The sequence below is a fragment of the Gossypium hirsutum genome, chromosome D13 (genome assembly GCF_007990345.1).
Source record: "Gossypium hirsutum isolate 1008001.06 chromosome D13, Gossypium_hirsutum_v2.1, whole genome shotgun sequence".
NCBI classification, from domain to species: Eukaryota; Viridiplantae; Streptophyta; class Magnoliopsida; order Malvales; family Malvaceae; genus Gossypium; species Gossypium hirsutum.
Window position 1 is genome coordinate 22,762,374 of NC_053449.1, and position 72,089 is coordinate 22,834,462.

Here is a 72,089-nt window from a genome sequence, read left to right on the forward strand (position 1 = left end):
CTCAACAAGCTTTAATTTAATATTTTATTCACCCTCTAATTCAATTTCCACAATTTTTGGTGATTTTTAAAAGTTATACTACTGCTGCTGTCCAAAACTACTTTAGTGCAAAATGCTGATTTCCATTTTGCCCCAAATTTCACAGTTTATACAATTTGGTCCTTTCTCAATTAACCCTTCAATTAATCTAATTTTATCAATTAATACTTTCCCTAGACATTATAAGTTGTATCACAACTATTGAAATTCAGAATTTCCACATATAAATCTATCTTCAAACTCTTTTACTATTAGGTCCCAAACATTCACTTTCTATTCAATTCTTTCAATAAAATCAGCATATGAACAATTTAAAGCTCTAATTCCATGCTAAATAATCATATACTTCCAGCATGTATTCATATCAACTTTCAAATTCTTTCATAGAATCAAAACTAATGAATTCAACAAGTGGACCTAGTTGTAAAAGTCCCAAAAACACAAAAATTTCAAGAAATAATCAAGAATTGAACTTACCTGCAGTAAAAATATGAAGAACCAGCTTGAAGAAACCCTTCTATGGTGTTTTAGCTGATGAGAATGCAGAAAAATGAAGAGAAATCTAGATAATTCTACTTTGGTCCTAACTTTATTAAGCAAATTTTGCAATATTCCAATTTTACCCTTAATTCTCCTGACTTTCTTGCTAATTTCATGCCTTTGCCGTCCAGACCAAATAGACCTTGGGTCTATTTTCCTTTTAAGTCCTCTTCCTTTTATCATTTAAGCTATTTAATCATTTCCTATAATTTTGCATTTGTTACAATTTAGTCCTTTTTGTTCAATTAATTATCAGAACTTTAAAATTTCTTGACGAAACTTTAATACTAACTTTTTAACACTCCATAAATATTTATAAAAATATTTATGGCTCGGTTTAAAATCTCCGATGTCTCAATACCTCGTTTTCGATTCTAATTATTTTAATATTTATTTCTAGTGCACTATTCACTATTTAAAATTTTTTCCTAACTTCACATTTAACTTACACTCACTAAATTAATAATATTTTCTACTCATTTGTCAAATTTAGTGATCTCGAATCACCGTTCTGACACCTTTGAAAATTCAGGCCATTACATTTTTCCTCGTCGGATTTGTGGTCCCGAAACCACTGTTCCGACTAGAACTAAAATTGGGCTGTTACAATGATAGACTTTGCTGACGATCCCCGAGCTCGTAATGACTTTAAAATCTATAAAACAGAGGTAAATAAGAACACACACAATAATCTATTTAAGCTTAGTAAGTCATAAGAAAATATATATATTAACACTGAGTTGACAAAGCTGAATATACATGTTCTTTAAGTACAATGTTATCATTTAAATCTCTCATACACATACCATATAGCTAATTGTACAAATACACATGAACTTATTCAAATCTCACTATTAAAAATCACATATACCATACCACATTTGGCCGAATATACACATATCACATATGCATACACATAGTTCACATTTATAACTTTAGCATTTATACAATCAATTCAACAACCGACTTACCTTATTTTCACAACTTGGTATAAGTTCATACCTGAGCCTTTTAATTCAATTTCACATTTGGTCTTCACTTAACATTACCCATTGAACCGCTCAAAATTAAAAAGGATGCATGGATAGTCGGAAGCTCGTACAATGCCAACGTCCCTGACGTGGTCTTACATGTAATCACATATCGATGCCACTGTCCCAGATAGGGTCTTACATGTAACACAAGTCGATGTCAACGTCCCAGACGTGGTCTTACACGATAACATATATCGAAAATCCTATGTCATGACATATGTATCCTATCTATTCCTAAGGTTTGCACGGGACTTTCAAAAATTGAATATCGATCGGATCAAACTCGAAATATAGCTCCTTTGCTCAATTCACATTTGGCCATACACAAATATATTCACAAAAATTCCATTCATCATGTAAAATTTATATATTATCAAATTTAACGGCATTTATATGCTTATAGACTTACCTCGGATATCGACGGGCTATATATTCGACTATTTGATTATTTTTGTTTTTCCCCGATCCAAATCCGTTTTCTTTGGTTCTTGATCTAAACATATTCAAATTAAACTTATTTAAGTATAATTTTACTCAATTTAGTCAAAAAACACATAAATGGGCAAATTATCATTTTACCCCTGATATTTTACATTTTTTACAATTTAGTCCCTATTGCATAAAACACAAAATACACAAAATTTGCACATACCATAGCTAGGTTGAATCTTCCTATAGTCCATCTAAGTCCACACATTTTATTTAATTCACATTTTAGTCCCTAAAAATATTATTTTTGCAATTTAGCCCTAAATACTCAATTTCATCAAAAATTTCAATACAAAACATATTAATCTAAAACATATATTTCATTATTCATCATCAAACATCAAAAAACACAATTATTCATCAATGGCATAACTCAAAATATTCATCAAAATAAAAAATTCAAGCATGGGTCGGATAGTATTCGAAGCAACGATCTCAAAAACATAAAAATTATAAAAAAAATAACGAACAAAATCCATACCTTAATTAAGACTTGTAAGTGCCGAATGTTCAAAGCTTTTATTTCTTTTGTAGTTTCGGTGAAAAAAGATGAACAATTGCATGGTTATCTTAGTTTATGTTTTATTTTATTAACATATATTAACATTATTATTATTTTACTAAATTAACCTTTACTAAATAATATATAAAACATTTAATATAAGGTCATTCTTGACCATTGCCATCCACTAACTTATATAGTGGGCTAATTGCATCATAGAACCTCTAAATTAAAAAGACAACAATAATTAGACACTTCCATATTTAACCATTAAATTTTTATTTTACGCAATTAAGCCCTTTTTCTCAAATTAAGCACTCAAACAATAAAATTAATTCACGAAACTTTCACACATGTAAATTCACACATAATAAACACAGAAATAAAATTTTAAAATATTTTTTAGACTCAGATTTGTGGTCCTGAAACCACTGTTCCGATTAGGGTCAAAATTGGGCTGTTACAATATTTCTATCAAATTCTAATCTTTTGTTCGATTAATCAATTTTTTACGATTTTTGCCAAATCTTTTGTTAATCTTGTCAAATCTTGAAACCAACCTTTAATTCAGGTGTAAATGTCATTTGAAGGATCAAATTTAGGTAAAACGAATCAAAATCGGGCGTGAAGGACATCGATCAGACTCCCGATGAAAGGTGTGTGTTCTTTCCCAAGTGAATTGGGGCAAACCATGTCTAGGATTAAGGCTACTAGGTCTCCCACACGACCACCACACGACTATATGCCTATGTAAACCTTAGGCTAGTTCATGAATAACACGACCATAGCTCTACCACATGGTCTGCCACACGACCGTTTCTCTTCTGTAGGGTAATTTTTAACGTTTACCACACTGTTACAAACTGTTAGACGGCCTAACCACAAGGCCGTGTGACCTCTGTTTTACAATTTTGCCTAGAATTTTGTGAATTGTTCTGATTAGTCCCTGTATAATCCCCAAATTATTTTTAGAGATTTTATACACTCGATTGTGTCCCTGATATTATGAACATACTAGAATTTGAAAGCTGATAATTGAATTGCGAATACCATAGTGATGATATATGAATGTTGCATGTCTACTATCATTGTATTTATGATAAATTGTTACTATTATTCTCACCATTGTATTACTGATTGCATGTCCAGCATGCCTACCGTTACTATTGAACCGAAAACATGTTAGACAAGTCTACTGTAACACGCCAAACTCGATCCTTTAAGAGGATCTGAATGTGATGTGTCACTTCTTAGAAATCATTATCTTAAATTGTTTCTGGCATAAACATTATAAAACCATAATATTTAAAATAAACCTTTAATAAATTATGGAAAATAAAGTATAAGCTAAGTGGCGTATAGAATTTTAGTAATATGTTTTTATCAACCTCAAATAAAAATACTTTTAAATAATTCCATAAATTTTATTGAAACTTTATTGAGTCATAATTCTTCAACACAAGTCTTAATTACAATTTCTTTCCAACATACAATCAAATATCACCCCCATCATCATGCATAATACAAAACAACAGAAGTCTCATAGTAGCAGATGTCCTCTGGCGTAGTCTAACAAAGTGTCTTCCTTCAACAGCATGCCTGAGAAGAGAAAGGGAAACGTGGTAAGTTCAAAGAACTTAGTGAGTTCCATAAGAAGTCTTATCAATAATCGTTAATACTTCAAACATATCATATTAAAAAGTCAAACACAATCACACAGTTCGCCAGATGGCGAGCACTATACATAGACAGTCTATACGTCGGTTTACTATTCCTTTGGCACATAAACTATGCCCATATGACCATACATATAAATCTTCTTCATGCCAGCCACGTACCTTAATCCTTAGTCAGACTCATATCATATATTCCATTCATATTCCTTTCTCTTTGGAACTCACCTAGTTCATACAAACTTATTTGTTACATTTTTCCTTCTCAGAATTTGCTGATTGAAGGAATATTTTGATCAAGGACTACGCTAGAGAGTTTTTAAGATTGTGAGCTGGTTGTTTTGCACCTGTATCGTGCATGATATATAGGGGTGGCGCTTAAGTGCATTTTGAAAATGATGTGTATAAAGAACTTCTGTATACTAAGACTTTATTTTGATAAGAATTTAATGAAGTATTAATATTTGTGTTTAAGTCAATATATTCTATTTATGAAATATCATATTTGAATTCATATGCCATATGAATTATATAATATTTTCAAAGTGATGATATTTCTTTCACCTTATTAAAATAGCAACTAAAATATGTTTTAATTCTATAACTTGTAAGAATTCTTCAAAGCTTTCGCCAAAATGTGTTTAAGTCAGTCTGTTTTCAAGTAGTAATACACCAATCTTGGATCCTATTATAAGATCAGGTTTGGCATGTTACAAATTTCATTATCGAGTAGTAACACCAAAAAGTCTTAGCAATCCATATTTTATAATGACATTTTCACTTAGTTTAGACTTGGCATGTACTTAGGACGGTTTGATTAGCTGGTCTATTTTATATTGGTTAATTGATTAGTTATTTTATTAAGCTATGTTAATTGGTTCTAATATTTTTTTTTGAAAGCATGATATTATTACATGAGTTATTTGTATGTTTTAAAAATTCTATTTTTAGTGTTTATAGAAGAACAATTTATTAAGCGGGTTGCTCCGGTGACCACTGTAATGCTCTGAATCCAATCAGACTTTCGAGTCAATTTTGAGGTGTTACATTAATTTATATGAATCTTATCTAATGTACAAATTGGTTATCTTAGTAACATGTTTTTCTCATTTATAACCATACATTGACTTTATTAACAACATGTCAAAAATTAGGATATTAGTCACATAATTACCATATTGCCATGTTAATATATTTTCCACTTGAAATATCATATTTCACCAAACTTTCCTATATTTCAAATTACTTATAATTGCTAATTCTTGTGAAAACCAATTCCATAACATATTATTAATCAATATGGCATTTGATAACAAAATATTACACCACAACTTATCAATTATTTAATTTAATATTTGAGAACATAGAACTTACAAATTTTCACTTAGAAAATTTATTTCAACATAAACTCATTTTAATCACACAATTTACCATTTCTTAACCTGTTAGAATATGAAAGGTGATAGAGGATCGTGCGCGGACCAAGATCGAGTTGTCAAGTCACAGGAAACTCCTACGAAAACTCTAAACGCTTGGATCTGAAACGAAAATAGAAAATTCAACTTAGAATCAATTATATCTGAAACGAAAATACCCAAATCAATAAAAGATCAGCCAAGAATTAAAAATACTTAGGAATAGCTAATCTTGGAAGCCAAGAACACGGAATTGAATTCAAGATAGGTTCCAAACATTCGAATCTGAAAAGAAGAACACAAAATAGCAAGTTAATTTCAAAAAAAACTCAGCAGATCACGAAATCAATTAGATCTAGGGTTTGGACGGTAATAAAGAGGGGTTTTGTAAAATCAAAACGTTTCTTGTTGTCCAAGGTTGATGCCAAACAGATTCTTGAAGGTTGAACGGGGCCGGAGACGCAACAAGAGAGTTTAAACAAGTTAGATAATGAAATCGACACAAGCAGAAAATTAAAAAGATTGAACAGCAAGAAAAATAAAGATAAAGTCCTAAAAAGCCTTGAAATCGAGAAAGACTTCACAACTCCCTTCAAACGGCTCTAATCTCCCCTCCAATGAAGAACAATGGCAAGAAGAAGGCTGAAGATGGCTCCCACAATCAAAAAGATTGTTAAAACTCCTTCTAAAGAAAACTCAAGAGAAAATTCTTGGAGAACTTAAAGAGAATTTTCACTCAACAAATTAAATTTGATTTCAATGTATTCTTCAAGTATAATGTGTATAAGGGTGGCTGGCCAAGCCATACATATAGGCCTTCTAACTATTTTCCCAGTCCTAATAGGAAAACTAAAAAAAAAACCTATTTTTTTTACTTTCAAGGGGAAATTCAGCCAAGGACTTTAAATGAGTCTCTTAGACTGAATTTTTACATAGAAATTTATTCATAAAGTCTAAAAATTAAAACTAAGTATTTAAAGAATTAAAACTTAACAAATTAGGCCACTTTGACAATTTGGCCTAATTTTCAACTAAGTCTAATTTAAATTTCTTGATTGGGCTTGGAACATCTTATTGGGCCGTTTCTTCAAGCATTTGGGCTTGTAATCCGTTCTCTCCCGAAATTGGTTCGTTGATGCTCGTAACTAAGATCCAATGCACCTTAGCTGCAAGATTCGATTTCTTGGACCAAGATTTCCAAGATTTGAAATCTTGATTTTCTTGATTCTTGAAATCGCTCAAAACAGCAAAATTGGACCAAGATTCGGTTTCTTGATTTTCTTGAAAACAAGAAAGTGAATCTTGATTTTCTTTTTCCTTCGTGTACACATCTAAGGCCTTGCTAATAAATTCTTGAATGGTTCCATTTAGTTTTGAACGCATTTTTCTGGCCTTTGACCTCGTTATTGGGCCTTGTGGTAATTTGAGCCCATCACGTCCTTGAGCTTGAATTGGACCTTTGTGACTCGTATCAAAAGGTAAGAATATCCAAGGGTATCTACCTCGTGGATGCATCAATACTCAAAATCAAACTTCCAAATGTTTGAATCCACTTTCATTCTTGCTTGAAAACCCAACATCCAACATTTTCTCATGTTCTCATATACAAAAAATAACCAAACATTAGAATCTAAGCTTTCCAAGCTTGTACTTAACAACTAATATTAAATGACTAGCTAGATAAAAATCACCACTTCTTACCTTGATGAAGCTTTCTCTCTCTAGCTTCCATTTTCTCTCTCAACCCCATGAAAATCCTTACTGAAAAATAGAGATTTAAAGGTGGATTCAAGCTTATGAAAGAGTTTTTTAGGTGGTTTTAATAAAATCTCAAGGTGGTTGTTGAATCTTTGAAGAGATTTTAAGAAGAAAAAAAACCTTGAAAAATGAAAGAGGAGAAAAAGAAGACCTCTATGGAAGAGGCTGGTCAGCAGCAACAAAGAGAATGCCTGATGAGGGGTTTTCTAACTTCCTTTTCCCATTTAAAGTATCATCCATGTGGCCAAAAGCCCAAATCCAACACTTAAGTTTAAAATTCCATAACTTGTGGCCACTTTTCTAATACATGACTCAATAGTCCAAAATTATCTCATGTCAAATATATAATCTAATTAATATTCCATTATAAAAATTCTTGAGAAATTAACAAAATGCCCTTAAATGATAACTTAAATTATAGGATTATCATTTTCGCCTTTTCCCTCAAAGCACAATTTCTTTAGAATAATAAGCACTTATTCGATCTAAAAATAATATTTCACAATTAAATCTTATTAATAATCCTTGGATGAAGAAAATTACACTTTTACTCATTTTTCGATAAAAATGGGAAATTTATTAGTCCATGTACTTTCAAATATTTTTCAATTTAGTCCCAAAAGTGGTTTTCATCACAACATTTATATTATAACTTATTATTATGCCAATTAAGCAATATTAACTCACATTTCACATTTTGGTCAAATTTACACTTTAATCCTCAAGCTTCTTTTTTTAGAATTTGCAATTTAGTCATTTTGCCATAATCTCACCTTTAAAATTCTTTTCATTAATTCTCATATACAATATCAACTTTATTTTCATAAGAATCCTTTATCAGCTGATTTCTCAATTTTTTCTCAAAATGTTGCTATTTTCGATCTTAGAATAGTATCAGATTCCTTATCTAAAATTTAGGGAATGTTACAGTATGTCATGATTGAACTTTGAATTATTACTTCTAAGGGCTCAATGCTATTAAGAAATAGGATAAGTAGGTTTATCCTTGTGTAGTTATTATACTCATCGATCTCATGTACTAGTTATTTAAATGTGTAAGTTGTAGACTTGTCAAGAAGCTTACTATTCTGACTTGGAAGCATAGTATCACCATTCAAGATTTTGAGGTTTTAATGTTTCTTTGTTGATTGTAATTATTACTTGTATCGTGGCATATACATAGACACTTAGACTATTAAAGGAGTTGAAGTATTTGAGTTTTATGAAATCTAGTGACTTTTAAAACTATTTGAATGTTTATGTTAACCTTTGAATTATAAACTGATATGATACATGTATGTATGCTTAATTGAATTTTTGAAATGGTTTTAGAATGATTCAAAATTATTTTAAAAATTTATTCAAGCTTTTTAAATTATGAGAATGGTTTTAAAGAATTTTCACCAAGTCGTGAAAACGGTGTTTACGAAAAGAAAAATTGTTTACAAGTTAAGAAAATGTTCCAGTAACATCTCCTATCCGTATTGGTTGTTGGGATTGATATGGGGTGATATATAAGTAGTTGAGGAGATTTTAGTGTTTCCTACAATTGTGGGTTCGAGAGGTGGATTGGTAGTTAAAGTAACAATGGACGACTAAAAAAGTAGCTTGAAATGATAGCCTTAGTTCAAGAGTTTGAGTGTTGATAACGTTTTGGCTAGATTGCTTGGCCGAAGTTCCCACATACAACACCAATGTTGGGTTGATAAAGTGTTGATAAGAGAAAAGGGTTAAAAGGCACCTTAGTTTTATCTTTGGTGTGTCCTCTAATGTTTAAGTTAGTATTGGTGCAAACAATGGAAAACAAGAGAGATACTTCTAGGTTTAAAAGTTAACATACCTAACTCTGAGGCATACATACATATTTATAAACTTCATATTCTATCAAGATTGATTAGGTGAATCTAACAACTTTATTCATAGGTCCCTCATGAATTTAGGATCACTAGATCCCTCATATATTTTGTGCTATAAGAAAGCTTCATATTAAAAATGTAGAAGAAGATGAGGATATTTTAAAGAGGAGCACTAATCCTTTTATGAGGGAAGATCCCTTGATAGGCCTTAATTGTCTACCCTATTATGTATGTGGGTTATTTGCCTTTAACAGGTTTTTATTATTTGACCTAAGCATGCTCAGTGTGTCATTTATGTTTGCTTAAGCCTAAACTACATGTATTGATTACTCTGGGTCAAAAGTCAAGAAACTTAAAATTTAAATGAAATAATTACCATAAGCCAAATATTTTCATTTATAATTATTAAAATAAAGAATAATATTTGGTACACTATCAGTAAAGTTTTTAAACTCTACAAGCAAGTAAAAAACTTAACAAGTGTCCTATGAAGATATAATAAAATATTAAAAACAAATATTTTAAAAAGATACACATGATAATTTTTTTTAAAACTGCTTGTAAAAAAAAATACACTACCAATGTATCAAATATTAAACCTTAAAACAATATATAAATGTCAAATTATCAAATTTAATACAGAGAAATAATCTCTCTCATTATTATACCAAAAATTCCACATAACCGAGAACTATTGAATTGTCAATCAAAGTAATTTTGAACTTAACATGATTATGCAACATAAACATGATATTAAAAATAGTGTTTTCATATAAATATTAATAGTTGAACGATAATAAAACATGGACATTTCACGTAAATGACAATACACATAAAAAGAATTATAACATTTCAAAATATATAGAAATATCTAATAAACATAACTGAAATGCAAATGCAATACAAAAAGTAAAACATTACATGACATGAAAAACATAAATATGACAAATATATCAGCATCTCAAAATCTATGTAAAACAAATTATTAATATGTCAAATTCTATATAGAATACCTTGAATATTACTACAATGCAATAAAAATAGCACAATACAAATATAACATGAATATATAATTTTGGTTTAAGAGTGTATTTTTTTACTCAATTAGGTACTTGTTGTCAAAAGGTATCAAAAAAACCTTTTGACTATTAACTTTAAGAGTTGACCATTAAAATTAACTATCTTTACTTTTTTTCAATTAAACTCATCCTGTGTCACAACCACTACGTGACATGTGGCAAAAAAATATAAAAAATAAAAATTTATAAAATTTATAAAAATTATTAAATTTTATTGAAAATTAGAATTTTTTTATAAAAAATAGTAAAAAAATAAAAAAATTGTAAAATTTATAAAAATCATAAAAAACTATAAAATACATCAAAAAAGTCTTTTAACCATTAACTTTAACTGTTGACCGTTAAAGTTAACCAACCCTTTTTTTTTCAATTAAAGTCATCACATGTTGCAACACAGTGTAATATGTGACGAAAAATGATAAAAATAAAAATCAATAAAAGTTGTAGAAAAATTATAAAATGTTTCTTTTGATACGATAATTTTTATAATTTTTCTTACAAATTTTGTATTTCTTTACACTTTTTATAATTTTCTTACAACTTTATAAAATTGTATAATTATTTTTCTATATTTTTATATTTTTATAATTTTTTATGATTTTTAATAATTTTTTTATTAAAATTTAATAATTTTATAACTTTTATTGATTTTTATTTTTTAATCATTTTTTATCACATATCATGTCGTGATTGTGAAACATCGTGACTTTAATTGAAAAAACTAGGGACAATTTACTTTAATAGTCAACTGTTAAAGTTAACAAGTGCATTTTGACAATTAAAACACCCAAAGTGCAAAAAATATATATAATTTTTTTTTTTGAAAAAATTTGAGGATATTTTTGATGATTTTTTTTTAATGTTTGAAGACTTTTTCAACCCATAAACTTATAGCTTTTTTATTCCTATCCATTTTTATTTCTAACCCTTTTTTTAATCCATCAAAATACTTTAAAGATTCTATACCCTAAATAACGTTTCAAAATCATTTAATACCAAATATTGGTTGTTGAACACTAAAATTGAAATTGAGCAATGCCATTGTTAGGGATAACTTTTACAGATAAGTATAGATTAGCTTGGTAAGGTGACATAGTAAAGATCTCAATCTGGTCTGCAACAGAAATTAAGATATTCTTTACATCCTGTGATCCCAGTAGCCTAACAAGTAAAAAAGAAAAAGGATTTAAGATGGTTGAGATCAAGCTGCCTTCTTTTTCCCAAAAAGTAATCCCAACGAGTAGGTGTTGCCTTTCTGCGCAGCAGCTTCCACTCGACGCCCTCCAACCTAGACGAACTCACATTAGATTAACATATAAATCAAATACAACTGAAGTAGTGACAAAAGGAGCAAACTATAAAGCAAAACCCTCGAAACGGTTTCGAGAAATTAATCACAAGAAGCATGATCTGAAACAACAGTTTAATTGCAGTTAAAAGTATTACAGGGTCTTATGGAAACTTTGGGAGACTATCAACATACAAATAAGATCATGTCGTGGAATGGACTGAAATAAGAATGACAGACCATACCTTGTCCATGAGCCAATAGCCAATTGTAGGCATGTACTGCACCAGATACATTACCGCGAGTACAGGCTGAAGAAAAGAGTACAAACATAAAAATTTGTTCTCACCTACTACTTGCACAAGAAGAACGTTGACAACCCGTCTCATGCATGAAAACTAAATAAAATTCTCCATTATACAACTTAAAAAGCCAAGAGTTACTCTCAGACTGTGACTCCATTATTTGCAAGTACATATTACCTGTTTCTTGCTATTGCCTGCTATTGGAATGAATTGCAAAAATATTCAACCATATGAAATTCAAAGTTTGATACAAGATTTGATATAACAAATATCAATGGTAATAACATATATAACTCAAATCTTGATACCAATTGTTAAGAACAATAATAGTTTCAAGAACATTTCCATTTAAAGTAAATTTTCTTCAAGAACTGCTTGATTATCGCGACGAGCTTTGCTTGTTACGAATACAACAACCCGATTTCAATTAACAAATGTCTTTTCCACATAAGTTCACACGTGGACTGTGTCATAACCCTATATTCCAATTCTGCACTAAGCCGAGATACAACATTCTACTTCTTGCTCCTCCAGATACTAAGTTTCACCAACAAGAACACAGTATACAGTAGTAGACCTCCTATCTATCTTAGATCTGACCCAATTAGCATCTACAAAACACTCGATATGAGTATGCCCATTGGGTTGCCCAATGTTTGACCATGGGTGCGGACATAAACTAGCTAACAATACTCACAACAAATCCGATATTCGAACAAGTTACAATGATATAATTAAATTTCCCGACTATCCGACTATACCTCTTGGGGTCATCAAAGAAATCACCATAATCTTTTGTAAGATGCACGTTGGGAATCATTAAAGTAGTACAAGGTTTAGCTACCAACTTTTCAATTTTTGCCAGTAGATCAAGAACATACTTTCTTTGAGATAGAAAAATTCTTTTCTTGCTTCTCAACACTTTTATCCCCAAAAATTACAATTGACCCAAGTCTTTCTTGTAATAACAATATCATCAACATATACTACAAGAATGACTCCAACCTCAGATCGTTTTTAAAACACCGAATGATCACAACTTTTTTTCTTCAACCCAAACTGTAGAACTATCTCACTGAACTTTCCAAACCTAGCACAAGGGCTTTGTTTCATTCCATAAAACGATTTTTTTCAGATGACAAACCTTTCCATGCTCCCCCTGAGCAACAAAACCCAGGCGATTGTTCCATATATACTTCTTAGAGATCCCCATAAAGAAAGACATTCTTCATATCTAATTTGTTGTAAAGGCCAATTATGAAAAGCGACTAGTGAGATGAATAGACAAACAAAGGTGAGTTTTGCCACAGAAGAGAAAGTATCTGAATAATATACTCCATAAGCCTGAGCATATCTTTTTGCAACTAATCTAGCTTTAAGTCTAGCCACTAAGCCATCTGGATTTACCTTAATAGTGAATACCCATTTGCACCCAACAGCCTGTTTACCAACAAGTAAACCCACTAGGTTCCAATACCATTTTCATCTAATGCATGTATTTCCTCCAACATCGCATCATAGAAACCAGGATGATTCAAAGCCTCTCGAACTGTCTTAGGAATAGAATAAAATCTAGGGATTCAATTAAAGAGTAAGGAGGTTATATGAAACAAAATTAAAAATAGAATAGGTACATTGGCATTTACTTTTACATAGAATAATGGGAAGGTCAAGGTCACTTGGATCTGATGATGGAAACATCGGCATCAGACATGTATCGTAAGTCTCTTTTCGTCTGGAACAAACTTAAATAATCGATGGACTTGTCAGAGCAAGAGTCCAAATAGTGACAGTGTACATTAACCAATCATCTTCCTCCCCCAGTTTTGGAAGATTTGAAGGCATCTCTTCTGAAAAGAATGATATTTGTTCTGAGAATGCAACATCAATAGGCACCAAATATTTCTTGAGGTCTAAACTGTAACATCAATACCCCTTTTGAATACGAGAATACCCCAAAAAGTACACACTTTAAGGATTTTGTGACATGAGGCTGAACATCTCGAGTAAAACAAGTACACCAGAAAATTCTTGGTTCTATAGGAAATAATGGCTTGGAAGGAAATAGAACATTGTATGTTATCACCATCAAGTACAAGGAACATGCGATAGATCAAAGAGCAGGCCGTCAAAACAGTACCAACCCAACATTGTTACTTTAGTTCGAAAAAAAAGAGCTCTAGCTGTCTCAAGGAGATGTTTGTTCTTTCGTTCAACTACACCATTCTGAGATGGCATGCCAACACAAGAGGATTGATGAAGAATCTCATTTTTGGTCATAAAGGCCTTGCAAGAGTCGAAATTTAGCATTATCGTTGCACAAAATCCAGCCAAGAAACTGAGTTCTTATCTCAGCACAAAAAGCATGAAAATGATAAAACACCTCTAACCGATTTTTCATAAAAGATATCCATGTCATTTGAGAATATTCATCAACAAACATAACAAAATATCAAAATCCAAGTCTAGATACTACCGAACATGGTCCCCAAACATTTGAGTGTACTAATTTAAAAGTGAAACTAGCTCGTTTTTTAGATCTCGATCTCAAGGGGCTCTATCAGTGCTTCGCAAAGTGAAGTACTCCACATTCAAACAAAGGTAGGTCTTGAAATTAAGGACATAACTTCTTCAACAAAAAAAGAGAAGGATGTCTCAATCAATAATGTGCTTCGATCGAAGAGAGAATGGGAGAAGCCATGCATGAGTCGAAAATATAAAGATCATTAAATACACATCATTTACCAATAGTGTTGTTCGTTACAAGATCCTATAAAGGACAATGATCGGGAAGAAAACGAGATGGAGCAATTTAGGTCACGGGTACGTTTACTGACAGAGATTAAATTAAAGGCAATGTTAGGTAAATTTAATATAAATGATAAGGTGATAGGCATTAGGTTAATACTTCCAAAACCAACAACTTTATAGGTGGATCCATCAGCAATAGTAACAAGGGAAGGTGAATTTTGTGACTAAAAGATAGAGAAAAAATTGAGATTACCTATCATATGATCTGAAAAAACTCTGAGGAAAAATATTCTGTTATATTTCTACAGCTTTAGTTTATAGATTATAAAGAGAGGAATAATCATTTTAAAGGAAACAATTCCTAATTTCCTAAGAATCAGTAACTGAGATTAGTTTCTATTTACAAGGGAACTACTAGTAATAAGGTAAGGTTTCTATCCTTAATTATAGGGATTCTAACACTCCCCCTCAAGCTGGAGTGTAGATGTTAATCAAATCCAGCTTGCCAATAAGTTCTTCAAACATATTTCTGTTCAAACTTTTAGTTAACATGTCTGCAACTTGTTGTCTGGTAGGTAGGTAAGTGATGCATACTTCTCCTGAGTGTATTTTTTCTTTTATAAAGTGACGATCTATTTCCACATGTTTGGTCCGATCATGATGCACAGGATTATGTGTTATGCTGACAGCAGCCTGGTTGTCACAGTACATCTTCATAGGTTTGATATAAGGCACTTTTAGTTCTCCCATAAGTCTTTGTATCCAAACTCCTTCGCATATACCATGAGATAGTGCTGGATACTCTACCTCTGCACTACTACGTGCTACCACAGACTGTTTTTTGCTCTTCCACATCACGAGATTACCCCAAACATAACTACAATAGCCGCTTGTAGAGTGTCTATCATTAATAGAACCTGCCCAGTCTGCATCAGTGTAGACTTCCACGCTTCGGTTGACAGTCTTCTTGAAGTACAGGCCTTTACCAGGAGTTCCTTTTAGATATCTTAGTATTCTATATGCAGCTTCCAGGTCTTTCTCCCTCAGGGCATGCATATACTGACTAATAACACTCACACTAAAGGCTATGTCTGGACGGGTGTGAGATAGGTAGATGAGCCTTCCTACTAGACGTTAATATCTCCTCCTGTCGATTTCTTCTCCATCCTCATTAGTTCCCAATTTAAGGTTAAACTCCATAGGAGTTTCGGCTAGTTTGCTACCCATCAAACCAACTTCCGACAGTAGATCAAAAACATATTTCCTTTGGGAAATAAAGATACCTTTTTCGACCTTGCTACCTCCATACCAAGAAAATATTTAAGACTCCCCAAGTTTTTAAGTTCAAACTCTGTACCAAGAAATTCTTTCAATTTCAAAATTTCGCTCGAGTCATTTCCTGTTAATATTATATCGTTGACATAAATGATAAGGATGCAACATTTACCTTCTTCCGAGTGCTTGTAGAACATGGTGTGGTCTGCCTGTCCTTGAATGTAATTTCTGCTAGCCATAGCTTTTGCAAATCGACTGAACCACGCTCGTGGAGATTGTTTCAGCCCATACAAGGACTTCTTCAACTTACACACTTGGTCCTTGTTTTCTTCAAACCCGGGTGGGAAATCCATGTACACCTCATTTAATTCCCCGTTGAGAAAATCATTTTTTACATCCAATTGAGTCAAGTGCCAATCAAGGTTGGCAGCAAGAGATAGGAAGACCCAAACGGTGTTTAGCTTGGCAACCGGTGCAAACGTCTCGTTGTAGTCGAGACCATAAGTTTGGGTGAATCCCTTAGCCACAAGTCGAGCTTTGTATCGGTCAATACGACCATCGGGTTTAAATTTCGTAGTGAAAATCCATTTGCACCCTACGGTTTTTTTCCCTTTAGGTAGATCCGAGACTTCCCATGTTTCATTGTTTTTGAAGGCCTTCATTTCTTCCATCACGGCTTGTCTCCACTCAGCTGATTCAAGAGCCTCTTCTATATTTTTTGGAGTTTTTACAAAATCAACATTAGTCACAAAAGCTTTGTAAGACTTAGATAAATTTCCATAGGATACAAACCGAGAAATAAGATGTTGAGTGCAGCTCCTTGTACCCTTTTGAACTGCAATTGGAAGATAGATGGATGGTGACAGAGGTGGAACTTCTGTTTCAGAACAGCCCTCGGTTGGAGATGTAATTGGCACTGCTGTATCAGTTTCAAGAGAACGATTCCATCGGGAGTAAACCTGTATTTGCTGTTTTCCTTGATCAGGTGGCTGTTGTACTTCGGTGGAGGTATTGTTATTGGGAAGGACGATGTTAAATTCTTGCTGCACAGGGGAAATAACAACTAAATCTGGGATAGGTTTGTTTGTGATAGTAGTAGTAGGATCAAGAGGTATAATGAGGAGAATATTAAGGGTCTCATCTTCATTAAAAATCTCCCCCTGAAGATGAGATGCTGCAAAGTATGGTTCATTTTCAAAGAAGGTAACATCCCGAGAGACAAACATTCGGCGCAATGTTGGTGAGTAACACTTATAGCCTTTTTGTGTAAGGGAATATCCAATGAAGATACAGGTGTGGGCTCAAGGATCAAGTTTGGATTGATTTGGTTGATGGTTATGGACAAAAGCTTTACAGCCGAATATTTTGGCTGAAAGATTAGGAACATGAAATAGAGGGAAAGCCTTTGAAAGAGTATTTAGAGGTGTTTGGAAATTGAGGATCTTTGATGGCATTCGGTTTATGAGATAACAGGCAGTGAGGACAGCTTCTCCCCACAAGTATTTTGGAACATTCATGGTGAATATTATGGCTTCAGCCACATCAAGGAGATGACGATTTTTTCTCTCAGAGATCCCGTTTTGTTGAGGAGTGTCAGGACAAGAGCTTTGGTGTATAATGCCTTAGTCAGAAAGGTATGGACTTAAGACAGAGTTAAAGTATTCTCTCCCATTGTCAGTACGGAGGGTATGTATGGTAGAGTTGAATTGGATTTGAACCATTGAGTGAAAATTTTGGAATACTTTGGGTGTTTCAAATTTTCTTTGAGTAGATAGAGCCAATAGACCTTAGTATGATCATTGATAAATGTTATAAACCATCTAGCCCCTGTAATACTTTTCACTCGGCTGGCTCCCCATAGGTCACTGTGGATTAACGAAAAAGGTTGGGACTGAATATGTGGTTTAAATGGGTATGACACGGGTATGTTTAGATAATTGACAAATTTCACACTTCAAGGAATTAATACTTTTATTTCGAAATAACAGCAGAAGATGTTTTTTCAAATACTCAGTTTGGATGTCCTAACCTACGTTGCCATAACATAATAGTGTCCTCTTTTGAAGTGGATAGAGCCAATCCCTCTTGTGTACTGTTTTTATTCCAAATATATAATCCATCATCAACTTTAGCAGTGCCAATCATCCTCCCCGATTTTTGCTCCTGTATCACACAACCAATTGCAGAAAATTTAGCAAGAACTTTTTCATCCTTAGTAAGTTTACTAATTGAAAGTAAATTATAGGACAAGTTTGGGACATGTAGGACTTTATTGAGAGAAAAACTCTCTGTCATTTGTATTTCTCCTATTCCAGCCACAGGAGAGTAAGAACCGTTAGCTATGCGGATTCGGGATTTGTTATGACAAGGAGTGTAGGTGTGAAACAACGTGGAGTCACCTATCGTGATCGGAGGTACCCGAATCGAGTATCCAAGGAGATTGATTATTAGATTCAAAAACAATGTTGAGGGTAGTACCTTGAGTGGCTAGAGATCCATGAGTAGTGGGAGTACCAAGTATCTTATGGAGAGTCTCAAGCTGTGTTTTGGTTAAGCAAACATCAAGAACATCATCTGCAATAGTAGAGGATAACATGGCAGTCTTATTATCCTTCTGTTTTTTTTCAGGATAACCATGGAGTTTGAAGCATTTTTCTTTTGTATGACCAACACGATTGCAGTGACTACACCATGGTCTTGTTGATGCAGAATCATTTCCAGCACGTTGTTGTGGCTGTGGACCTTTGGAGATGAGAGCAGAGGATTCAGTAGGACGGTTAGAAATCGGGGTCCTAGGTTTAGGTTCTCCCATCATGACAAGACGACGCTTTTCTTCTCTTCTAACTTCTGCAAATGCTTGACCTACTGTTGGGAGAGGTGATCTGCCCAGAATTCGGCCACGGACCTCATCTAACTCACGGTTCAATCCTGCTAAAAACTCATAAAGACGTTCATTGTTGAGATGGGTCATAAACCTGTTGTGTTCTAAACCTTCACCCCAATATGCCTCATAGTACATATCCAGTTCTTGCCACAAAATTTTTAGATTGTAGTAGTAGTGAGTTACCTCAAGTGTTCCGTGTTGGATATCCTTTAACTTAAGCTTGATCTCAAATACTTGGGAGGCGTTTCCAAGATCTGAGTAGTTTTCTTTGACTGCATCCCACGTCTTTTACATTTTTGAAAAAAAGATAGGTGCGGCTTATATGGCCTTCCATCGAATTGATTAGCCAAGCCATTACAATTGAATTGTTGAGTTCCCAAGTGGCATAAGTAGGATCAGCTATGGTTGGTCGTGGAATTTCTCCATTGATGTACCCTAATTTGCCACGACCACGAATCACCATAAGAATCGATTGAGATCATTGCAGGAAGTTCTTCCCATTTAGCCGATGATTGGTGATTATAAGGGAGGAATTGATTTCACCTTAAGTGATTCCCTAATTGATATTTTGAGTTATTTGTGATGTCTTAGTTTCAGAGAAATTTTCATTAATATCACCCATTGGAGGACTAAATCGAAGGAATTTTTAAGAAGGGAAATTAGAGAAAAAAATAAGATCGAATGAATCCTAAAGCTCTGATACCATGAAAAAACTCAGAGGAAAAATATTCTGTTATATTTCTAATGCTTTAGTTTACAGATTATAAAGAGAGGAATAATCATTTTAAAGGAAACGTTTCCTAATTTCCTAAGAATCAGTAACTGAGATTAATTTCTATTTACAAGGAAACTACTAGTAATAAGGTAAGGTTTCTATCCTTAATTATAGGGATTCTAACATATGATCTATAGCTCCTAAATCGATAAATCATTTGGATGAGGAGGAAATAAAACATGCATTAGATTTACCTAGATCTGCAAACGAAGCAAAGGGAACCATGATATGACGAAAGCCAACAAAACCCACAAAAAGGAAAGACTACAAACAACCCAAAACAGCACTCGAACAATACTCAAACAGTGGTCGTGAACACCCAAATAGTACCCGTCAACAGTACCAAAACAATGTGAAACCTCAAAAACTCAAAAAACAACCCACAAACCTTCAACCAATCAAGCACCCAACCACTAGGCTATGATCGGACCAAGTTGACATTGGAAACAAAAGTCGATGGCCTAACACTGCCCCATGCGCCCACATGTGCCGACATGTGAAGAGGATGCCTGGATCTTCTAGCGGCACATGATCCTGGATGCCAAAATCAACAGTTTGGCTGTCGAGCTGGTGGCTCACCTCCCTGTGACGGAGTTGTACCCAAAAGATGACTTTGAAAAATAACCCAAAAATACCCTAATGATTCATGTTCAGAACAACAAATTCACTAAATCAAGTCAAGGTGCTCTGATACTATGTTAACGGTTAAGAAGAGAAAAACGAAAACAAGAGAAGAATAGATTGACGAAAAGTTACCTATATTTCATCTCTAGAGTTAGTTTATTTATATGTTTATATAGTGTAAATAAAGAAAGGGAATAAACAACCTAATTTAATTTCCTAAGAATATGTAACACAACCAAAGTTTTCAAATTTCCAAAAATAAATTTACTTGTTTGAATAAAAATAATAGAGAATTTCAAAATTTGTAAGAAATTTCAAAATAGGATTTTAATAACTTAAAAATGCTATTCAAATTCTACCCCAATAAGTGATTTTTCAATATTCATCATAATTCTATTTCATTTCATACACATGATCCTATTATAAAATAAAAAACTTAAATGTCAAAATATCATTTTCATGTAATTCTAATATATTTTTTTATAGTTTATATTATTAAAATATAATGATATACATATCACATTTTTTTTATATTTTATATTTTTTATGTTACTTTTCTTCTTTTAATAACATTTTTTAACTCATAAAATTTCAATAGCCTATATTTTTCTAAGAAAATTATGTATTCAAACAAAATAATCACAAAAAACAACATTTTGAAATAATGTGTTTTAAAAATCTACAATTTTAAAATTCCATCAAAACAAACCCTTAATGTATTTTTTTATATTTTTTTAATTTCAAAGAGTTTTTATTCCTTTCTTAGTTTTTGGTAATTTTTAAATACTATGAAAATTCTGAATTTTCAAATTATTTACTAACGTGGCATATAAAATAAAGTTAGTACAAAATCAACAATGAAATACATGTGAACCATCACACGGCAACAATTAACGGCCAAGTTAGGCATTTAAAGATCATGTCATATTTTCAATTAACTTCTGATTAATTTGACTAAAAATAAAAGCCCAAGTGTTCATTTGCTTCAAATATAAGGTAGAAGCAAAAATGGAAAATGTCGTAACTTTGAAAGCTAAGTTAGTTATTATATAAAAAATGAATTAGTAAATAAAAAAGTAACATAAAAAAGCTTTAAGTTAAGAAAAAGAGAATCAACATGACACTTTTCTTGTAGAGCTTGAGAAATTTAAGTGATTACAGAAGTTATACCTTTGACTCCAAAGTTATTTCTAAAGCTCGAGAAAAATAATGGATTGGACTCTTTAACAACCGAAACTAAGGGAGAGGACATAGGTGCCTTAAGAAAGTAGCAAATCTAGTATCAAGTATTGTGTCTGATTTCTTTATACTTTCTTCTTTTCAATTATGCTTAATTTTTTATATTTCTAATATTTTTAATTTCCCCCAAACATTATTCTACATATTTGCTTTTGACAAAATTAGGAGTCACTCCAACTAAACCCCAACCTCCTTATCCTTGGATTGCTTATCTAGATTTAACATATAGCGTACAGCTATTGGTTATACTGTTCGATACTTCCCAGTTGTAAGGATTGACACATAACATAAAAGATCATCATTAGACATAAAGTGAAAAACAAATGATAAGAAATTAAACTACCACGCAAATACCTGGTAGGATATCCAAACTTCCTTTAAACCATGAGAGGCAGCAATGACTGTGAGTTCGACACACCTTTCAGCTGACACACGCTTCTATAGACCAAAAAAAAGAGTATTAAAATCATGTCCAGTGTCTACCAATTGGATCTGAGAAATGTTTTACACAAGTACCGCGCAATACTAAAACAAGGGCATGAACATGAAGGAAAACTTTTCATTTGTACAAGAAAGCATGTAACAACCTTGCTCACTTCTTGTGATAGCATAACAGCAGCGAAAAAGGGACAAAAACTGACTTTTATAGGTGTTAGGGAAGACAACAAATTTGCAGTTAACTGAAAAACATTTTGAGAACCAAAAAGATTTATTGTTGAAAAAAATGGTCTAACCTCAGAGGAAACCTTAGTTCCAGAAGTAGTTGCTCCAGAACCATTTGATGTTTCTATTGGCCCTGGGCAAACAACAGTAACCTTGATACCTTTCTGACAAAGCTGCATGCCAGAAAATAAAAGACCACAGGGAAGAATGAGAGAAAGGGAAAAAAAAAAGCAGGAGACAGATAGCCATTAGAAAACAAAACATAATTTGTGGTATATGTTACTAGCTGACAACTTCCACGCTAAGTCTACAACCAGGCAATTTTTTTCTTTTAGGTAGGAAAAGTAAAGTCACCCAAACTTTATACCCTTACTAATTTAGGAATAATAATAATAATAATAAATAAATAAACACAGCCTTTGACAAACACAAAAACTTAAGTTGTCATCAATAGTAAATCAACTTAGCCATATAAACTGCAGAAAACCACTCGCTCTTCCAAACACCTGGGATAGGTTAGAAAATGTTTTCATCCTTTATCATTCAACAATGCCCTTTCCATGCACACATTTCATGGAGTCGCATGAGTTAGTGTCCCTTCAATATAAACTCTAACAGGTTTTCAAACTTCCCTAACAGCTAAGAAACCCGAAACAACTTTAATTCTAATAAAACTAGCCCACCTCTAAAAGAGTGTAAGGAATCCTCAACTCAAATCTCGTGCTGCAGTCAAAATACTCTAAGCCAAAAACTTCTTGAAAAATTCACTTACAACAAACTATGCTAAAACCACAAATCTTTAAACAAACTCTTCCATTATTCATTAGCGTAACCCTTATTGCACTTAATATTGAAATACAGAACATATCATCACAGTTGAACCCTCTGAGATGTTGGACTTCTGTGCATTACCAGGCTTTCAATTGCAATCTCTTTTAAATTGCCCCCTTCCCACTCTTTCCACTCCTAGATTTGAAAAAGTATCAATCAATTCACTAAGAACTGAACAATTTACCATGTTACATGCAAAACAACGTACAAATTTTCAATCAAAGAGACCTCCACATTCAGAAGGCTGTTGACAACATCTCAAAGCACAAAAAAGTATCCTCAGCATAACACAGAGAAGCAAAGATAAAATGGTCCAAACTAGAAGACCATTATTTTTCAAATACAAGATTCGTTGTATACTACGTAGACTAGACTTCACCAAATTCAGCATCCAACGTCAAAATTGTCTCTATGACCAACAAATCCTAGGGAATTTGAACTTTTATTGTGAATTTAAGAAAGGCAAGAATCTCCTTGTACCATTTGATATTTCAATTGCATAACTCAGAATATATCTAGAACCCATATTGGAACCTTGCAAAGGATGAAATTACTCCCAGTGGCACCATTATGAAATATCAATTGTATCAATAGTAAGCTTTAGCAGAAACGGAAATGACTAAACCAAATAACACTCTTAACCCTAACAAATTACATAATAATTTTCAGCTTTCACATATGAATTTGTTTATACGGAACAATGATTTCCCTAATCAATTATAGATAGGAAATCCATGTAATCAGCATATGCACTACTCAAAAACTGTTGCGTCACCAAACCAAATTCCTAGTAATGTTAAGCCTTCTAAAACTCGTTTTACTTCTTTTAATCTCTAAACACCTGGTTCCGAACTAAGTCAGGATGACTCTCTGACTCAGGATATTTACTATTACTAACAGCATGTTTGTATCCCCACAACATGTTAATGTTAACCATAGAATGATAGAACCACAGCATCAGAAACTATAGAGTAGGCCTTTTTTTTTTTTTTTTAAAACTAAAAACATGTTAAAATGACTAAACCTGCTAAAGGAAAAAGTTGACCTTCAGATGGCAATTAAATTTTTATAGTTTCTATGAAATGGCCCATTGGTTTGTTACAAACAAAAAACTAGTTCAGCATAGGATCTCACAAGAATCATTTCTTAGAACCTGAAACAAGGCAATGAGATGATTCCTTTTCTCATCAGGAAAGATTCTCTACATACCTCAGAACGCAAGGAATGAAAGTATCCATTTAAAGCATATTTAGAAGCAGAGTATACCGCCTGACCAGGTGCAGGTGTCTTTCCAGCAGCACTGCTCATCTGCACATGATTGCAATCAAACCAAACATCAATCACAACAAAATTGATTAAAATCAAAAGAAAAGGAAACATATAACTCTACTTTCAGCTCTTGATAACTCAGAAAACATGCCATCAACATATAAGATGCTAAGCAACTGGACAGCAAATAGGGGAAAGAAGAAGTCTATATCACAAAGTAAAATGCAAAGAATGGCAATTAAACTTACAGCATGCAGCATCTGATCAACCATTTTCCAGAAGTATAAAGCCAAGGTAAATGCCCCAAAAATATCATGAATTCATCCGATATTTTAAGGATGAGCTAGTCTTCACATAACTCCCTTTTTCTTACAATTAAAAGAAAATAATTGCAATTTTCTATGGGTGAAATATTATTCAGTTCCACATACCACAACAAAGTGACCTCTTCCCCTCCTCAGCATAAAAGGTGTCAGTAGTCGTGTGAGACATATTGTCCCAAATACATTGACATTGAATGTAGCCTAGTAGCAAAGAAAAAGAATGAAATATTTATTTTCTAAAGACAACAGAAAATTATACATATAATCCATATGTAATGTTCCATGATACCTAGACTGAGAACGTATATTGTCCCAGCAAACCTATGACCATTTGAATTTTTGTAGCAACATATGGAATTTCAAATATATCAGCTAGATCTAAAAATTACTATTGCACAAGGACTCCGCCATACCTTAAGGCTTTCCTCTGTTACATCCAAAGCTGTTATTTTCTGCACACGACAAAAACAATAATAATAACAATAAACAGCATAGGAAAAGGCACTCTATGCTTGAGATGCAACTGTTCAAATAAACAGCTATGAAACTATCTCTAGAAATATTATAGCAAAATATCATGTACTATCATGCACTGACTATCAATACAAGTCAGTTCGTTTAAGAGAATTACATAAGATGCCTTGTCATTAATAAAACCATAATCCTAAAGAGTTCCACGGAATCCATATGCAGATGGTGTCTGAATACTTAGCAGGAGCAGTTGTAAATTGTAATCACGGATTAAAGATGTGGACTTTTTGTCAGAAAAAGGAAATTAGCATTCCTACACTAACTCCCTAAGGAAAGTGATAAAAACCTGTTTCTTTTGGTTTGGAGCAGGATGGAAAGGGGTAAGCATCTATCACTTTGACACCACAGAAACATCTATCAAGTAAAAGTATTTATTTCAACAAACTGGCAAAAGAAAAAGCATTAAATATTTTTCAATGCAACTGAAGAGAAAATAGATACCCTCAACAGTAAAAGGTTTGAAATATGATGATTAATAATTAAATACAGAGCAAAACTTAATACCACCTTTTTAAATATTAATATTCAATTGCTGCCCCTCCCAACCAAAATAAGAAGAAAAAGGCCAATACTGTGGACTTCAGCAGACATCCTAATGATTTATTTAATTTTACTATTCTATTTTCATTCGTTTCAAGAAACCTGGTTAGCATTAGAAAACTTAAGTTCAATGCACATATTTCTATCCTGCAGTCTAGAAGACTGATGAATCTCTAATAAGAATTAGGTTGTGCACACTTACAGGACGCTCATAAGCTGCATTGTGGATCATATAATCAACACCAGCACCAGGAAAAAAGGATTCTGCTTTGTCTACAGCTTCCTTGAGTGTAGCCTCTCCAGATGTCAAATCAAGGGGCAAAATCTTTACCTGTTCAGGTGCATATTTACCTGCAAGCATACTAATATTATATACTAAAGAGGAGCCAACTAGGAAATAAATTTAAATTTGTTATTAAAAATTAAAAGTTAGGACCCAGGCCTCAGGCATACCAGTAAGTTGTTTCCTAACTCGCTCCAGTTCAGTTTCATTTCGTGCAGAAAGAATAAGTTTGGCCCCTAAACTTGCCAATTGTTTAGCAAGAATTTCTCCTAAACACACCATTATAAATAGAATGTGTCAAAAATGTGAAACAGCAAAGCAAATCAACTGCAAAACAATAAAAGAAAATCTATGCCACATCATAGAAGACAGACAATCAACAAAGGGAACACAGCTCAAAAATCCCTCAAAGGCAAAAGCTATCAATAGAGGAAACCTCCTAAAAGTAGGGCAAGAACTTAATTGCAACATTCAAATAAGGTTTGTCATCCTGTACTAAAATTCGGCAGAACATAGTATTTATAAAAGTGGGACATAAAACAAGATGAACGAAAAGACATTTTCAGTTCTTCACGGAATAAGACTATCCAAGAATCTGTTAAAATGTGTTTGAAATTTAAACAAGCCCTCAGATTCACTTGTCGTAGTCAACAATTTATAATATAACATAATTATTGATTTTAAATTGGTGAGTGAGCATTCTGTCAGTAGTAAGCTATCCATACACAACCTCCACGTGTTATCTATCTAGACCCTAGTATGTGTGCTTTATATCAACATTAAAATTAAGGTACATATTTTATAGCCTTTAATTTCAGAACCCTAATCTATTTTGATGGAAAAAGCATAGATTTTTGCACCACTAAAAGTGTAAATCTAATGTGCAAGATTTAAGGTACGATAAACTATCTATTAATCCCTTTTTATTTTAGGAAGACAATTCAAGATGTCACAAAAACTCTGGTCCGTTCACCCTGTTAGTTCTATTCAGGCATCATTTACCAAAGAGATTGTATTTATTTGAGCCGTTCTGAAGGTATTTACCAACTGGCCAAGCAGCATTACACTGCATCTAGGTTTGGCAATAACTCAAACCACCTTCCCTGACATTTTCTCTGGTAATTTATTGACAAAAAAGAAAGAACTAACTCAAAGTCTTGAACCATTAGTCTATTACTATAGACCAGAAAAATAGCTGACTTCTTATACCTAAAAGTCAAGCATGATTTCTATTGGAACTTGGAACTGTATAGATATATCAATGATAGGTACGAGATGTTTCTTCAATATTTGGAACAATTTATATAACCAAAAAAAAAACAAAAAAAAAACAATAGAAATGGTTATTTAGCATGAGTAAACTATATATGCTCTAAGTCCCAAAAAGAAGTCTAAAATCATATAATTATCAAAGATAGGAAAAAATTAACAAACAACCTCAAACCATATTGTTATGAATTGAATTTAATGAATTAATTTTACAAACCCAAAACAAGTAGCAAAATTTAGGAAATGAACAAAAATAAATAAATAAATACTATTAGAAATTTTACCAATCCCACGGCTAGCTCCAGTAATCCACACAACCTATCCAATTTCAAGAAAAGGAAAGAGGGGAAAAAATATATAAATACCCCAAAAAACAATAAAAAAAGCTTAAACTTTCAGAAATAATATATAAGGAATTACCTTATCTTCAATTTCTTCACGCTTTACATGCCTTCTAGATAGTAAAGTAAAATCTCCTGAAGTGTATAAGAAAATTCCAAAAAAAATAAAAACAAAGAGGTACAAAATTGAGAGAATTAGATCAAATGCTACCAAAGAAGAAAATGAAACTATAACAGGATTTCTTAGACAACTTTACCATCAGAAATGGCAAACTTGAAGAGAAGAGCGGAGAGAACGAGAATAAGAAATAAGGAAATGAAGAAAAGCGTCAACATTTTCTGATTTTATTTCTTTTTGCCTGTAAATAGAATGCAGCTGCACTTTAAATCCACACTACTAGTTGGTGCGAGCTTTACTTGTGTGTTTGTGTGTTTGGTTTGCTGTATTGGATTAGAGGTATAATAGCAAATCAACTATTTAGTTGAATGTAATAGAATAAAAGTGTAATAGTAATATTGTGTTTGGTTAATGGAATAGAGGTGTAATAGTATGGTAGAAAAAACTAAAATGACTAGAATACCCTTAGTATAAATTTGTTTTGGTAAATGATTATTATAATTGTTATTTAAATTTTAATAAGATTATTATTATCAATAATAAATATTTTAATCATATTTAAACATAATTATTATTAAATATATTATAATTAAAATATGTAATTTAATAAAATTCTTAATAATTAATATTCTTATATGAATTTACTCAAATCATAATATATGGTACTATAAAAAATAATTTGAAATAATTAATATTAAATATATTTTAATTAAAATATATGATTTAATAAAATTTAAAATAATTATAACTAATAAAATTTAATAAGTGAGTAAGAATTGAACTCTAAAAAATAAAAAATAAAAACATAACAATATCGAATTATCATCAAGAACTCGATTGAATTTACAACAATTCTGAATTAAACGGAAGTACTGCCTCAATATCTCACTTCAACTAAAAATATAAAGCAAGCATTCAATAGAAGAAATTCAAGCCAATACAATATCTCTTTCACCCTGCTCTCAACTCCAATTAGCCTTCCATGAAACCAATTCTTCACTTCAAAAAAAATAGCTCACCAATCTAGCAGGAAAACGAATACTATCCAAAGTTGCCATTGAAAATAACCTCCAACTTCATGTGTCCATTCCACAAGTTAAGGGAAAAAGCAATCTCTGCCAATTCTGGATTTATATGATGCATTGATAAATCAGGAAATAGAAGGCCATGAGGTAAGGTTGCTAAAAAATCACAATGAATCAAAAGTAATTTACCTCTCCAGGAAGGCTAAATTGCCAAGAGCACATGTTTCCTCTAAAGCACCAAAAACCAGAAGGCATATTTGTTGACAAGTTGCAGTACTGCCTCAAGATCTTAGTTCAACTACAATATAAAGCAAGCATTCAGCAGAAGAAATTAAAAGCTTACTTGTTCCTCGTTTTCAGCAGAAGGGAATCTGCCATTTATTCCCTCTACACTATTTGTTGTCTTCGTTCCCCTGATAGTAGCAAATTTCTAAAGTCAAAGCTTAAACTCTAGGTTTTGCCTTACTTATACTACAATTCATTAAACCCTGTCACTGAAAAGCACATCTATAATGTTAGATAAATTTTGTCTTGCATTGGTCACAACCTTGACATTGAGACCACTAGAGATCAAAGTTATATAATTCTAAAAGACAATGCACAGAAAATACTAACCACCTAGTCTTACATCAACATAAAAGCCTAAGTTACAAGAAAAAAACAATCTTTCTGATTAACATTAATAAAAATCAGAAATCAGGTGATCAATCACTAGCTTTTAAACGAAACATGAAATCTATATCAATGAGTCAATATACCATTGAATGAAAATGCAGTGAGTATAAAGATACAAGATGATCAAATCTCTACTTACTCTGCCTATGTCATGAGCACCAATGCCAGAAACTAAACAATGAAGCTGAATGATGTCCATCACTGATCCTATGAATTAAAACAATCAATGCAATCAGCTAAATTCAGAAAAACAATTCAGAAAAATAATTACATGACAATGAAACATGAAACATGAAATAGTATAAGAACAATTTTATTACCATAATCCAAGTTTTGGTTAGTTCCCATTGCAACGGTAACTCTTTTTCCAGGCCCAAGTGCTTGATCAACCACAACATTCTGCATAAAGAACCATGAAATAGCCCAAACCAGTTCATAAGTAATATATCAGTATCACACTCCTTAGTATACAAATTTAATCTAAACAAGAGAATATATATATATAAGTTTTAAGTCATGTTTGAGCTTTCTGAATGCAAAATAGGAAACTACAACTTTGTACAATAAAATAATTCAGAGCAAATATGATTCTTCCCATTGCCAGCTTTATATGAAAATCTTTTTAGTGCTTGATACTATAAAAAAATTTATGGCAATGGCAATAATTGAACAGCATGAAATTAGCAACTAAGAATTAAATGTTCATCAAAAGACTTAATTTCTTTCCATTTATAACTTCTATGCTCAAAAAGAAGTTTGAGCCAAAAGTACGAAAGAAAAAAGACAATAACCGTAAGCCATTAACAACTTCAAGGGGCAAACAAGAAGATTTTCAGGATAATATAGCCATTAAGGACCAGTATGTGGTCAAATAAGTTGATAGCTATCATTAAAATTTGTCTATTAAGGTTAAAATTTGCCGCTTGATTAAAAAGAAAAGAAATTATGCAGGCAGCAAGTTAAAGTGAGTCACACTCGCACAAGAACAGACATACCTTATCTAAACCTACATCGACCACTGTTCCCACAGAGCTTGTGGGTTTTTCCTCAAGTGTGACACCTATAAAGTTATCGCAACAAATGAAGTCAGGCAAATATTCAATTCAGGCTCACCATTGATCAAGCATGTCTTCTAGTAGGCAACAGATTGCTAAGATTCCCCATAGAAACTGCACCCAAGTTCCTAACAATCTGGAACCTAACCTAACCTTATCATTTCTTTATAAAAGCCTGTAACCTCAGTTTCCAATCAATTCCCCATACAAATTACATCCAAGCTCTTTAAATTTAAAAAGCATATCAATTTATCTGTCCGCATCTATCCTTCCTACAATTCACCTTTTAACAATTATAGACCTAGTATGAAACCTATAACAATCACAAAAGGCAGCAGCCAAACTTTACCTTCCCGGTAGGGAGCCCACTCATGCTTACACAGATGATGTGGAGCATCAAGTGGAGGCAACATTCCCTACAATAGGCAAAGAAATGTAAAAACCAGTTTCAAATTCACTTCCATTAAAGGAAAAACAACAACAGCAAAATAAATTCATCAAAACTGTGTGAACTTGTTAAAAATAAATCGATATTCACCACATATCTTAGAAGGGAATTATGCTTAGCGAAAAGAGGATGGAAAGATACAGTGAAGAAGCACTTACCGAAACAATGGGGCCGGAGACCTGAAACGGTGGAGTCGGGTGGAGGTGACTTCGCTCGCAGGTTTTGTTTGATGTTGGGAGGGAGAGGCTGGAGGTGGATTTCGAGTTGGGAGGGCAAATTAGGGCGTGAGATGTAAAACGGATGTAAACTGAGGAGAAGGCAAGGATTACAAAATAGAGAATTTCGGGGATTAGGAATGTAACGGATTAGAGGGGGATTAGCAATACATTGAACCAAACGGCAGATTAGAGGGGGATTAGGTGGGGCGCACAGATTAGGGGTGTATTGGCTATGCCAATACACCAAACCAAACATGTTAGTTTTCTTTTTTAGTCGAGCTATGTATCCCCCGAGCCTCTTAACATGATTTAGGATGAGTTTGGATACATAATTGAGTATGATGTGTTTGTCTTTATTTTACTTTTTATGTCACAATATAATATTATTATAGTATCTAATTTTATTGTAACTGTTATTTTTATACTGATAGCAAATAAATATATTGTTTATCCAAATCTACCATTAGTTGGAACTCGTGAAGGCAAAGTACGAAAAATTATATTTTAAAAAAAATATTTTTTTGGGTAAACTACATTGTGAGTAACTCAATTATGTCCAACTATTAAATATTTTAAATTGGTCACTCAATTAATTAAAATTTTTTAATTTTCCGTTAAGTTTCTGATAGAAAGGTGAAGTGGCAGTTCAAAAATTAGCATAATAATAAATTTAGCCCTCAATTTTTACATATTATGTTAATTTAGTCATAATTTTTTAAAAAATAACCCTCATCATTATAAATTATCTCAATTTGGTACTAATTCTAAAATATATATATACATAAATATTTTTAAAAATATAATAAATTCTATATATAATTATCCCAATTTGGTCCTAATTCTAACTCTTTTTTGTCATTTTCTTTTCAAGTTCTCAACTCCGTGCTTACTTCTTATTTCTTCTGTTTTTTTTCTTTTTAGATTAATTTTCTCAATTTGGCATTGTTGAAACCTTCTCTCCTTCTCTCTTTTTTTTTTCAAAATTGACTATTGGGGTGGTTATAGTGATGGTTGAGTCAAAAGGTATAAGGGTGAAGCTTAGAAATGGAATGGTGATGATGCCAGTGAAAGATATTGAAAACGAGAATGAATTTTTTTTTCTGCTTTCCCTTTTTAAAAACCAAAATGTTAGCTTCCCTTTCTCATTCTTTGTAGTTGCAAATCGTTATATATGAAAATAGGGAGAGGTTGTAACACCATAAACTCGTCTCCATCGCCAGATTAGGATTACGAAGCATAAAAATTTCATGCGATTTAATTAATAACATTCAATAACACAACTTAATTATAGAAAACATACACTTACGGGCCTTATTACATGCCAAAACACACTCATATCATGTAAATGGTACTATAATTTTAACATCCTAATCATTTCAAATCCAATGCTATAAATTCATACTTTAAACTTACATCACACATCTGCCATTTAACCACTTCATTCACACTTCAATGAACCAAAAGCCATCTAAATCTCAAGGCATTCACTAGTGACCAAAACATATACTTACATATTTAGAATTATAAGCCAACATCAAGGTAGATAGGTAAATAAACTTAAACTACATCACATTGATAAATAACATAAACACTCTTAGTACATGTCATTTTATAACTGAAATCCTAAACAACCAAAACTACCAATATGACAAATGGATAGTGTGATTGTGCTCCTACACGATTCCAACTGGTCGAGCTTCCGATGATCTACAAAATAAAGAAAAGAACAACAACTATGTAAGCAACTAATGCTTAGTAAGATAAATGAAACTTAACTTATCAAACATTTTAAGTTAAACAACCAAGCATAATTTTCATTATGTCATAAGCTAACTTTCCTTTCCTATACACACCATCACACAAGGTTAGTTGATGTATCATTGCATATATAATTCCAATCAAAACATGGCATAGAACATATCTAACATTTCACTTTCATAATTCACCACTCATATATATATATACTAAATCATCTTTTCCTTTCAATTACACATTTCATCATTATTCATATAATTACTCAAAAATCATAGTTCATTTTATGTAATCACATACCCTTTTAAGCTTTATTTACCCATTGAACAAAATGGATCAACCTCGAATACTAAAAAAATACTCATAAACCATTTAATTCTTTAAACACACTATATTATTATTACTTTTCACATATCTAAACATATCATAATAACCCCTTCTCAAAGGACTTACCATTATCATAAACCACATTTCCTCAATTTAGCTATGCACACATATAAACATGAAATTCATTGAAACATTTTTCACTTATTACTACCATGAATATGCAATATCATTTAAGCACATAAATAAGTTGTAATTCAACAAATACATAGCCCGATGAATTAAGTAACTTGACTCGGATACTCGAGTAACTACACTGCACCAAAGGCATCGATGTGTAATAGAGGCACCAAAGTGTAGACAGGGGCAAAAATGTGCAATCAAGGCACCGTAGAGCAAACAGAGACACCAAAGTGTATACAGAGGCATTGAAGTGCAAACAGAGGCACCAAAGTGCAATCTCATACAAGCGTGCTTACTGACCCTATTGGCATGTCAATCATATCCTAACCATTTACTATGTTCAACCGGGCATTATAATCCTATTCACAATATTGATCAATCAATCATTCAGAGGCACTTATTATTTTTATACACATACCATAAGTCCTTTATATTCATTTCAATTTTGTGCAACCACAAAATTCATGACTTCAGAATATTCATTTACCATTTGTACTCAATCGTAATATTTAATAATTTATAGGTAAATAATGAAATTTCACATTAAATACAATTATCCAGCAAACAATAATACAAATATAAAGTAATATTCACATACACATACTTACACAATGAACTTAGCTATTATATACCAACAGTTGACTCGTAGGGACTATTTTGTAATATTTCCTTTTCTTCAGTTATCCTCCATACGAATCAAATCTTGACCTATAATAATTAAATTAAAATTTATCAAATTAAAATACATATTCAAACTCACTTTTATGTATATAACCCTTAAGTTTTCATTATTTACTCATTTTCCCTAAACTTTTATATTTCTCAAGAATTAGTCCCTAAACTCGAAACCCTAAATTTAACAAGATATTTCAAATACCCAAGGTAGCCGAATATATTCCTATAAAAGTACAGCCCATATTTATTCAAAATCCACACAAGTTCCATGTAAATTTTAACATTTAATCAAATTGGTCCTTTAACTAAAAACTAACAAAATCATTTTACAAACTAGTTCTAATCAACAACCAAGACTATAAATTTATCATTTAACATCAAAATTAACTAAGATTCATTAATGGTAAAAATCAAAATCCTTAATAGTTTCGAAAATGAAGATACGAGTTAGTTGGACCTAATTGCAACGATCTCAAAAATATAAAAATCACAAGAAACGGGTATAAAATTGCTTACATGCATGCATCCAATACTTGACAGAACCTCAAACACCAAAAATGGTGTTCTTCAATTTCAATTTCAGCAACCAAAGCTTTTGGAAGATGATGATGCCATTATTTTTATTTTTGTTAAAGTTTTAATTACTAAATTACCAATTTACCCTTTAATAATATATTCTAATAAACCAAAACATAAATCTACTACCGTCCATTAGTTTATAACATGGCATAATTATCATATAAGGCCATTAATTTAAGATTCCATAACCATTTGACCGCTTTAATTATTAGAAATTAACTTTTGCACCTTATTCACTTAAGTGCATTTTATCTAATTAACCTTTTAAACATTAAAACTTCTTAACCAAATTTTTATATGACCCTAATATCACTCCGTAAATATTTAATAAAATATTTACGAGCTCGATTTATAGAAATGAGGTTTTGATACCTCATTTTTTAAAATCACTTGACTTTAGAGACATACCACTTGAACTTGATTATTCTTTCAATTAACAAAAATCATTAAATAAAATCAATGAAATTCTATATTTGACTTGTAAATATTAAATAATAATATTTATTGACTCACTCGTCAAATTTGTGGCCCCGAAACTACCATTTTTGACACAACTAAAAAACGGGTTGTTACAATAGACTGACCCGAAGGCCGGCCCAAAAAGTGGGAGGTTTGGGTAAAAATATAGGCTCAAAAATGGGCTTGAGCAAAAAAAATAAGGCTCGTTTAGAAAACGGGTTGAGCCTCAGGTAAGGCTTTTTTTGCCCGAACCCGGACTGGCCCAGTCTGAATATGCCAACTATTTTATTGCTATTTTTTTACTATTTTTCAATTAACAAAAATCATTAAATAAAATCAATGAAATTCTATATTTGACTTGTAAATATTAAATAATAATATTTATTGACTCACTCGTCAAATTTGTGGCCCCGAAACTACCATTTTTGACACAACTAAAAAACGGGTTGTTACAATAGACTGACCCGAAGGCCGGCCCAAAAAGTGGGAGGTTTGGGTAAAAATATAGGCTTAAAAATGGGCTTGAGCAAAAAAAATAAGGCTCGTTTAGAAAACAGGTTGAGCCTCAGGTAAGGCTTTTTTTGCCCGAACCCGGCCTGGCCCTGTCTGAATATGCCAACTATTTTATTGCTATTTTTTACTGTTTTGTTGCTATTTTCTTATTATTCTTTTCACAATTTTGCTACCATTTCAATATTATGTTGATACTATTTTGTTGTTATTATATAACTCTTATTTTATTGTTAATTTTGTTACTATTTTAGAGACATTTGCTTGTTAAGTTGCACCTATCTTAGTGTTATTTAAGTATACATATTTTTTAAATTTATTTTTAATTTGTTGAGAAACATTTATTTTAATATTTTTAGTATTTTTGATGTATTATATTTTTTAAAAATTAATATAAAAAATTAATACGAGCGGGTTAGATCCGAGTTTTAACATTTTTATTTGGGTCAGGCTTGGGTAAAATTTTAGGCCTATTTTTCGGGTCTGGTCGGGCTCGGACCCGGCTTAGCTCGGCCCATGAGCACCTCTGGTGAGAGGTTTTTGAGTAATTTTTTTAGCCATATTTTTTATATTTATTATTTAAAAAATTTGTATTTTTATATATTTTTTGGATTATTTAGATTTATGAGTAAATTGAGAAATTTTGCAATGTTAAGGGTTAATCTTTTAAAGAATTATGACGATTGAGACGTTATGTAAAAGTCTAGGGCTAAATTGGTTATTATATCAATTTTTGAACTACCACATCACCCTTTCATTAAACATCTAATGGAACTTAATGGAAAAAGACCAGAAACATGAACTTAATTAGTTGGGTGATCAACTTAAAATATTTGATAGTTGGGTGACCAAAAAGGAACTTAACCATAATTGAGTAACCAACTATGTATTTTTCCCTTTTATTTTTATATAAATTCTATAAGAAATATTATTATTATTTTGGTGGTACAAGAAAGCATCATTGGCTACTAAAGCACTTATCTGTAGGATCCTACTCCATTCATGTCCTCTGTAACACCCTTAACCCGTATCCATCACTGGAATAGGGTTATGAAGTATTACCATAAAAACATAACTTAAAAACATCCATTTCTAAACATTACCATAGTCATAACGTAATCCATTAATACACATGCATATTGTCCCTTATTCGAGCCTTCGAGGCCTTAAAAACACTTTAGAAACAATTCGGGACTAAATCGAAAACATTTGAAACATTGAGGAAAACGTTAGAAAAATTGGGTTGCAGGGGTCACACGACTATGTGACTCATACGGTTGAGACACACGTCCGTGTCTCAGGCTGTGTAACATTCGAAATAGGGACACACGGCCGTGTCCTAGCCCGTGTTCATGCCGTGTAACTCTCTGACTTGGGTCATACAGCCAAGCCACACACGTCCATGTGCCAGGCTATGTAACTTTCAAAATGGCCTCACGCCTGTGTGCCAGATCGTGTGCTAGGCCATGTAACTACCTAACTTGTAACCTTTAAAACCTATAATAGACACACGGTCATGTCACATGGTTGTGTCACACACGGCTGAGACACACGCCCGTGACATAGGCCGTGTGGACAAGAAATTGGCCAAAATCAAGCCATTTCTTTCACCCATTCAAAACATGAACCTAAACACTATTTCTCATATGACGAAGGCAGTATAACCTACCCAAAACATGCATAAAAATGACCAATTCATTACACCATTTATCCATACAACCAATATGCCAATAAGGCACCTCAATCACAACAATCAAACATACCTAAACATGTGTATACTTGGCCATTCATCAACCATTCACATCTAACCTATTTCCATACTAAACTTACCACAATTGGCCACATTGAAACTACACCAACACATACTAGTATGGTCATTCAAAAACATGCATTAACTTAGCCACATTAACATCAACCATCAAGGCATCAAAATGCCATAAGTACCACAAATTGAAAGCACCATTACATGCCATAAGCATCAATTAAACATTAGACATAAGTCCACCTATGCATGCCATTATAACCTTGACCAAAACTTCAAAATCTACCGATGTAAGCTCTGGATAGTGTGATAGGTCTACGATGAACTTTCCAACCAAATGAGCTTCCGATTATCTATAAATCATAGAAAAGAAAACTACTTAAGCACATAATGCTTAGTAAGTTTGTAAAACATAAAACATAACTTACCATTTCATTACTAAACATTAAGAACAAACATTATAAAATACAACCTCAAAGTTTGCACAAGCCTAAGAACCAACAATAACACATGTTAGCATATTCAAACATGATTCACATGAACTTAATATAAGTAAGCTATTATATATGAACATAGTTCATTTGAATTCATCATCATCCTTAACATAACATACTTTCAATGTACTCACCATTTCAATTCTTTTCATAAATACATATCATGGTTCATATTGAACACTTACCATTTCTTTTCCTTTTCATGCTCGTTGAACCATTTAGAATATCATCAGATATGCAGGATAACTCATACGAAGTGTGCTAAACATATAACCGTAATCTTTCATTTCCTTTACATCATTGCTTACACGAGTTGTGAAATGGGCCTACTCACATGAGATGTGGGTTGGAATGTTAGCTACACAATGCTACTCACACGAGCTATGGAGTATCTGCAACAAATGCAGGACCTCAGCCATTGGTAGGACATTCAAGACTAGCATTCGAAACATGAAAATCCTAATGACATGTCATTTGTATCCTACGAATTCTTAAGGTTCAAACGGGGCTCGATAGTTGTCGTAATATCATTGGATTTACATTTTTTAGTTACATAAGAATCAACATATTACATATAGTTTAAGACATAACATTAAAATGATAAACAATCATACAAACTTACCTTGACGATTAAGGCGTAGAAACGGAGTCGACTAATTCGAAGCTTTAACTTTACCTCGACCTAAATCTGTACGAGGTCTATCTTGATCTAAATAATAAAATTCAATCTATTTATCTCACACACTATTAAATTTAATTCAAATTCATACTTTTACAAATTTACATTTTTGCCCCTAACATTTTAACTTTTTTACAATTTAGTCCTTAAACTCGTAAATGAAAATTTATGTAATTTCATCCCTAACCTATTGTAGCTGTGACACCCCTAAAGTGACCCTAGTCGGAAAGTGGTTTCAGGATCACTAAACCGAGTCATAAAGATAATTAACCGTCATAGTTGATGCTCATTATATGTACATATGCATGTGTGAAAATTTCATGTTTGAATTTTGTTAATGGTAAGTGAATTTTATAAAATAGGACTTATGTGAGAAAATTTGGAAATGTGCTAGGCAAATGTAAAGTGGCCTAATAATGCATGTTGTGAAATGATGGGTTTGCATGTCAAATTACCCAAAATTAAAGCATAGTGGCCGGCCATGCTATGGGTGGAAACATGTTGCAAACATGTTGTGTTAGTGAGTTATGTTAGAAAGAATAAAAAAAAGGGGTTAGGATTAAAGTAATGCAAAAAGGTGGAGTGATGTAAAAAAAAATGGTCTCATCCATGCCCCCCCTTTGCCGTGAATGGAAGAAAGGAAACAAAGAAAAAAAAAGTGTTCATCCTTGAACATCTTTGGCCGAATAGAAGAAAGAAAGGAAGGGAATGAGCTTGGAGAAAAATCGGCTATGAAGGCTCACTAGATTAAGGTATGTTTAGTGTTGCTTTGAAAGTTCATACATCCCTTGGATGATTAGTCTAAATTCTAACTATCTCATGGATGGATTTGGGATTATTAGAGAGTTAGTATTCGACTAAGAGGCTTCAAAAGTTTTAGTTGAAGCCTTGAGACTATTAGCATGTTAGCTATATGGATGTGTTAAGTTACTTGAAATGCTAGATAAATTTGAACTCCCTACCAAATTCTTTAGGCAACCCATGTTAGAAATTTCGGTATTGAGATGTCTAGATCTTTCGGCCATTGTAGCTATGGAGGAATAAAGTTTTTGTTTCTTGTTAAATTGGATGAATCTTGTTGTATGAGTGCTTGAACAAACTATGATTAAATGGATGCATAGATTCAAAGTGGGAAGAAATGGGCTATTATATTTGATGCTAATGCCGAATATGAAGATGATGAACTTGAATAAATAATATTCAGCTAACATGATAAGTTATGAAATATTAAGTAGATGATATAATTGATTGATGAAGTGGCTAATAGGGATTTCTAATGAAATTGTTGCCAAGGCCGAATGTATCATGAAGTAAAAAAAAAATTCTAAATGTGCATTATGTGCTTATATGTGTATTCGGCCAGGGAAGTTCGACATGAAACTTTGATAGGTTTGAGAGATGAATGACCGAATGAGCTAGAGGTTATGTATGGATGAATTTTATGCACATGTGTGTGTGTGACATTAGTAGCTAATGGCATTCGGCATTGTTTAATTAAAATTAGAAATGAATGCTTGAAAGTTAAATAGGTCACTCTAATGACCAAATATGCTAAAAGCTAATATATGGACAAATGATACGAACGAATTGGTTTTTGAAATGTATATGGTTGCCATATATATGTGTTTGATTGAGAAGTAAATTTGTTTGATTTAGCTCAAGAGCCTGAGGATCAAAGTTGGATAAGGGAAAGGAAAAAAGTGATCGAAGAGCCGTCGTAATCGTTCGGCAACTTCCGAGGTAAGTTTTAAGTGTTTAAACGTTGAGTAAATTCAATTATAATAGGACATGATGAGTTGATTTAGTAAGATATGATGTGGCCATGATATGTTCTAATCTCAAATGGTAAGTTCTTAAGTGTTTGAGCTTGGGAATTTAAGGGTAATTTGAAATAGTCTGCTTCGGACAGCAGCAGTAACGTGAATTTAGAAAATCACCATAAATTTATGGACTTGAATTAGAGGCTGAATGAGACATGAAATTAAAGCTTAATGAGTCTAGTTTCTTATAAAAGAAACCGTGTAAGCAAAGGAATTTCCGATAATGAGATATTTAAAGTTGTGTGAGACGGTGCAGAATGACTCCAAAATCCCCTGTTCAGTTTTTAGAAAATCATTATAAATTGTACAAAAATGGTTATAAGATAAAATTTATATGCTTAGACTCCTTAATGAGTCTAGTTTCAAATGAAATCAAATACAACACATTTTGAATTCTGTAAAATGAGAAATTTGATTCGTAGTGAAGAGTGGTCAGATTAGTCAAACAGTGAAATAGGGGAAACTTTAAGAAAAATCTGGTATTGATTGGCCAAACCTAAAATTCTGGAAATTTTATGGATGGAAGATATATGAGTCTATATTTAGGAAAAATTAACGGAAAGTGATTTGGAGTTTTGTAGCTCCAGTCATAAATAATTTAGTGACTATTGCTCAGGAAAAACAGCTTGTGCTGAATTTGAGATTATGTTGTGAACCTTGATAAACTTGTTTTAGTTGCTCACAAGCTATTGATTAAACCCATACTTGAATTATAAATCGTGATATTGTAAGTTTATGAGTATTCGAATATGAAATGATAGTATGGCCTCACGGCCGATGTGATGAATGTGAAAGTGTATATATGTGATAAGGCCTAATGGCCGATGTGATGAATGTGAAAGTGTATATATGTGATAAGGCCTAATGGCCGATGTGATGAATGTGAAAGTGTATATATGTGATAAGGCCTAATGGCCGATGTGATGAATGTGAAAGTGTATATATGTGATAAGGCCTAATGGCCGATGTGATGAATGTGAAAGTGTATATATATGTGATAGGGCCTAATGGCCGATGTGATGAATGTGATAAGTCCCGAAGGGCATTTGTGTCAGTACTATATCCGGGTTAAAACCCCGCAGGCTTTATGCGAGAATATTATCACTGATTAATGTCCGTAAGCTTCGTGCTCGTACTATATCCGAGCTCTAAAGACCCGATGACTACGTGTGGGGATTTTGTCCGGGTAAGACTCGATAACTTCGTGTGGAGATTATGTCCGGGTAAGACTTCGTAATAAGAATTGCTTATAAATATATTCAATGCGAAAGGTTAAACAGGTATGTACTCCAAGTTTATATGTGAGCTTGATTTGCACTAAATCATAAGGTAGTTATGTGACGCATACGAGAGCAATCTATGAGACTATTCCTATGATTATGTGACATCGGATCAGAGTGAGAGGTTATGTGAAATCATACGATATATCTATGTCACATGAGCTCACTTTTATGTGAAAGTTTATCTGCCTATTGTATATGATGAGATGTGCATATTCGGTAAAGGGATGGTATGCCCGAAGGAAGAGTGAAATAAAAATACGAACAACTATGTTATAATTTGATTGTTATCTGTTGACACTGCTTAAAACTTACTAAGCATTGAAATGCTTACTCCGTTTAGTCTGTTTCCTCTGTTTTATAGATCTCATTGCGAAGCTACAGGCTCGGGGATCGTCAGCAACTAGTCACACTATCACTATCCACTGTTTGGTACTGCTATGTTTTGGATTATCTTATGGCATGTATAAAATAGACTAGTGGCGGAAGAATATTTTGGTTAATGTATATAGCCATGCGAAAATGGCTTATATATGTTTGAGCATAATGTTATAATCATTTGGTATGGAATGGTTAATCACTATCATAATTTGTGCTATTTATGCTAAAAGGGCTAGTTGAATCATGGAAAGTATGAAATAGGTAAAGTCTACCTTAAAGGCAGATGCTGGCAGCAGCAGTGATGTAGATTTGGAAAATCACTAAAAATAGTAGGATTGGAATTAAATAATGAATAAATTATGTAAACGAACCTTGATGAATCTATTTTCATAGGAAAGTAACGAAACGATCATATGGACAGTATGTTAAGAGATATTCAGGTTCTCGTGAGACAGGGCCAGAACGGTTTCTGGATTCCCTGTTCCGACTTTGGAAATTCATTATAAATTAACCAGAGATAATTAGGAGTCATGCCATATATGTATAGATTCCTCTCTGAGTCTAGTTTCTATATAAACAAACGGCATCAGTATTGAAGCTCTGTGCAGGGATATATCCAAGTCGTAATGTGCAAAGGTCAGTGTAGTCGATCCCTGTAACATGGGAGACTTTGACTAATAAACTGTACTAATTGGCCCGACCAAAAATTCTAGAAAAAAATATGTAGATGGGCATATGAGTCTAGTTTCAGGGAAAACTTACGAAACTGATTTTCGAGTTGTGAAACTCAAGATATGATTTTTAAGGTGACAGTGTCGCACTTAGCCAACTGCCTGGAAAATTTTAAAATGGACTGCGATAGTAAGCGAATTTAGTCTGTGAACCCCTCGTGTCCGACTCCGGAAACGGTCTCGGGTACGGGGTGTTACAATTTTATTGGTATCAGAGCTACGGTTTAGTATATTCTAGGACTAACGTAGCACGCGTGAGTCTATTTATACATGCCATAAAGTGATAAAATGATAGTGTGATGATTTTTGGCTATTAAAATGTGTTTGCTGTATTGTAATGAATCTTGATCCCGATCGAGCTGTAGCAAGCTTCTGACTATGAGAATTTGCGATATAACTTCATTTAGATATGCCTAAATTATTAAGTTGATCAGGTACGTATCATGTACTCGTATTTGAATTTCGATTTGGATTGAATTATAAGGGTATAAGTGATGCAATTTTGAAGGAGTGTTATGACTATAAATGTGATTTTTGTATGTGGCTATGGAACTGGAAGTTGAATGGTCGATAAGCATGTTGTGTTTGTATTCAAGTAATGTAAATGATATACTAATGTGTATTGCTATATGTGTATATGTATGTAGAGACGAAATTGTCGAATGTAAAAAGGCAGTGAAGCGTATAGAGTGGTTGGTTTTCAGCACTAAGTGTGCGGGCAATAAGTGTTCACGGTTGTGAGATTGGCACTAAGTGTGCGGGCAATAAGTGTTCACGGTTGTGAGATTGGCACTAAGTGTGCGGGCAATAAGTGTTCACGGTTGTGAGATTGACACTAAGTGTGCGGGCAAGAAGTGTTCACGGTTGTGAGATTGGCACTAAGTGTGCGGGCTTGAAATGCATGGCACTAAGTGTGCGAGTTTAAAGTACATGGCACTAAGTGTGCGTGGTTGATTATTAAGCACTATGTGTGCGAACCCACTATATATATATTTTCTATCAATTATTTATATTAAGGGTGCGACCTTACCAAGTCGATTTCGGACAGCGGAAAGGGGTAAGTTCTTGAGTAATAGAGCTTAAATTATGATTTGATTAGATCATGCTTTAAGCAAATCAAAATCATGCTCTTTGTGTGTGGCTATTGAGCCGAAATTGCAAGAATGATAAGTGTCTTGTGTTTGAGTTTTGCTAATGAAAATGAAATACGAATGTGTCATGATTTATTGTTAAATGTGCATGGTTATTCGAATGATGTCCGGGCTAAGTCCCGAAGGCTTTGTGCTAAGTGACCATATCCGGACTAAGATCCGAAGGCATTGGTGCGAGTTACTAAATCCGGGCTAAGTCCCGAAGAGCATTCATGCTAGCAATGTATCCGGGCTAAGTCCCGAAGAGCATTCATGCTAGTGATGTATCCGAGCTAAGTTCCGAAGAGCATTCATGCTAGTGATATATCCGGGCTAAGTCCCGAGGAGCATTCGTGCTAGTGATGTATCCGGGCTAAGTTCCGAAGAGCATTCGTGCTAGTGATATATCCGTGCTAAACCCCAAAGAGCATTCGTGCTGGTGTTATATCCGGGCTAGGTCCCAAAGAGTAATCATGCTGGTGACGTGTATTCGGGCCTTCGTGCCTAGTAGGCTTCGTGCCGGTAATTTGAGCAAAGTTTAAGTGCTCATTACTATACGAATTCAAATTTAAATGAGATGATATGTTTAAAAGTGTACATACATGATGTTTATAGACTTGGTTAAGTCATATCAATGTGTATTAATGAATGAATAAGAGCACTATGTATGTGAATGATTAGAGGCACTGTGTGTGTGCGAATTCCTTTAACCGAGCACTATGAGTGCGAGTTCGGTCAGTGGGCACTAAGTGTGTGAAGTGGAGTTCATGTAAGACCTCGTTTGGGACGAAGGCATTGATTTGAGATAGTGTGTAAGACCATGTCTGGGACATGGCATCGGCTCGATATGTGAGAATATGTAAGACCATATCTAGGATATGGCATTGTAAGAGCTATATGTGCTATTGCTGAATGGACACTATTTTGTTAATCTTGTTCAAGAAATTATTTTGATTAAGTTTCGACATTCGAAAGTTTGAAAGAATTTTTGATGAATGTTGATAATTTTGGATATACGAGTTATGCGCTAGAATATATCTCATGCCAGTGTATTATATTAGGCTTTATGCCTATTCGACTGTATACGGGTAACGTTAACTATGATTGAATGTGCTAAATGAACTAAATGTTCAGGTACGTGGAAGTTGACTTTTCTTTTGGAAATGAGTTTAGTTGAATATTGAGATGTGATAAAGTTATAAAGGATATTTATTGGGATGTTTGAGTATATGTGTACTTTCGGTTAGGTTACAGCTTATTCATGAATGAAAATGTGGGTTACAAATATGTGGGTTGATGATGTGAGTTATACATGTTAATATGTGCTCAATATGTGTTTGAAATGCATTTGTGAATTAAGTTAAGTGATTATTGCTTATGAAATCAAGAAAATGAGATATATGTGCATACTTGTAGAAATGTTTATGTATTTGTTTTAAGATAAGAAAAAGATTTTATGGATCGATGCGAAATCAGTAATGAATTACAATTGCTATCGATGAGCTAATGTTTATATGGATATAATTCAATAAGAGGACGTTATCCTAAACTATGCATCGGTAGAAATTTTCGAGGACGAAAATCCCTAAAGGGGGGAAGAGTTGTGACACCCCTAAAGTGACCCTAGTCAGAAAGTGGTTTCGGGACCACTAAACCGAGTCATAAAGATAATTAACCGTCATAGTTGATGCTCATTATATGTACATATGCATGTGTGAAAATTTCATGTTTGAATTTTGTTAATAGTAAGTGAATTTTATCAAAGAGGACTTATGTGAGAAAATTTGGAAATGTGCTAGGCAAATGTAAAGTGGCCTAATAATGCATGTTGTGAAATGATGGGTTTGCATGTCAAATTACCCAAAATTAAAGCATAGTGGCCGGCCATGCTATGGGTGGAAACATGTTGCAAACATGTTGTGTTAGTGAGTTATGTTAGAAAGAATAAAAAAAGGGGTTAGGATTAAAGTAATGCAAAAAGGTGGAGTGATGAAAAAAAAATGGTCTCATCCATGCCCCCCCTTTGCCGTGAATGGAAGAAAGGAAACAAAGAAAAAAAAAGTGTTCATCCTTGAACATCTTTGGCCGAATAGAAGAAAGAAAGGAAGGGAATGAGCTTGGAGAAAAATCGGCTATGAAGGCTCACTAGATTAAGGTATGTTTAGTGTTGCTTTGAAAGTTCATACATCCCTTGGATGATTAGTCTAAATTCTAACTATCTCATGGATGGATTTGGGATTATTAGAGAGTTAGTATTCGACTAAGAGGCTTCAAAAGTTTTAGTTGAAGCCTTGAGACTATTAGCATGTTAGCTATATGGATGTGTTAAGTTACTTGAAATGCTAGATAAATTTGAACTCCCTACCAAATTCTTTAGGCAACCCATGTTAGAAATTTCGGTATTGAGATGTCTAGATCTTTCGGCCATTGTAGCTATGGAGGAATAAAGTTTTTGTTTCTTGTTAAATTGGATGAATCTTGTTGTATGAGTGCTTGAACAAACTATGATTAAATGGATGCATAGATTCAAAGTGGGAAGAAATGGGCTATTATATTTGATGCTAATGCCGAATATGAAGATGATGAACTTGTATAAATAATATTCAGCTAGCATGATAAGTTATGAAATATTAAGTAGATGATATAATTGATAGATGAAGTGGCTAATAGGGATTTCTAATGAAATTGTTGCCAAGGCCGAATGTATCATGAAGTAAAAAAAAAATTCTAAATGTGCATTATGTGCTTATATGTGTATTCGGCCAGGGAAGTTCGACATGAAACTTTGATAGGTTTGAGAGATGAATGACCGAATGAGCTAGAGGTTAAGTATGGATGAATTTTATGCACATGTGTGTGTGTGGCATTAGTAGCTAATGGCATTCGGCATTGCTTAATTAAAATTAGAAATGAATGCTTGAAAGTTAAATAGGTCACTCTAATGACCAAATATGCTAAAAGCTAATATATGGACAAATGATACGAACGAATTGGTTTTTGAAATGTATATGGTTGCCATATATATGTGTTTGATTGAGAAGTAAATTTGTTTGATTTAGCTCAAGAGCCTAGAGGATCAAAGTTGGATAAGGGAAAGGAAAAAAGTGATCGAAGAGCCGTCGTAATCGTTCGGCAACTTCCGAGGTAAGTTTTAAGTGTTTAAACATTGAGTAAATTCAATTATAATAGGACATGATGAGTTGATTTAGTAAGATATGATGTGGCCATGATATGTTCTAAGCTCAAATGGTAAGTTCTTAAGTGTTTGAGCTTGGGAATTTAAGGGTAATTTGAAATAGTCTGCTTCGGACAGCAGCAGTAACGTGACTTTAGAAAATCACCATAAATTTGTGGACTTGAATTAGAGGCTGAATGAGACATGAGATTAAAGCTTAATGAGTCTAGTTTCTTATAAAAGAAACCGTGTAAGCAAAGGAATTTCCGATAATGAGATATTTAAAGTTGTGCGAGACGGTGTCAGAATGACTCCGAAATCCCCTATTCTGTTTTTAGAAAATCATTATAAATTGTAAAAAAATGGTTATAAGATAAAATTTATATGCTTAGACTCCTTAATGAGTCTAGTTTCAAATGAAATCAAATACAACACATTTTGAATTCTGTAAAATGAGAAATTTGATTCGTAGTGAAGAGTGGTCAGATTAGTCAAACAGTGAAACAGGGGAAACTTTAAGAAAAATCTGGTATTGATTGGCCAAACCTAAAATTCTGGAAATTTTATGGATGGAAGATATACGAGTCTATATTTAGGAAAAATTAACGGAAAGTGATTTGGAGTTTTGTAGCTCCAGTCATAAATAATTTAGTGACTATTGCTCAGGAAAAACAGCTTGTGCTGAATTTGAGATTATGTTGTGAACCTTGATAAACTTGTTTTAGTTGCTCACAAGCTATTGATTAAACCCATACTTGAATTCTAAATCGTGATATTGTAAGTTTATGAGTATTCGAATATGAAATGATAGTATGGCCTAATGGCCGATGTGATGAATGTGAAAGTGTATATATGTGATAAGGCCTAATGATCGATGTGATGAATGTGAAAGTGTATATATGTGATAATGCCTAATGGCCGATGTGATGAATGTGAAAGTGTATATATGTGATAAGGCCTAATGGCCGATGTGATGAATGTGAAAGTGTATATATGTGATAATGCCTAATGGCCGATGTGATGAATGTGAAAGTGTATATATGTGATAAGGCCTAATGGCCGATGTGATGAATGTGAAAGTGTATATATGTGATAATGCCTAATGGCCGATGTGATTAATGTGAAAGTGTATATATGTGATAAGGCCTAATGGCCGATGTGATGAATGTGAAAGTGTATATATGTGATAAGGCCTAATGGCCGATGTGATGAATGTGAAAGTGTATATATATGTGATAGGGCCTAATGGCCGATGTGATGAATGTGAAAGTGTATATATATGTGATAGGGCCTAATGGCCGATATGATGAATGTGATAAGTCCCGAAGGGCATTTGTGTCAGTACTATATCCGGGTTAAAACCCCGCAGGCTTTATGCGAGAATATTATCACTGATTAATGTCCGTAAGCTTCGTGCTCGTACTATATCCGAGCTCTAAAGACCCGATGACTACGTGTGGGGATTTTGTCCGGGTAAGACTCGATAACTTCGTGTGGAGATTATGTCCGGGTAAGACTTTGTAATAAGAATTGCTTATAAATATATTCAATGCGAAAGGTTAAACAGGTATGTACTCCAAGTTTATATGTGAGCTTGATTTGCACTAAATCATAAGGTAGTTATGTGACGCATACGAGAGCAATCTATGAGACTATTCCTATGATTATGTGACATCGGATCAGAGTGAGAGGTTATGTGAAATCATACGATATATCTATGTCACATGAGCTCACTTTTATGTGAAAGTTTATCTGCCTATTGTATATGATGAGATGTGCATATTCGGTAAAGGGATGGTATGCCCGAAGGAAGAGTGAAATAAAAATACGAACAACTATGTTATAATTTGATTGTTATCTGTTGACACTGCTTAAAACTTACTAAGCATTGTAATGCTTACTCCGTTTAGTCTGTTTCCTCTGTTTTATAGATCTCATTGCGAAGCTACAGGCTCGGGGATCGTCAGCAACTAGTCACACTATCACTATCCACTGTTTGGTACTGCTATGTTTTGGATTATCTTATGGCATGTATAAAATAGACTAGTGGCGGAAGAATATTTTGGTTAATGTATATAGCCATGCGAAAATGGCTTATATATGTTTGAGCATAATGTTATAATCATTTGGTATGGAATGGTTAATCACTATCATAATTTGTGCTATTTATGCTAAAAGGGCTAGTTGAATCATGGAAAGTATGAAATAGGTAAAGTCTACCTTAAAGGCAGATGCTGGCAGCAGCAGTGATGTAGATTTGGAAAATCACTAAAAATAGTAGGATTGGAATTAAATAATGAATAAATTATGTAAACGAACCTTGATGAATCTATTTTCATAGGAAAGTAACGAAACGATCATATGGACAGTATGTTAAGAGATATTCAGGTTCTCGTGAGACAGGGCCAGAACGGTTTCTGGATTCCCTGTTCCGACTTTGGAAATTCATTATAAATTAACCAGAGATAATTAGGAGTCATGCCATATATGTATAGATTCCTCTCTGAGTCTAGTTTCTATATAAACAAACGGCATCAGTATTGAAGCTCTGTGCAGGGAGATATCCAAGTCGTAATGCGCAAAGGTCAGTGTAGTCGATCCCTGTAACATGGGAGACTTTGACTAATAAACTGTACTAATTGGCCCAACCAAAAATTCTAGAAAAAAATATGTAGATGGGCATATGAGTCTAGTTTCAGGGAAAAATTAGGAAACTGATTTTCGAGTTGTGAAACTCAAGATATGATTTTTAAGGTGACAGTGTCGCACTTAGCCAACTGCCTGGAAAATTTTAAAATGGACTGCGATAGTAAGCGAATTTAGTCTGTGAACCCCTCGTGTCCGACTCCGGCAACGGTCTCGGGTACGGGGTGTTACAGTAGCCGAATTTATTATGAACACATAGAAACTCATACAAATCATTATTTCACAATTTCACTGTGTACTTTTAGTATTTGTAGAAATAAATCCCTAATTGACATTTTCATCAAAAATCACTTTACAAAACTTGTTTTACTTATCAACAAGGACTCATAATATTTCATCAAACTTTATAAATCATACAAACACATTCATAGAAAAACCTTAATCCTTTAAAAATTTTACAATTAGTCCTCGGGCTAGCTAGATTATGCTACAATGATCCTAAAAACATAAAAATTATTAAAAGTGAAATTAGAATACATACCATGCAATCAAAAGGTGATGATCGAACCCTAGCTATGGTGTCTTGATAGTTTCGGTTGAAGAAGACAAAGTTTAGATGATGATAGCTCATTTTTTTCTTTTGTATTTATTATATTAACCTTTGTTTACCTAATTACATTTTTAACCTTTAAAAATATCCTTAATTTCAGTAAAACCAAACCCATAAATGTTCACTACCATGTAAATGGTCTAATTACCATATAAGTCCTTTTACATTAAATTTTTATAGCCTTTTAACACCTTTAGCTACTAAAGCTACACTTTTGCACCTTTTACGATTTAGTCATTTTCATGAAATTAAGCATACAAACAGGAAAATTTCGTAACAAAATTTTTATACGACACTACTAACATACCATAGGCCTGAAAATAATAATAAAACAAATATTTTCACGTCAAATTTGTGATCCCAAAACCACTATTTCGATTTCACTGAAAACGAGCTGTTACATCCTCTATCAGCAATGAAGCAATTTCTTAGGGCGAAAACTATAACTGCTCGATTTTCAGTGGTACCAAAAAATGCATTTTTGGAACTCTATTTTCATAAATCGAGTTCATAAATATTAAATTTGAATATTTAATAGAATAATATAAAAATATATTTAGGATTGGTCAATCAATTTTGTCAATTAAATAATTAATTAAGGATCAGGGACTAAATCATAAAGCCCAATCGCTATATTGTTTTAATTGTCAAAAGACTTGAGAACTTAAATTGCAATTATTCAAAGGTTTAAAATGGTAAGTAAACCATTTTATTTAATCAACTGATAGTGGAAGATGATGACATGTTCATTAAGCATTTTAATGATTGGTTTAGTTTAACTAAACATGATTATTAAGTTAATTAAGTTTTAATCTGGCTATAAATACCTAAATAAGTGGAAAGAGAGAGAGAATTGTCATCTTTTGTCACAGATGATTTTTGCTTTTGACCCAAACTTGTGGGAGAAACAGAAGTTAATTGAGTAAAGTATTAAGTTGATGGGCCTTATCAAAAAATTCAAAAAATTTAAGTGGTTGGATTGTAAAAAGTTGGATTTCAATTCTGGTTTGATTAAGATGGAACCGACTGGTTCCATGTTGGGAGACATAATGATTGCCAATGTATGACTAATTGAGATTTGGAGACTGTGCAAGAGGAATTATATATTTCGGTGAGAAGGGGGTCTCTTCGCTAAAGGAAAGCTTTCCAATTCTGTTTGCAAATTCTTCTCATTTGCATTGTCTTCTTCAGTTAATAAGAGGAAAACTTGGGAGAGCTCTACAAGAAGTCATAGTCAAGAGATTTGAAGTTCGAAAGTAGAGAAATTGAGAAACTAATAATCTTTCTTAGCTTTTGGTACTCGTGGATTATAGGAAAAATGAGAGTAAAGATTTTTAATAAGTTTCTGAATAATAGGTTTTGGATTTTAATGTTTAAGAGTGCTTAGCTTCCAAGACGATGGAGACTTTGACATTTGGAAAAGTAAGCTAACGAGTATGAAAGAGTTCAAGTGAGTTTCTATACCTTGCCTTTGGTTGATCGATGAAGTTGTGTTGCTTACATGAACCAAGTTTGTGTCTATACTAAGTTTTTGCCTAAGTTCACGGCGTGTATGTACTTGAGGAAAGTGTATACTATGTGTGTACAATAATTTTATGAGTGTGTGAGCTTTTACAAGTTCGCTTGCTGACTATTATATGGTTTTGAGTTGATGATTAGTTAACTGGCTACTGTATGTATAGTAATTAGTTGTATAAAATGCATGATTATATTGTATATGGAGTACGAAGGTATTTACCTTGACAAGGTAGTTGGAGATAGGAATATTGGTGTATCGGAGGAATAGACGAACTAAAATGGGTACGTAATAGAGTTTGGGTGGCATTGTGGAATGGTATCGACTTGATCACTAGAGTGTCACCATGACGACGATCTATCGACTTTATGGAGCGACATTGTGATGATGGTTATCAACTAGTCCTTCAGGGCAACACCTCAAAAGAGGTCTATTGATTTCTCGAAATGGAAGTCTGCCAGGAAAATAAACATGATTTATATTATGTAAGACCATAGCTAGGCTATGACAACATATGAAGTTCGCTAGGGCAGTAAGCATGGGTTTATATTGTGTAAGACCATAACTTGGCTACGACAACAAATGAAGTCCTCTAGGATGGTGAACTTGGAAGTTGTCAGGGCATAAAAAAGAAAAATCACTATATTTCTCGTATGGTGAATAGTACAATAGTATGAAAGTGGCACGTATGAGAACACAGGTAATCGAGATAGTAAGAGAATCCTCCAAACTAAAAAGAAGAGAAAAGCGGGTAGAACTGTCCAAGAATATGAGTAAGCATGTTAATAAAGGAATCTGCCAAATTGTGACGGAAAGAGGAATTAGAATATATAGTCTTAACAAGGTAGAGGTAATAGAAAGGATAACCTCTTCAAGGTATGGTGTATTCGTCATTATTAGTTTGCCAGTAGTTGGTGAATAATCTAACATTGGGCAGATAAGTAAGTTGGTGAAGAAAATTATGGGCCAAATGGTTGATTGGTAAAGTCTGCCAGAGATCTACAGAGAAAAAAGAAGTCTAGACAAGACTACGCAGCGCGGGAAAGCCCTCTGAGACTAGCAAAAGAGGAAGTTTGCTAAGAACCACCTTGGATAGAAAGTCTGTTGAAAAGTAGTGAAAGAAATGGGAAAGACTATATAAGAATACCAAGGTGGAAACGGTCATGGGATATATGAGATGGAGATAGTTCACTAAAAACTATCTGTTGATTTGAGTTTCCTAAAAGATTAGACTAAAGTGAATAAGTAATTTGGGGGTTGCATTGTGGATGAGTTCACTAGGAAATTCATTCAACCAGACATCTTATTTAAGTCTGCAAATGAGGATATTAGGAAGAGACCTTAATCAGGAAAGGGGATCAAGCATAGGATACGTCAAAAGGTAAGTTATCACTGGAATGGTATGGAAAATGCATATGGGGTTTAGTGTGAATTAAAGGGATCAATGTAAGGATCCACAGTTATGATGAATACTTGGTTAAACGCCAAGAGTTATTACCAGCTTGCAATGGTGGATATGGGTATTAGTGGTGAGGTACATCATGAAGGGTATAAGGAAGGTCTGGAACAACGGTAAATATGGTCAAGAACCATAAGAGAGCATTTTTAGATGGACCATGGTTATTATGAAACCGATGGTTATACCCACCAAAGGTTGACTCATAGATAGAGCAAGTCATTGGCTACGTCATCAAAATTAGCGAATTCTCCAACGAAATCTAGGAAGTTTTAAATCTGCTCATAAAATCTCACCTTCCTAAAGCTTTAAGTAGTTTTCTATGGTTTCCTATGTACAGATCTCACTAGGCCCTTCTAAACTTACAAAATTTACTGTATGTATGCAAGGTAGATAAAGACTCGAGAATTGAGTGGAGTGACTAAGCTAGACACTGCTAGATTTAGGAGATGGGCGAGGTAGATGTTTCTTGTATATAGAGGGGCACCCTTATAGGCGCGCCTCAGGGATTAAGTTAGATATGTCTGTATTAGAGTCATACCCTAAAATTAAAAATAACTATTAGGTTTATTAAAGTATCAAAGTTGTAATAATTTATCAAACGTATGATATGAGTTCAGTAGAAGTTAAAATTTGAAATTTGAGATTTTTCTTTGTAATCAAATTAGATTAGATACTTTGTTAAGACATTCAGGTTGATCGTGGCATTTGGTACCTGGACCTGACGATTGGGTTAGGCATAAGGTGTTACATATTCTTCATCTTTTTTACTCGTTTCAACTTAGGAAGAAAATGAAGAAAACCATTTTTGAAGTTAAACCATTCGACCATTAAATTGGTACGTAATTTAAGTCCTTTTCTTGGATTATTTATAGAATTGAGGTCATGGAAGCTTGATTTAACTAGCCCATATAACAATTTGTAAAACTATTAAAGTTTTCAAAAGTTTCTACTGTTGATTTCTTGAAGAATTAGGCTTGTAATTGATAGATTTTATGCTTAGAATATGGAAGGTACTAGATTGTAAAGTTACTTTAGCTTATTTTAACTTTGTCGCATTAGGGACCAAATTGAATAAATGTAAAAATTATCATGAAATTATGTTAGAAATAGAAATTATAAGGTCTTTAATGAGAATATATGAAATTTAATTTTAATTTGGTTCTAGGAATCGAAAGTTATGCTTATCTAGTGTTTAAAGACTAAATTGAATAAAACGTAAAATATGAAGGGAATAAAAAATAGAATTATATGAAATTATGCATATACTAGTATAGTATGAAATTTTTTGATATTGATTAGTGATACGAAATAATTGTATAAATCAAGAATTGGATCAAAGTGGAGTTAATCGGGGAAAAGTAAAAATTACATATTAGTCCCTAAGTATCCTTTCTTTTCACACTTTGAACAAGTCAGTTCATATGGAACTTACTAGCTTAGTTTGTGTTAGTGTACAAATATGAAAGTTGGTTGATTTCAAGACATGTAATTGAATTATGTGATCAAATATAGGGATTGATAATGACATATATATGAAAATTGTGGGAGAATGCCTCTTATTTTGAACAAAATTTATTTTGATTTTTCTTCTTCTAGTTAAACTCTGTTTTGTGTTTCCCATTTAAACTCTAATTAACCTAGATTTGTTGTAGTCATATATGCTATGAATTTCAGCCTATAAATAGGCCTTAGTTACTCTAGGTTTTACACAATATAAATATTTAGATTGAGAGAATTTTGCTCTTTATTTTGAAGGTTTTTCATGTGGGGCTTCGGGTTTTTCTTTTAATTCTCTCCATCTTTTGTACTCTCTTTTATTATAGTGAAATATCTTTTTGGTCGTGGTTTTTTATCCTCTTTTGATGAGTTTTTCCATGTAAAATTTGTGTGTTCGTTCTTTTCCATTCTTATTTTCTTTACTTTGTTCGTTGTTTAATCTGATTTATTCCCTACAAACTAGTATCAGAGCTAGTTTGGTTTTTGTAGTCAACCCATTCAAAGATGGCAGCATCAGGGTTTGATATTGAGTAGTTCGACGGAATTACAAATTTTAGTTTGTGGTAAGTTCGAATGACGACAATACTTGTTCAGAGAGGTCTGAAAAAGGTCGTTATAGGGAAGAAGCCCGCAAATATGGATTAGTCAGAATGGGAAGATCTCAATGAAAATACTCTATCCACTATTCAATTATGCTTCATGAATAATGTGTTACAGGAGGTTTTGAAAGAGAAAACAATGTCTACGTCATGGAAGAAACTAGAAGCCTTATATATGATGAAATCTCTGGCCAACATGTTAGTATTAAAACAATGTCTTTACATGTTCAGAATGGATGAAGGTAAGCTCATTAGAACTCATATTGGTGAGTTTGTAACCGTTCTTAATGACTTAAAGGATCTCGAAGAAGAGATCAGTGACAAGAATCAAGTTATGTTGTTGTTATGCTTTTTGCCCTCTTCTTATAAAACTTTTAGGGAAACTTTGATTTATGGGGGAGATCATCTATCATTCGAGGATGTGAAACAGAATATTTTGAGTAAGGATAAACTCAATAATGAGATAGGCCTCAATAAAAATTAGACAGGCAAGCCTCAGTTCTAATTACAAGAGGTAGATCAAAACAGGTGTAAAGAAAGGTCGAAATCCAGAAATTCTGACAAGTATTGTGGCTATTGTAAAAATGTAGACCATGTTAAGGTAGAATGTTGGAAACTTCAAAATAAAATTAAAAGGGATGCCAAAAATGACAAGGATTCTAATGGTTGCAGGATAGACATTGAGGTAAATGACTTCAAAGTTTCTCATGAGGCTCTTATTATGATGAGAGGATAGAAAAATGGTAGCTTATACATTTTGCAAGGGTCAATGGTTATTGGTGCGGCTGTGATTACCAAAGAAAAATAAAAATCACCACCATGTTGTGATGAGAATCAACTTGATGTCGCGACGACACGATGTGACTCATTCTCTACCGATTCTAATTCAACCAAACTTTGGCACATACGACTGAGTCATATAAGTGAGAAAGGTATGAGAGTCTTGTGCAATAGAGGCCTTTTCAAAGACGCTAGAGTTGGTAAGTTAGGTTTCTGCGAGTATTGCATTTTCAGAAAACAAACCCGATTCAGTTTTGATTCAGCAGTGCATAGAACAAAAGGGACTCCAGATTACATTCATTCCAATTTATGGGGTCCATTTTCTGACATCTCAAAATGAGGTAATAAATATTTCTTAACTTTTATTGATGATCACTCCAGAAAAGTTTAAGTTTATTTCTTAAAACAAAAAAGCAAAGTCGTTGGAATCTTCAAATAGTGGAAGGCACTATTAGAAAAACAAACCAAAAAATCCATGAAGCGGTTGAAAATGGATAATGGTATTGAGTATTGTTTGTCAGAGTTTAATGATTTCTGTAAATGGGAAGGAATTGAAAGATATCAACCTTTGTTGGAACTCCGCAATAGAATGAAGTTGCAAAAAGAATGAACAAAACCTTATTGGAAAAGGCTATTTGCATGCTTTCTAATGCAAGCTTAGGGAAGGAATTTTGGGTTGAAGCCGTAAACCTGACAAGTTATTTGGTAAATTGATCTCCTTAACGAGCATTGAACTGTAAATTTCTAGAGGAGATATGATCTTGTAATCTTCCAATTTATTCTAATATTTAGAATTTTTTGTTGTCCTACTTATGCTAAAGTTAGCCAGGGAAAGCTCGAACCAAGGGCCATTAAATGCTTCTTTCTGGGATACTCTGCTGGTACAAAAGATTTTAATTTATGGTGTTTAAAATCTAAAAAATGATTGTTAGCAGAGATGATACATTTGATGAACCTGCCATGTTTCAATCAGAAAAGGGGACTTTACTTTTAAAGACATAACAAATTAGAGTGTCTTGAGCAAGGTGAAGTCAAAAGCTGAAACAAAGGGCGATGTCTCGATGAGGAAATACCCAACGTCACAACGATGTGACGAACAAAGTTCTCATCCCGATGAAGAGTTACACAACATCATTACGACATGAAAAAATTCTAATTCTTGCAAGTTTGTAGCTATTTTGGATCTGTTTGGGGTTCTATCCGACCCTTAGGTACCCTCACCATCTCAGTTAAGTAATTATAAGTTGCCTTATGATAGGAAAAAGTAGGAAATACGACCACCAAAGAAATATTATGAAGGAAAATTAATGGCTTATGCTCAATATGTTGCTGAGAGCATTAAATCAACCGGTCCTTCGTGTTATTATGAGGCATTTCAAGCCTCATATTCTAGCAAATGGCTCATTGCAATGGAAGAAAAGATGAAATCACTTCAAAAGAATGAGAGCTGGAGACTAGTTAAACCACCCATCGATAAAATAATCGTTGGTTGTAAATCGGTGTTGAAAAAGAAGAAAGGTTCATGTCCTATCGACATTAGGTACAAGGCAAGTCTGGTTTCCAAGGGTTATAGTCAAGTAGGGGGAGTTGATTTTCATAAAGTTTTCTCTCCCATTGTGAAACATACGTCCTTTCGGGCACTTTTAGCCCTTGTTAAATCAAATAATCTTGAGTTAGAGCTGTTATATGTAAAGACTACTTTCCTTCACGATGACCTTGAGGAGGACATCTACATGCAACAACCGAAATACTTCAAATTTGAAGGTAAAGAAGATCATGTTTATCTCTTACAAAAATCTTTGTATGATTTGAAACAGTCTCTTCAACATTGGTATAAAAATTTTGTCTCCTTCATGTTGAGTATTGGTTTTTCTCGAAGTAAGTATGACAATTTTGTTTATCTACAAGTCTTGATGATGGTTCTTTTATATATTTGTTGCTTTTATATTGATGATATGTTAATTGCGGCTAAGAAATTGATCGTCTTAATACCATGCTTAACTCTAAGTTTGTGATGGAGGATTAAGTGCAACAAAGAAATTTTGGTGATGAAAATTTTCAGAGATAGACATTCAAGGAAATTTGATAACGCAATGGTATGCACTCTTTCTAATATTTCAAAAATTTGATGTACATCAAAAAGATCCTTGTGTAAGATGCAAAAATAGTAAGTATTGCTTTAGCTACACACTTTAAACTCTCAATTTCAGATTCCCCACAGGATAAAACAGATGAAAGGTACATGTCAAAAGTACCTTATTCAATTGTAGTTGGAAGTTTGATGTACGCAATGGTATGCACTCTTCCTAATATTTTACATGTTGTTAGTGTTGTTAGCCAATACATGGGCAATCCTAGTAAGTTGCACTGTTATGCGGTTAAGTGGATTTTCAGATATTTACAGGGTACCTCTAACATGTGCTTAGAGTTTGGAAGAACTCAAAAGGGTTTAGTCAGATATGTCGATTCTGATTATGCAGGAGACTTAGATCAAAGAAGGTCTCTCATAGGTTACCTATTTACTTTTGGGAATTGTGCCATTAGTTGGAAAGCGATACTTCAAGCTACAATGGCTTTGTCGGCTACTAAAATAGAATACACGGCAATTATAGAAGTAGTAAAAGAAGCAATTTGGTTAAGGGGTCTGTTCAGTGAACTGGTAAGTGAAAAGAGAGCAACTGTCATATATTGTGATAGTCAAAGTGTTATACATCTCACCATTGATCAAATGCATCACGAGAGAATGAAACACATAGACATTCATTATCATTGTTTTTCAAGAGGTGATTATTTAAGGAGATATTCAGATTCTTAAAATTGGCACAGAACACAATGTGACTGACATGTTGACAAAGAGCCTTCTAGTTTCAAAGTTTGAGTATTGCTTGGACTTCGTAAGTATTCGACGAAGAATCAATTAAGCCTGTAATAGGGCTTGACAAGGGAGTTGGTCCAAATACAAGTCAAGGTGGAGATTTGTGGGAGAATGCTTCTTATTTTGACCAAAATTTATTTTGACTTTTCTTGTCCTAGTTAAAATCTATTTTGTGTTTCCCACTTAAACTCTAATTAACCCAGAATTTTTGTAGTCATATGTGCTACGAATTTTAGCCTATAAATAGGCATTATTTACTCTAGGTTTTACACAACAAAAATATTTAGATTGAGAGAAATTTGTTCTTTGTTTCGAATGGCTTTTCTTGTGGGACTTCGAGTTTTTCTTTTAATTCTCTCCATCTTTTGTACTCTTCTTTATTATAGTGAAATCTCTTTTTACCCGTGGTTTTTTATTCTCTTTTGAGGAGTTTTCCATTTAAAATTTACGTGTTCGATCTTTTTTATTTTTATTTTCTTCACTTTGTTCATTATTTAATCGGATTTATCCCCTACATAAATTATGCCCGTGTAAACTTAGTAAAAGGTTAGGATACGTTTGGCATGCCAATAGGGTTATACGTGTGCTTGATCAGAGATTTTACAGGTTATAATGAGGTCTAACATTTGTTGTGGATTCTCGGGTTATATGTATCAAGAGTTTAGTCCGGACGAGGAACTTGATATAAATTTCAACTTGTGTGAGCATCCTTGATATAATGTTAGCTTGTGTGAGCAACCCTAATATAATGTTAGCTTATGTGAGCAACTTAATCACCTGTGTATCCGAGCCCGTTTTACTAAAGTTTCATCGGGCTATATTCAATTGAATTGAAATGATAAACTTGAAATTGAATTGGAAATGAAATAGTATATTCTTATAACTTGATATGTGACATGTGATTTCCTTAATGTTAGTAATATTACTCATGATATGTAAACATGACTAACATATTTAATTAGCAATGTTGATATGTATCTAGTTATGCTGTTAAGTGTCAAGGATAGCCATGCTGAATGCAAAATTGATTAGTAGATATTGTATTTTTAATGATAAATTTAATGACCCGGTTCCTAGTGGTGTCAAAAATTACAACTGTGGGACCTCTTTTTTGTAAACCAAGTCCATAAATATTAAATATGGATATTTATGGATTAATTATATTGATGAACTGGAATATGGTTTGTCAAGTTAGCTAGAATAGTGATTAATTATGGCCTAGGGACTAAATTGGGAAGTGTAATCTCTATATATTTTCAATTTGACAAAAGGCTTAGGGATTAAAATAGCAATTAGCCAAGGGTCCTAAATGGTAAATAACCATTTTCAAATAATATTTAATGGATGGTGATGTTAAATTAGTAAGCATGATTAGTAATAGTTAAATGTAATTCGTTAAGTTAAATTAAACTTTAAATAGATTATAGATACCAAATTTTTGTGGAAAGAAAGAGAAAGATAATCATCTTCCTTCTTCACCTTAGTTGTTCGCCATAGTTGAAGCTAAAGAAAAACCTTCCAAGCTTTGAAACATTCGACCATAATTTGATAAGAAAATTTAAGTCATTTTCTTGTAATTTTTTTTGTAGATTTAAGGTCATGAGAACTTGTTTTAGCTAGCCTATGTACCAATTTGATAAAATTTTAAAATTTTATAAAGTTTTTATTGTTGATTTCTTGAAGAATTTGGTGTGAAATTGATCAAAATTAAGCTCAGTTTATGAAAAACACTAAATTGTAAAGCTTCATTGTTAGTTTCATATATTAAGGACTAGATTGAATAAAATGTAAAAATGTTATTAAATTTTGATAGGAATAGAAAGTAGGAGGTTCCTAATGAATAAATGTGAAATCAAATTTTAATCGAAAGCTAGGAATTGAAAGTTATGCTTGTCCCAGGTTAGGGACTAAATTGAATAAATTCTAAAATATGCATGAATTGGTAATTGGTTGTGAATTGGCTGAAAATTTATATTGATATATGTTTTATGATTGTACGTAGCCAACATGGACGTTGGGCCATTAAGAAGGAAAAGAGGGAAAGTAAAAGCGAGAGTTATCGACGAGTGATGCGGGACCCCGGTTTGTATTTTTATGATTCGGGATCAATTTAATTATTGCATATTTATGATGCTTTGCATGATATAACATTCAGGAGAGTTATCAATGGCTATTTGAACTGATATATTATGATTGAGATTGAATATTAACATAGAGACTAAATTGAATGAAATGAAAAATAGTATGATTAAATTTGTATGTGTTATTTTGTAACAACCCATTGTTCAGTGGTGTTAGAAATAGTGGTTTTGGGACCATAATTCCGATGTGTGAGCCTTTAAATATTATTTATTTAATGTTTATGAGTATTCATTAGAGTCATATTAAAATTTGGTTAAGAAATTTCAACGTTTAGATATTTAATTAGTTAAAAAGGACTAAATCGTAACAACTATAAAAAGAATATTGATACTATGGAATTTTTGCAAGTCAAAATGTTTAATTATTAATGATTCAAGGTTTCAATAGGAAATTAAACCCTTTTAATGAGAAGTGGACAGTTAGTGGAAGTATTCAATTAAAATATAATGTTTTATATTATTATTATTTAACAAAAGATAAAAAAATAAAAAGAAAAGAAAAGAGAGTTCATCTTATTCATTTTCTTTTATGTGTTGGCCAAACCATCATTTTAGGGTTTGGGAGCTCTAGATTTGATTTCATGCTTGCATGTAAATATTTTTTGGTCTGCTTTCATGTATTCTATATATTTGTGATCGTTGTATTGATATCTAACTAGTTTAGAGACTATTTTTTGAAGTTGTCAAAGTTTATTAAAGCTTGCCATTGATATTTTTGAAGTTTTCTGGATGTTTATGCTTAAGCTTGAAACTTAATGATGGATTTGAACTATTTTGTAAAGTAATTTTTAATAGTTTTGAATATAGGGATTAAATAGATTAAATGTTGAAATTTGCTTAGTTTTCTTGTGAAATTTTTGAAGCTGAGGGCTGATTAGGGATGGATTAAAATTTGGCTCAATTAGTATAAGGATGAATTGTATAAATTAGCTTTTTTTAGTTTTAGGGACTAAATCGAATAATATGTAAAAGTTTGGGGTAATTGTGAAAAATTTTAAATAGGAAGAAATATGTATTAAATTGAATATTATATGAAGTTAAAGCTAATAAATTGAACTAAACTATTTTATTGGTAAAGAACAAGTAGATGATCGTGGAAAAGGGAAAGTTGTGATTAGTCCCTAAAGTTTTACCATCTTTATAGTTTAGCCCTGGTAAGTTCATACATTATTTTTTTGAGTATTTTAGTAGTATTATTATTAAAATTATGTAATTTGATGACCTTAGTTATAACTGAAATATTATTATTAAATTGGTTAGAAATGGATTGAAATGTAAACCGTTATATGATTATGTGTATCGAGCTCGGATGAACATAGGAGAGGATACAATTAGCATGCCAATAGGTTATATTGCGTGCGATACGAGATTGACTTGTGATGAGATGATGATTATTGACTTGTTACTGTCCATTGAATATACTGAAGTCCAACATTCGTTGTAGACTATCGTGTTATATTTATAGTGATTCTGGCATGTTACCGGGGGCGGATGTAAAACCTATGGGCTTGGCACTTGGTGCACAGGCGTGATTCCTAAGGGATGTTAGCCTATGGGCTAGGCATTTGGTGCCAAGGTATGTTCTCGGTTAGTTTGGCTCATTTGAGCTTTCTAGCATGTTTCGGGTGGATAACCGTCTATCCGTATCTATTACATCATTCATCGGGAAAATTTCTAGTGGTAGATGACTTGTTATTGAATTATATAATTTTTTGTATGATTTTTCAATATTATCGTGACTTGATATCGAATGATCTCATGTGATTGAATAGATTATGCAACCCGTATATGTATATATAAACTCACCTGTTGAATGATTGTGGTTGACATGATTATTGTTTACTAATCACGATTATGTATAATTGCTATGTTTTTATGGTAAGTTTCATTGTTTCAATCGTTAACTTACTAAGCTCTATTGAAGCTTACTCATGTCATTTTTATGTTTCTTTGTAGATTACATTTTGTGGAATCGGGCGATCAGATCAACCTGGAGATCATAGTCTCCAGATATCTTTTGGTAGATTTTGGCATGTTTACTCTTGTATATGTTTTGGATACTTATTTCTTGTGATACATCTTATACATGGATGATGTTGTTTAAACTTGATTTTGGCTCACTTGTATATATGTCTTTGGTTTTTGGCTTGTAAAGGTCCATATGTATAGGTTTTGGTTATTTTGTTTATGCTATTTGTGGATGAATAGGTTATGGTAGAATTAGTAATGAATGGAATGGATGAATTGTAAGTTTGGTATGTGCTTTAAGTAAGTACTTGTGACCTCTATTTCTAAATTTTTTTTGTTTTCCTATTTTGTTTCAAATTAGTCCCAGATTGTTTCCAAACTATTCTTAAGGTCCTGTAAGCTCGATTTAAGGTATATAAGTGTATGTATGCTATGATTAATGTGTGGAGTGAATATAGATATTTAAATTAATATTTGAATGGTTTTGTGATGTCCTTTGATTGAACGTGTGCGGTAATACTTTGTAGCCCTAATCTAGTAACATATACGATTTAGGGGTGTTACATATTTGGTATGAATTTGTGTTGAAATATACTAGATAAGGTGATGAAATAATGAATTGGTGATAATTTAAGAATGGGAGAATGTGAATTGAGTTATATATATAATGAATCGAAAATTGGTTGCCCTACTAATTGTTTGAACAGAGTTAGATGTAGTGGCATGCCATAGGGTTAGGATATTGATTAGGAACCATTGTCGTTGGGCCATCTGAGATGTTAGAATGTTAAAATATTGAATGCAATCGTAACCGGGCCATCTGAGATGGTAGGATAAGTAGATTGTAAAAACCATCATTGTTAGGCCACCCGGGATGGTAAAATGTAAGAAAAGTGAAAGCCATCATTCTTGGACTATTTGGGATGGGAGTATATTAAAATAGAGTAAATAATCGTTGTCAGGTCATCTGGGATTGTAATATATTGTATTGTAACATCTCGAGAACGTGCTTGGAAGATTTGGCCTTGCAAGTAAGTATTCGCTAGTACTTCGGTGAACTAGGGAGTTCGCCAAAGGGCAATTCCCTAAAAGAGTATCAGTATGGAGTTCACCAAATGTTTCAATGTTATTGTATACGCCAAAAGACATGATAAGAGGGTTCGCCAGTGTGTTTTGTGAGCTAGGGTTCACTAGGTAAGTTGCGAACTGGTGGTTTGCTAGTCAAAGATTGAGTCAGACTTGAATGAGGAAATAAATATTTAGTGTATCTAGGGATACTTTATGTACAAGTTACACATTTCCTAAGTTAGATAAGGTATCCTGAGATTTCCAAGACATCGAGGTTTATAAATACGATCTTTAATTCATGAGAATTCTCTCATTGAATATTCTGTCGTCATGTCTGACACTCTATTTTTAAACTAAATTTCAAAAGAAAGTTTGTCGACAAGACACTATTTTCAAGTTCTGACACTCTGTTTTTGAAATATGTTTCCAAATCACGATTTCTAAGCTATGTTTTACGAATAAGTTTTATGCGTGCTCCTAAGTGAGCCTATGTTTTTAAAGTACGGTTTTATAAACTGTGTTATTATGAACTTTTGTGCAAGCTATTTACAAGTGTTTTCAAAAAAGCTCCCTATGTGAGCTATTTGTGATAAGTAAGCTCCTTATGTGAGGTCTTTGTATGTCTCTGTGCGTGCTTCTTTGCAAACCTTATGTTGGATATATTGGTATACTAAAGGATTATGAGTAATCACCACTCTTTTTCTGTGATTTTGGGCATTGAAGCCGTAAGACATGTGGAGAGATAGGGGAATGTCGAGCTATGCTCCATTCACTAGGATATATTGGTGTATAGGAGAGTGTATTGCTTCGCACTACACTTATGGGACATGTTCTTGGACTCATTCTGAGGTGTTATGAGGAGATTTGCATATGCAATGAGACAATATTCTAGTAAACGAACTTGTCTTGTGACCTAAGAAATACTTTGTTTGTGTTCTCTGAAAAGTATGTACGAGTTGGCTTTGTGACCTAAGGTAAACCCAAACCCGAGTTTTTAAATGTTTTTGTTTAGGCGAAATAGGCCTCGCGACTTAAGGCATGCTCTATTCACAAACTTTGAGATTCAACTATTAAGATTTGAAATTGTTTTTACAAAACTTATGTTTTCTGATAGGATCTGCGATTTGGGTCTCGCAATGTCACTAGCGAACCCATCATGCAAAATGATTTTAAGACTAAGTTTTCTTTTTGTTTTGAGCTCTATTTTAAAGAATACTATGTGGATTTCTGGCTATTCACTAGGTTCGCAATGAACTTATCCACTCCTCTTTTACTTCGTAATCAAGTAGGTTGCGATTAGTAGTGGCAAGGTAGATATTGGCGAGGCTCACTCCTGACTAGATATTGGCGAACTTTGGAAGATAGGCAATAGGGTTTAAAAACTTATGAGGGTTTAGAATTACCGTAATTTGACTCTATTTGAAATAATCTCTTTTATGCTAAGTCTACCTATTGCTGCAAACCATAGTTGGAAGAACTTATTATTAAGTATAATGAATAAAGATTAAAGTTTATTCATGCATGTGAGTTATGTATATGTTTTTGGTTATAATATGTAAGTCTGATTTGTTGAAAGTATAGTTTTTCTGTGACCTTGAAAATTACATGCGTACCCTTATAGATTGCGAACCAAAGTAATTATACGGACCGTGTATTTATGCGAACCTTACTATATTATGATAAAATTTACATGAGTGTTTTCTAGTTACTAATTCTAATCATCTGCGAAACTATATTGCATATTGCAAAATCTTAAGCCTTATTACTATTAAGACATCCAAACCTTTCTTTGTGGTTTGTAAGCTTGCATGTTTATATTTTGTGTATGAAACAATTCTGCTGTGTTGTTTAATTTAACACACATTATTTTCTATATGTAAGAGGTGTGTTGGAGGCTAGGTTGGGAGTAAACGGAGAGTCACTACCTTAGGAAGATTTAATTGCCGGGGCATCTTCGAAGCATTAGTTGATGGTTCAACAGCCATGGACGTCCCAAATTAATATTCTCGAGTTGTCTAAAAATTAATTTGATTTGACGTAAAATTGGGTCAATAAATTTAGATAGCTTGATGTAGAAGAAAGGGCCCAAAATGACAATTTGAGGAAGGAAGAAGGTTAAGCCCAAGGAGCATCCCAAAACCGTCCAACCCTTACCCAAAATCAGCTTGCAAATATGATTACAATATTTACAAAATAGTCCCTTAACTCTTTCACAAAGCCATTCCAACCCCTCCACTTTTTAAGCCTTTCATTTAGGGCACAAAGCATTATTTAACAAAGCCATCCCAACCTTCCTTCCAACTGTCAAGGGGTCAGCCATGGGAGGAGAGAATAAAGGCTCTCCCATGCTATTTTAGCCTCCTCAAACTAGTATAATTGGCCACCCTTATTCCCTTTCATTTCATCACTCATTCACTTACCATTCATCTTTTACTGTCATCCATTTTCTCCTATTTGCTCTTTCATTTTCCCTTCTCCCATTTTTGATTTTTCCCACTTGAAAAAGAGCCTTGCAAGCCTTTTGGAGCAGCAACATTCGCCATTCTTGAAGGCCTTTGATCGGCAGAACAAAGCAGAGAGAAAGGGACGCATACTAGTGTAACTCCTGAGAAACACTGGATTTGTCTTCTAGTTTTCAGAGAAACACTTGCATAACCTAATATTGTTGTGATTAAATTAGTTTTAGTATGAAAATATATTGTTGCTTTACTTTGTCTTATGCTAGCTTATGGAAATTAATTAATTAATTAAACTGAGACATATGCTAGAAAAATTAATTGATTTTAATAAATATGTTTGCATCTGTTAACAAAAGACTAAGTTGTCATGGAATTATCCGTAACATCATAAACATTGTTTTGATAATTCTAAGTTAAAGAATAAAATTAATCTAACACACCTATGTCATATTGATTAAAATTGTTAAAGATTTTCTTTCACCTTGTGTTTTTAATTTAATTTAATTTGTTACTTAGTTAATTTTTAGTCTAGGTAATAGCTCATTTTGATCAAAATATTTTTCCACTACCAAATTGCGTAAGTATATATTTCATAAATATTTGCTCGTACAGTCCCTGTGGAGACGATAACTCGATATACTTATCACTTTATTACTTATTACAATTGTGTACACTTGCGCATTCCCGTCATTCCAAGTTTTTGGTGCCATTGCCGGGGATTGTCAAAAAGTTATTATTTTTTAAATTATTAATTTTGCATTTTGGTCTATTTTTCTATTGAATTTTAATTTACTTATTTTTGTATTTTTCTTTTAGATTTATATGAGTATTGATCAAATTATTAACTTACTCCCAGTAGAGCCCAAAATTGAAAGAAATTTTAGACAAAGGAGAAGACAAGCAGCTCAAAGACGAACTGAAGTGATGATCAATGAAAACCAAAATCAAGGAAATGGATCAAATGATATTCAAAATCCTATCCTTGTTGCGGGATCGAGCCTTAAGATAGTATGTTGTGCCACATTTTCATGAGCTTAATTCAGGAATTAAAAGGACCGAGATCGAGGCACAATAATTCGAGCTGAAGCTTGTCATGTTTTAGATGCTTCAAATAGTGGACCAATTTAGTGGAATGCCTACGGAAGATCCTCACCTTCAACTCAGATTGTGTATAGAGGTGAGCAAATCCTTGAAAATGGCCAGAGTAACCGAGGATGAACTAAGGCTGAAGGTTTTCCCATATTCACTAAGGGATAGAGCTTGAGCCTGGTTAAACTCGTTGCCACCTGCTTCAATTACAACATGGCAAAAGTTGCCAGAACGCTTCCTATTGAAGTATTTCCCACCCAGCAAGAATGGTAAGTTGCAGAATTAGATCACGACTTTTTAGTAAATGGATGATGAATCTTTGTATGAGGCAAGAGAGAGATTCAAAGAATTATTGCAAAAATTCCCTCATCATGGAATTTCGTATTACATTCAGCTAGAGACTATAACAACCAGTTTTTTAGTGATATTGGAATAGTGATTTTAGGACCACAATTCCAATTAGTAAATTATTATTTTATTATTTATTTAGTGTCTACGAGATTTTATTAAGGTTGTATTAAAATTTCGTTCAGAAATTTTAATGCTTAATTGCTTAATTAAGTGAAAAGAACTAAATCGTAAAAAGTGAAAAAGTTGAGTTCTAATAGTTAAGAGTATCAAATAGCTTTATAAGTAAATATTTATGGACTTGAATGGTAATTATACCATATATATTGATAGTGGATGTAAATGGATTAGTATTATTGAAATTTTGATAATTTTTAAAGGGAAAAAAGATAAATCAGTAAATTTAAAACTAAAAATTACATAAGAAATAATGTTCCTCTTCTTCATTTGATATCATCTCCACCAAAAATCACCATAGAAAGGGCTAGGGCATTCGGTCAAGTTCATTTCATTGCATGCAAGTGTATTCAGGCCCATTTTTAATGATTTTTATGTTTTCGAGATTGTTGCAACTAGGTCCAGCTAGCCCGTAGCTTCGTTTTTGAATTTGTTAAAATTTTTGAAAGTTACCATTGATGAATCTTGAATGTTTGTTATGATAACCATGTGTTTGAAGCTTTAATTATGGTATTTGGTTAAATTTTGAAGTGATTTTTGTTAGATTTTGATTTAAGGATTAAATTGTTAAAATGTCAAAATCTCAAGGTTTAATAGTGAATTTAGATGTACAATAGGGACTGTTAAAGGCCTATAACATTTGGCTATAACTTGATTCCAACGAAATAGTCAATTTCATGATTTTTGGGTTAAAAGACTAAATTGCAAAAATTGTAAAAGTTTAGGGAAAATGTGCAAATAATAAGAAGTTAAGGGTTGTGTTATTATATGAAATGTGGAATATGTATGAGATTAATATATTGTATTTAATTATCATATAGATAAAAAATTGGATCAAAAAAACAATAATCGAGTAAAAGGAAAAATAACGGATTAATGTTTCAAAAATTAAATCAATTTCTATTTGAATTTTTACATTATAGTTCCTTAGCTAAATTTTGATAATTAATTATTGAATGTTTGCACATTCGTGCCCTTATTCTCTATTTGCACATTTGTTATGATAACCATGTGTTTGTATGTGTATGATTCCTTTATGATTTGGTTATATTATCGAATGAAGTTAAGTATAAATGTTTCATATTGTACGATAATACTCTGTAACCCTAAACCGATGACGGATACATGTTGGGGGTGTTACAAAGACATTCTGTAATGGTCTTAATGCACACACGAGGATGGTGGCGGATGCTTCTGCAAATGGTGCTTTCCTTTCTAAGTATTATAATAAGGCTTATGAAATTATTGAGAGAATTGGCAGCAATAATTACTAGTGGCCAACCAACCAAATAACTTCAGGAAGACGAGTCGCAGGAGTACATGAAGTGGATACCCTCACTTCACTTACAGCTAAGGTAATTTTGATATCTTCAATGCTTAAGAATTTTACTGCTAATGAGTTTAATACTGTTCCATACAACCACCTAATCAATTTGGGAACATAGCCTGTGTATATTCTGGGGAAGGGCACTTGTTCAAAAATTGCCCATCGAACCTAGAGTTCGTATATTACATGGGTAGTCAGAACCAGAACAGAGGTAGGTAGGGACTACAGTCCAACTTTTATAACTCGTCATGGCGAAACCACTCAAATTTTTATTGGAGTAACCAAGGAGCTAGACCCAGTAACACTTACGTGCAACCCAGACCAATCCAACCACCTAGATTTACCCAACAAGTTTAGAAGCAGCCATAAGTCGAACCTTCTAATAGCTTGGAAAACTTATTGAAAGCATATATGGCGAAGAATGATGCCACTCTAAGGAATTTGGAGAATCAAGTGAGTTAACTTGCCACTGAACTTAGGAATCAACCACAAGGCACTTTGGCCAGTGATATGAAAAATCCAAGAAACCCAGGTAAAGAACATTGCAAAGTAGTGACTCTAGGAAGCGGAAGGACATTAGAGCCCAATACTGTTGAAGCTGAAGAAGAACTTCTTGATGCTCAAGATAAAGTGGAAGTTTAACCATTTGTTGAAACTCTAACTTCATAGGAGCTAGATTCTATGAATTCTAATTAGGCAACCCCTAAACTTGTCAATTTTGATAAACTAACAATTTTTTTAGATGTAGAAAAACCGTCGTAGTAGAAGAATTGCCGAGTATAAGTTAAGAATCCTTTACCACCCTACCTTCAAAGGCTTCACAAGCAGAAGTAAGAAGTCCAATTTAAGAATTTCTTATATGTACTCAAGTAGCTTCATATAAATATCCTATTAGTGGAAGCCCTTGAGCAAATGTCGAATTACATCAAATTTATGAAGGACATCCTGTTCAAAAAGAGGAGACTTGGAGAATTTGAGACGGTAGCACTGGCAAAAGAGTGCAATGCATTCCTACAAGATAAGCTACCCCTAAAAATGAAGGACCCAAGATGCTTTACCATACCCTGTAGCATCGAGGCATCTTATTATGGTAAGGCATTGTGTGATCTAGGAGTGAGCATGAACTTGATGCCTATGTCTGTATTTAGAAAATTGGGGATAGGTGAAGTCAGACCAACTACGATTATGCTTCAACTGCAGACAGATCCTTAGCACATCCAGAAGGAAAAATCTAGGATGTATTGGTACGTGTAGAGAAATTTATTTTTCCTGCTGATTTTATTGTCTTTCATTTTGAAGCAGATAAAGAAGTGTCAATCATCTTAAGAAGGCCTTTCCTGGCAATCAGAAGGACCCCAATTGATGTGCAGAACGGCAAGCTTACCATGCGCGTTCAGGACAATCAGGTAACATTTAATGTATTTAATGGTCAACGCCTGAAACATTACTGGGGTGATAAAGTTGAACGGAATAAAACCTCGCTCACTTTATCGAATTCTTAAAATTTTCAAATAACCAACTTAGGCAATATTTTCTAGATTATTATATTAAAACAAATTCAGTCTAGGAGGTTGAGATTTAAGCGGGATCGCTTGTGACCCCTCCAATCTTTCTTGTGAATTGATTTTAACTTAAATTTCCAAGAAAAAAGAATTCCTAAGTGGACAAATCAATTTTAATTTGTTGAATTAAGGGTCAATTTTGATCTAAATGTTAATTTTCTGTTTTCTTTTCAAGTTATTCTTCAGTACAAATACTTCATTGATTTGCTTTTAATAATTCGTTGTGTTTTTTGTAAATATTTTTTTAACAGACATAAATAAAATTTTTTATTTTTATTTAATTAATATGATAATAGTAATATATATACATATATTATATATTAATTTTTATTAAATTTGTTTAGAACCAGGATTAGTAATATTTTAATATTATTTTAATTGTTAAGTGTTTGTATTTAATTTCTAAAAGTCATTTTACTAACACCTTAAAATTTACCATGTAACAGCACGTTTTTCAGTGGTGATGGAATAGTGATTTTGGGACCATAAATTTCTATCGTGTCGACTTGTAAATGTTATTTATAAAATATTTATGGAGTCATTAGAGTCGTATTAAGATTTGGTTAAGAAATTTTAATGTTTAAATAGCTAATCAAAGAAAAAGGACTAAATTGAAAAAAAGATGCAAAACTTAGTAATTATTGAATTGTAATGATGTGATAGTTTAATTATCAAAGGAGAAGGGACTTAAGTAGTAATTAGATCATAGAGAAGTTAGATGACGGTAAAGGACAATAAAATTTTCATTTGGTATGTTTATTAAAACGGGATAAACTGTAATTAAGCATTAATAAGATAACGAATAATAAAAATAAAATTTGTATCATCTTCTCCATGGTTCCACCAAATTTTGAAATGGAAACCACCATTAAAGTTCTTAGGGAGGTTCGGCCATAATTCTTCTTGCATGTAAGTTCGT

The 72,089-nt window shown here is 33.0% G+C and overlaps 1 protein-coding gene, 1 long non-coding RNA gene and 1 other non-coding gene across 11 annotated transcripts; all 3 read right to left on the reverse strand.

Moving 5' to 3' along the window:
• Positions 1 to 11,387: 11,387 nt before the first annotated feature.
• On the reverse strand, positions 11,388 to 28,043 carry LOC107920054 (dehydrogenase/reductase SDR family member 7). 9 transcript variants are annotated; one of them, XR_005922861.1, is made up of 14 exons: positions 27,834 to 28,003; positions 27,656 to 27,711; positions 27,520 to 27,553; positions 26,137 to 26,235; positions 25,886 to 26,034; positions 25,026 to 25,064; positions 24,721 to 24,813; positions 24,230 to 24,328; positions 23,102 to 23,155; positions 22,261 to 22,362; positions 21,881 to 21,964; positions 18,034 to 18,167; positions 11,919 to 11,984; positions 11,606 to 11,673 (listed from the first exon to the last, which is right to left on the reverse strand). XR_005922861.1 is itself a non-coding variant. In XM_041108905.1 (13 exons), the coding sequence occupies exons 1-13, from the start codon at positions 27,910 to 27,912 to the stop codon at positions 11,587 to 11,589; spliced, it is 1,041 nt and encodes a 346-aa protein (XP_040964839.1). In that variant the 5' UTR covers positions 27,913 to 28,016; the 3' UTR covers positions 11,388 to 11,586. The 9 variants fall into 9 exon arrangements, 7 of the variants coding, with proteins under 7 accessions (XP_040964839.1, XP_016705044.1, XP_040964840.1 ...); XM_041108905.1 differs by lacking the exon at positions 18,034 to 18,167 and having other exon boundaries at positions 11,388 to 11,673; positions 27,834 to 28,016; XR_005922862.1 differs by lacking the exons at positions 11,606 to 11,673; positions 18,034 to 18,167 and adding an exon at positions 20,052 to 20,246 and having other exon boundaries at positions 11,924 to 11,984.
• Positions 28,044 to 28,508: 465 nt separating this feature from the next.
• Positions 28,509 to 29,861, reverse strand: LOC107919639 (uncharacterized). The gene is made up of 3 exons (XR_001690405.2): positions 29,715 to 29,861; positions 28,909 to 29,017; positions 28,509 to 28,818 (listed from the first exon to the last, which is right to left on the reverse strand). It is a non-coding gene; the product is annotated as an uncharacterized lncRNA (long non-coding RNA).
• A 38,167-nt stretch (positions 29,862 to 68,028) lies between these two features.
• Positions 68,029 to 68,134, reverse strand: LOC121226085 (small nucleolar RNA R71). Its single transcript, XR_005923982.1, has one exon. It is a non-coding gene; the product is annotated as a small nucleolar RNA R71 (small nucleolar RNA).
• Positions 68,135 to 72,089: the final 3,955 nt, after the last annotated feature.

Bases quoted from the DNA above. Each gene is read 5' to 3' on its own strand.
- LOC107920054 (XM_041108905.1), bottom strand. From the start codon at position 27,912: ATGTTGACGCTTTTCTTCATTTCCTTATTTCTTATTCTCGTTCTCTCC. The intron at 24,329-24,720 runs GTATGTGGAACT...AATCATGTGCAG, and splicing joins GAAGAGGTCACTTTGTTGTG to ATGAGCAGTGCTGCTGGAAA. The intron at 21,965-22,260 runs GTTAGACCATTT...TTTGGTCTATAG, and splicing joins GAACTAAGGTTTCCTCTGAG to AAGCGTGTGTCAGCTGAAAG.